Source organism: Lactuca virosa, chromosome 8 (genome assembly GCF_052849685.1).
Source record: "Lactuca virosa cultivar CGN04683 chromosome 8, Lactuca_virosa_CGN04683_v6, whole genome shotgun sequence".
NCBI lineage: Eukaryota > Viridiplantae > Streptophyta > Magnoliopsida > Asterales > Asteraceae > Lactuca > Lactuca virosa.
In genome coordinates, this window is record NC_136433.1 from 58,798,056 (window position 1) to 58,870,144 (window position 72,089).

Consider the following 72,089-nt stretch of genomic DNA (forward strand, 5'->3'; position numbering starts at 1 on the left):
TTCCATTTTAGAGGGCGTGCAATCGTGTCACGCAAATCGAGGAAGATTGGATAAGGATCTTCCTAAAAAGTAACCGTTGAGAAGAAACGTTTCACTTTATTGCCTCTTGGAATTTCAGATGAATTGTTCCGGACAGTGCATGATCCGGAAGATAAGAGAGATGTTCCGGAATAAGTATGATAAAAGAGGTTTTCCGGAACAATTTTGAAAATTTCTGGAGCAAATTAAGATTCCGGAGCAAATTAGAATTCCGGAGCAAGTTTTGAAATTCCGGAGCAAATTTTGAAATTCCGGAGCAAATTTTGAAATTCCGGAGCATTTTGAAATTCCGGAGCAAATTTGGAAATTCCGGAGCATTTTGAAATTCCGGAGCATTTTGAAATTCTGGAGCAAATTTGGAAATTCCAGAATACAGTAAGTTTCCGGAGCAGATTTGAGAATTCCGGAATGGGTTTTGAAAGTTCCGGAGCATGTTTAAAATTCCGGAGCACAGTAAATTTCTGGAGCAAAAAGATGATGGTCGATCCAGATCGTCGTGAAGTAGAGAATAAACTGTACAGCTTAAGAAACTCAAAGGATAATTAGTAAAAGAGACAAGTAAAAGGATCCTATGTATTTAGAAGAAAAATAGTTCCGAAGCAAAATAATTGAGTTCGGAGCATATTTTTCTGCTGAATACTTCGATCAAAGAGAACATGTCTCCTGAAAGAATTGAGGATCAGGCATCATCATACCCATTTTGTTCAGAAAACCATTAAATTTGGTTTCGTCTAATGCCTTAGTAAAGAGATCAGCAATTTCATCGTCAGATGGAACAAAAATAAGTTCGATGTTACCATTTAGAACATGATCTTTAATAAAGTGGTACCGAATGTCAATGTGCTTCGTCATGGAGTGCTGAATTGGATTGTGTGAGATGGTAATGGCACTTTGAGAATCACAGTAGATAGGAATGCGTTGAAATCGGTAACCATAATCCAAGAGTTGAGATTTCATCCAGAGAACTTGAGAGGTACAGCTGGCAGCAGCAGTGTATTCAGCTTCGGCTGTAGAGAGAGCAATGCAGTTCTGTTTCTTGGATGACCAGCTGACTAAACGACCACCTAGGAATTGACATCCTCCTGATGTAATTTTCCTATCGAGTTGAAGACTACCATAGTTCGAATCAGAGTAAGCTTGCAGAAGGAAACTTTCATTTGCTGGGTACCAGATTCCGAGGTTCTTTGTACCTTTGAGGTACCGGAAAATTTGTTTCACAGCTAAAAGATGAGACATCCTCGGATTGACTTGAAATCTGGCACATAAGCATGTTGAGAACATTATGTCCGGACGACTTGCAGTGAGATAGAGTAAGGATCCAATCATTCCCCGATATTTCTTTTCATCTACGGAAACACCCGAAGGATCGGCAAAGATTTTGTGACCGAAGCCCATAGGTACCTTGGCTGAGGCACAGGTGTCCATAGAGTATTTCTTAAGAAGCTCAGAAATGTACTTCTCTTGGTGAATGAAAATACCTTTGTTAGTTTGTTTGACTTGAAGGCCAAGAAAGAAGCTTAATTCTCGATTCATGCTCATTTGAAAACGACTGACCATAAGTTTGGCAAAATCAGCAACCATAGATGAATCGGTAGATCCAAAAATGATGTCATCAACATAAATTTGTACCAGCATGAGATGTTTTCCATTTGATCTTCGAAATAAGGTGGGATCCAATATACCTCTTTGAAAACCTGAGCGCTTGAGAAAATCAGTGAGAGTCTCGTACCAAGCCCGAGGAGCTTGCTTGAGTCCGTAGACAGCCTTTCAGAGTTTGTAACAGTAGTTTGGAAATGAGAGACTGATAAATCCGGGGGGCTGTTGAAGGTATACTTCAGTGTCAAAAGAAAATCACTCTTAACATCCATTTGATAAACTTTGAAACTTTTGTGGGCTGCATAAGCAAGAAAGATTCTGATAGCTTCAAGTCGTGCAACAGGAGCAAATGTCTCGTCGTAATCAAGACCTTCAATTTGAGTGAAACCTTTAGCTACCAACCTTGCCTTATTTCGGATGATAACTCCTGTATTGTCTAGTTTGTTGCGAAATACCCATTTTGTACCAACAATAGGGTGATGTTGAGGAGGAGGTACGAGAGTCCAGACTTCATTGCGGTCAAATTCTGCCAGTTCGTCTTGCATGGCTGTAATCCAATCAGCATGCTCTAATGCTTCCTTGATGGATTTGGGTTCAACCATGGAAATGAATGCTGAAAAATGACATTCATTTTGAATGTTGGTAGCTGAGCGAGTTTGAACACCAACATTCGGGTTGCCAAGCACTTGGTTTGGAGGATGATCCTTCGTCCAAACATGCAATCGAGGGAGTTCTTGTGCAGCGGAGGATCCTATATCAACAGTAGAATTGATTTGCTCCCCCTGAATGATTTGAATATTGGAATGATGCTCCCCCTAAACTTCTGAACCAGAACCAGAGAGGTTTACATCATCATCAGAGGGAAACTCAAAGAAATTCTCATTTTCATCAATGTTGAGAGGATTTGAGTCATCAAAGTCAGCAGCTGCATCTTGGAAGCCATCCATATTTGATTCAAGAGAGGGATTTGCATTATTCTCCCCCTCAACCTGTGAAGGTTGGAACGGTTCGGAATCAAATGGAGGTAGGCTCTGAAGAGGACCGAAGAGGTTGTGAGAAACTGGGGCTTCCGAAGGAGGAATTGGAATCAGAGATGGACGTGATCGTGATTCGGAATCAAGAGCTGTTTCGAAAAGACCAAAGAGAGTTTCAAAGTCAACCTCAAGAATGGTTTGAGGGTTCGGACATCCTGGCGGAGGAGCATCAGACTCCATGATGTGAGTAGTGATGTGAGTGGGGCCAGAATTCCGAACAAAGTTGTCATCAAAGGTAATATCGAAGCTTTCTTCCAGAACACGAGTTCTTCGGTTGAGAACTCTGTAAGCCCTGGATTTGGAAGAGTATCCTAAAAAGATTGCTTCATCAACTTTAGGTTGGAACTTTGTAAGCTGATCACGGTTGTTTTTGATGAAGCATCTGCATCCGAAGATATGTAGGAATGAGATTGATGGCTTTCGATCATTCATTGCTTCGTATGGTGTCATGTTGAGCCGTCGATTGATGATGCTTCGGTTTTGAGTGAAGCAAGCAGTGGATACAACTTCAGCCCAAAGATAGAGTGGAAGGTTTGCATAATTCAGCACGGATCGAGCAGCTTCAACGAGTGTTCTATTACGTCTTTCAACTACACTATTTTGTTGTGGAGTTTACGGAGCTGAGAAGTTGTGATCGGTTCCTTTTTCTGTGAGGAACTTCTCAATGGTGGAATTGACAAATTCCGAGCCATTATCACTTCGGATTCTCCTGACCGGAAGTTTGATAAGAACTTCTATTCCTTTGATAAAATTGATGAGCTCAGAGGCTGTTTCAGATTTCAGACTTAGGAAGAAGACCCAAGTGAACCTTGTAAAGTCGTCAACAATCACAAGAATGTATTTCTTATGATGAAGACTCTCTACAGTGGATGGTCCACAAAGATCAATGTGTAGGAGTTCTAAGGGATCCGAAATGGATTTTTCGATGATAACAGGATGACCCTTCTTTGATTGCTTACCACACTCGCATGCAGCACATAAATGATCATTTTCAAACTTGAGAAGAGGTAAACCTCTTACCATTTCACCTGAGACGAGATCATTCATGTACCGAAAGTTTAGATGTGCGAGCCTTCGGTGCCATAGCCAGCTAACGTCCGGAACAGCTTTGGAGAGAAGGCAGAGTTGTGGTTTGCCAATAATCATATTGATGTCGAGTGGGTACATGTTTTTGTTGCGAAGAGACTTTATCAAACATTCTTTTCGGTCTTCAGTCATCACATAGCTATATTTTTTGCAAAATTCCACACGTCGGCTTGAGTCGGTAAGCTGAGCAACACTTATCAAATTATGTTTCAAGTCAGCTACATAAGCAACATGTGAAATAGAGACGTTTCCATTGGTGAGAGTTCCATAACCACGAATTTGAGAATTTGAGTTGTTGCCATACGTCACGTAACCAGTATTTGGAGAGAGCTTTAAATCTCGCAGAAAATCCTTCTGCCCCGTCATGTGCATGGAGCAAGCACTATCAATATACCATATTGTTTCTTGCTCCGAAGCACAAAGTGCCTGCAAAAATTAATGAGCAATGGAGCTTTTAGGCTCCGAGTTAGACTTTGGGACGTAGCCATGGACTTTGGACTGTGATTGTGACTTTGGTACAATTACGTGTTTCTTGGTGAGATTACTTGAGCTCTTTGGAAAAAGACAGAATGCTAAAGTCTTTTCATCTATCCAGTAGTCATATTCAACTACTTGTGGGTTCGGAGCTAACTTTTTCAGAACGAGAGTATCTGAAGGATTGAAACTTTTTGTTGTCTCCGAGTCAGTTATTTTGTTAACAGATGATTTGATTTTCCACACAAGATTTTTGTTTGAAGATTTTGAAGCAGTAAAATTTGAGCTGGTGGATTTGTTTGATGACACATTGTTCTTAGAGATTTTTGGTTTAAAAATTATGCCATCAGATTTTGCAATAAAGACAGATGAGACATTTTGAGGCGCTGATGAAGTGTTTCGGATGGTTTTGACATTAACATGAGCTTGAGGAGATTTGGAGCTAAAGACTTCCTTTGGTTCCGAACGAACAGGAGGTTCGGAAGGTCTTTTTAGAATTCTTGTTGGAACAAACGAATTTTGACTATGGTGTTGACACAAGGACTTCCTTGTGTTGTTCCGAGACGAGTTTGGTTTAGAGTTGGCAAGGAACCTGGAATTTTGTCTATCCTTAATTTCCTTTTTGTAAGCATTCCTAGCTTCTACCTTGGGATCTAAACCATCTTTTCTATTCAACATTGGTTTTCTCTTAGGATGAGGAGAGGATCCAGAGGATTGACCTTTGGATGGATTTGAAAACTTGGGAGAAATGGGAACCAATTTGGATTTTGAAGGAGCTACAAAGTCCGATTCACATGAGTCAGAGGACATATTGCTTGATACTTCAACTTTATCATCTAGAGATGCCCATGCAAATTCCGAGGCATTGACTTCAGTTGTTTCCGGAATAATTTCCTCAATCACACAGTTATTGACGTGATTGCTTATAGGAACATAGTCTACAAAATTTTGAAGACTATGATGATATTCCATGGTCCGATTCAGGTCCAGGTTTATCAGAGGCGGAAGAGGCGTGGAATCAGGACATTTAACAACTATCGGTTGAAACTCAGGAATTAGGGACTCAAAGGATCTTTTAGTCTCCGGAAGGGGTGACAATGGAGAAACAGGAGTGTCCGAATGTTTAATGTTCGGAACCTCTCCCATAAATGTCAGATTTTGCAAATCCTTCAGGGGACTAACAATTGGTTTCGGATACTCGCTTCCGAGACCAGGAGCTTTGGACCATGGATGACGAAAATTATGAGTCATCAGAATGTCAGCTTCAAGCATGTCAACTGAGTTATGCAAAGCATCTATTTTGGCATTGAGACGTTTGTTATCAGAAATCAAAATATTTTGTTCGGAATAAGTGATTTCACATTTATCTTTCAAAATGATACATTCATCTTTTGACATTACAAGTTCATGCTCTAAAGACTCGATTTTCAATTTCTTATCCTCAAAACGTAATCTAAGACGACTTAGTTCACAGTCTTTCTTCTCACTAGCTTCTATGGCTGACTCATAGGCTTTATAGATAGTGTTCATATCTGTTTGAATCTGGGTCAGATAAGGTTCACATAAAGTCAAATCAAAATTATTATCTGAGATCATGGATTTTACCTGCTGAACGATGCTTCGACCTGGTGGATCGTTAGTGGCCATGTAGCAGTAGTTAGGTTCACTAACATCTTCTTCATCTTCGGATCCAGAAGACCAATAACCTTCATCACATACAATGGTTTGTCTGGCCATTAAACACATGTTTCTTCCAGTTTCTACATCATCATCATCTCCGGATGACCAGTATCCTTCGACATCTCTTGAAACAGTAGTAACAAATGCTTTCTCACTTTCAGCCATTTCTTGTGCTTTTCGGACATAATAAGCTGAGTCCTTGATTTTTGGTTTTTGTGGAGCATCAGCTAGACAATCTTTGGCAAAGTGGTTTGCATGACCACATTTATGACACAAGATCTTTGGTTTTTCCGAGTTGGAATTTTTTAAAGATTCCGAGGCTGAGTTTGGTTTAGTGAGATTAGGCTTGTATGCAGGAGGATTTTCGGAGGTTTGTTTTGGTTCCGAAGCAGTATATGGTTGAGGATGGTTTTGGTGAGGAGCGTTGAATCTGTTTTGGTATGGTTTGAAAGAAGGATTGAAAGGTCGTTTGTATTTCATGGAGAGTAAGACAAATTCTTGTTGGAAACGGAGTTCAGAATCTAAGGTTTCGGAATCATCGTTAGGATAGTTGTGGGTGGGAAAGGAAGTCAAGGATGGCTGAGGTAATGGAACTAAGGGTTTGTAAGGTTCCGAAGCAAGTGGGTTCGGAATGGTTGACTCAGAAGAACTGACTAGAGCAAGTGGTCCTCCGGAAAGTTCTCTAATGGTTTGAGCAACATTTGATTCATGTCCTTGAAGCTCATCAAAAATTTGATAGAGTTTCAATTTTTTTAAGGAACCATTACTTTGAAGACAGGACTTTACATTTACCCATCCCTTACCAAGACTGTTAATGAACTTGAGATTGTACTCGAGAGGAGTTCGAACAATCCCGTGAGCAGTCATGTTGTTGACAACGATTCGATATCGGTTGGAGGCTGAGGCTACAGATTCACCTGGAGTGGTAGTGAAGGTGTCAAAGTCATTGACAACGGAGGTGAGACGTTTGTCCTTCATATTTTCTAAACCTTCAATCAGATCCTGTAGAGTGTCCCAAATTTCTTTGGCTGATTTGCATAACTTGATGTGCTCAAAGAGTGATGGAGGAACACCAAACACCATTTCAGAGAAGGCGAATTGATCAGCATGCAGTTTCTCAATATCATCAGCAGTTAGAGGGGCTGGACGAACTTCATCTTCTCGCATGAGTTGAGCAGCTGCATCTCTTACAACTGTTCTTACAGGAACATGAGGACCTTCTGTGACGGATCTCCAGATTTGTTCACCTTTCTCTTTGGCCAGTAAAAACCTTTCCATTCTAACTTTCCAATGATCATATTCTTCCACAACTAGCAGTGGGGCACGTGTAGGGCCACCGACGCTATTTGCGATTTGCATTGAAATCATTTGTTGAGGATTTGAAGCAGCCATTGAAGTCAAGATATCTTCGAGCTTAAGTGGTATATAGAAGAACTTTTATCCTTAACACAGAAATGGTTGCATTTCCAAGGAAAATTCAAACCAACTATAATCTGATCTTATGGATTCAAAGGACAACCACTCGAGCTCTGATACCAATTGTGAGAACAAAATCTATGCGCAGGGACAAGGTTTGAGAACTCAAACCTTGAATGAATGCTTGATATCAATGTCTGCTTAATAATGGATGTTCAAGTCTAAACTGGAAAGACCAGTCAAGTCTTAGATAATCAACTCAACAAAATGATCAAGACATTAATTAAGAACAAGTGAATAGTGATCAGAGTAAAGTTAATAAATGAGGAACAAGAGGAATGTTTGAATGTAATAAGAGTAAATGCCAAAAATGAGAGAAAAGATCCGTAGTTGACTTGTATTGAATGCTCCTATTTAAAGGAGAGATTGTTACAGCGAATTAACCCAGGTGTTTACATAGGACCAGACAAAAGATATAGTTCTGACATTCTGATTGTCCTAAATCAACATTAGACTAAGTCCTATGAAACGTTACATCAAAATACAAGACAAACGTAATAAATGCACAACAGACAAATTAACTTCATTCCGGACAAGTGATGTTCCGGAGATGAAAGTTTGGTTCCTGATCGATAAGCATTCCGGACACCAGGATCAGTTCCGGAATGCATTCTTCTTCAAAATTCTTCACTCCCTTTCATCAGCTCCGGACAGGTTCCGGATCACATCTTCCTTCGGAACCAACAGCCTTCGGAATATGTACTTAGGATTGCTAGAGGTTCACTTTCAGGTTCCAACATTTTTCTAAGATTTAGCATAGCAGTGCACAGCCCGAAATTCGAATTTTTGATCGGTCGATTTTTAACAAAAAAGGTCTAAACGAGAAATGAAGATATCGTTAATAGGAGTTCAACGATAAAAAGACAGTCGAAAACGGAGCTCGTATGCGAAAGATATGGACGAAACTTAGTCCCTACTCTTCGAGCGCGATAAATTCGATACAGTTTTGTAAATCTGAGATAGAATGAGAATTAGCTGACGACATCTAAATGAAAGTTGTAGTACTCGTAAATACCAACATGCGGATATAAAGAACGTCAAAAATGGAGTTTGTATGAACGAGTTATAATTTTTAATAGCACATTTACGTATTAAAATAAAGCGTAAATCATTATAAAGGTATCGACGATGCGGTCATTATAAGACTAATGTTGAGTACTTTCGATATTTGTTTAGTACAAATATCATTAAATCTATTTAAAATAGTATTATAAAGGGGTGTTTAGTCATTTAAGTAAATATAGATGGTGGTTTTTGAAAATTCAATTACTATAAATAAGAGCCTCTAGGCTCTCATATTTCTTGCACCATTCTCTTGATTCAAAAGTCTTTCTCTTCTTATCCCCCGAGCATTTCGATCCCTTATGATTCGACTTCTATTTCTGTAGTTTTAGTATAGTAAGGTAAGCGCTGAAGCGCTGCAAGAATCTTTCTTAGAAAGATTCAGCGACGAAGTTCTGCCCCTGCAGAGCCCGACTCCTAGCTAAAACCCCCTTGTAAGTAAGTTATGCTTACCATATTTTAAATATAACTTATATTTAAAATTAGTATTGTTATTATGAACTTATAATAAATATTTGGGCTATTATTATAACTTATATAAGTGTCGTTATAATATCTTTTTAACTACTCGCGGTACGGGGAATCTGGTTTAAAGGGTCGCATAGGGTTGTTGGATTTCAGAAGTGCTATATGCCAAAATGGTCATGCCCTCCGGTGTTTTATGTCTGGCCCCTGTCTGTACATAGTGGTTGGAAAATATTGTTTAAACGCTTATATAATAATAATAATGCTAAGACTAATAATTAGTCACGGTAAATATTAGACTAAAATCTAGTGGTAATAATACTAGGTTCCATCGAAGGAAATTATATTGTTAAGAAGCGAAGCGCTGTCCCGAGTTTGGAATCATCACTTTAACAAGTGAGTCGATAGTTACTTTCATCTTACACATAGATATGAAGTATTTTATATAAATTACGTGCTATGTGTGCATATTATTTGAATACTTGCTTTCTATGCTGGATGAAAGATTTTATATATGTTTTAAATAATTTAAACTGTATATGTATTTTATATCTACGAATATGTTGGGTAAAGCATGGGTAGATGAATGATGAGAGATGAAAGATGATATGAGTGAACATTGGCAGCTATAGATTTAGTGCCTAACAAATAACATCGGCAACTATGGACTTAGTGCCTATCAAATAAACATTGGTAGCTATGGACTTAGTACCTGTTAGATAAACGTTGGTAGCTACGGACTTAGTACCTGTTAAATAAACGTTGGTAGCTATGAATTTAGTACCTATTAGCTGAACACTGGTAGCTATGGATCTAGTACCCGATGAATGAACTTTAGCAGCTATGGAATTAGTGCTTTACGAACAAGCAACAGCAGCTATGGACTTAGTGCCTATCATATAAACCCTGGAAGCAATGGGCTTCGAAATGAACGAATGCAGGATAGATGATTCTCAAGGTAGATCCTTAAGAGTAAGGAAGATAATGGGGACGGGTAATTGGGTTGATTGTTTGATGTTTAAACATAATAATTAAATTATTGTGGGTTGAAAACCCAATGTACTCACCAGGTTTCCCAACCTGACCCACTCAAGCTTATTTGTATCACAGATGTTGATATGAAGCTACTTTACACTGAGGGATTTAAAAGAGATGTAGATCACTAGTGTAAAGGAATGTAAGATCTGTTTATGCTTATGTTTCTGTATTGACGATGACATCCCAAATGTTTTAAAATGGATAAAAATACATTTCTTCGGAAATGCTTTGATAACGTATTTATCATGTTTTTCTGGGAACAAAATTTCGCAACGTGTTTATTAAAAGAGGTACTCTGATTATTATAAAGCATAAACAAAATCGGTCTTTTCTGGCCGTGAAAATGGGGATGTCACACATGGCATGACATTGCCACTGGGATTGTCATAGCCTCTACATGACCATTCCACCACGAGAGTGCTTGGTCGACAAACGTGCAAGCTGAAAATTTCACCTTGCATTCTTCAGGACATCCGCAGATCTCAAAAACTGACTCGTTCTTTTCTATCCAAAGCTTTATGGTTATTACCCCTCCAGTCCCATTGAACGTTCTAGGTTTGGCACTTGAGAAGTCTTTGTAGGTACAGACTTTTGTAGGACCTTGGTTCATTCCTTGGCTCAAGCTTCCAGTTCATTGACCGTTACCGCCACCATTGTTCCTAGTTTGAAAGTGTGCCAAGGCTGTTGTGACTGTAGCCGAGACTGCTGCTTGGAAAGCAGCAAAGTTCACCTCTGGAGGAGGCGGTGGTGGTGGTGGTGTCGTGTTGTTGATCCTACGAATGTATCTTCGATGCATCTTTTGTCATGGAACAGAAAGATGGTGAGTACATAGTGGTTTGTGGTTTCGTTTTCCTTTGGTATATAATGTTTTCGATGGTTCGGTTGTGCATATGAGTGAATTCATGCAATATCATGAAATAAGGAAAATTAAACACATAACAGATAACAACATCACGAATAAAACATAACTGCTTCATTAATGACATAATATTCGTAGTACAGAGCATGAAAATTTGCCTTTTAAAAAGGCATACAGTACATAGAGAAAATATATAGTCTGACAGCATAACGGATTTATGAGTAGTGTAGTCACTTAATCATAAAGTCGGTCCTACATACAATAGTACATAAAAGAGAACCATAACAATTGTGGTAGTGGATGGAGCTGATCCTAGTCGCGGACGGAAGTGTCTGGTGGAGCTGATGATGATGTGGATGCACCCTGAAGTCTGTCCAGATGACGCTCGATAGCACGTAGTCGGGCCTCCAACGCTGCATGTCTCTCCTGGTAGTCCCTAACCACCTCATGTGTTAGTCTCTCTGCGTGCTCAATTGCAGCTCTCATTACGACCATCTGATCGACAGCCTTCTGTGCCTGCTCACCTATATCCCGCGTCCTCCTAACCATTACTGGTAGGGCTCGCTCTGCAGGTCCGCCGTGACTAAGGTCGTAATAGTCCCGGTTCATGCCGAATGGGGAACGCACCCCCTGTTGTCGACTCCACCTCCACATCTCATGTGCCCATGGGGGCGTAGGGCCGTTGGGACCCATCCTATACGGGGGCACCGTAGCTATGTATGGTGGATTGATGACTTCGGACTACGCGTCCGAGTCATCTTCATCATCCCTGTCAGACTCTTCCTCCTCTCAGTCCACCATCGGTTCTGCTGGTCCCTCCTCGGGTTCTTCTTCTGGTTCCGGCTCCAGCCATCCTCCGTTCCCCTGGTTGGGGAAGTAAGGATCTCCGGGGTGATGAAATCCAACCATAGAGTCTGCACAGAACTATATGAATGCAGAAAAAACGGATATCATGCAAAAAAAATACTCCTATAGTATTTTAATTGTTTATGTTTGAGTTCCTTAAAAACTTTTTGGATACGAGGTTGGTAGGTTTCTAGATTCATTGCCCACCATGATCACTCCCAAATACATGTTGGTCGTATTTTGAATAAATATAGTTGATCAGTCTATATTTATCCCCAATACGACTACATAACTGTCCGGGTTTAACCACGATGTTCAATTCCTCCATAAACTTTTATTGTTATTGTAATAATGCCCACATAGGTATGTATTTTTATCGTTGTTCACAGTATTTTAGTCCCAATGTATTTATAGTTGCATATCTTTTATGGTTTGATATGCCAGTTCACTATAAACAATGCTCTGATATCAATCTGTCACACCCCCGAACCGGAACGGCGGAAACGTCCGGGGGTTAGGTGACTTCATCTTGTAATATCATCACAGTGTAAATAATTAAATCAAGACAACATCATCATCACACATACAATAATACAACCGTCATTGTTTACATCAGTGTGTTGGATTTCAAATTACATTCCCAAAATATAAGTGTATGATGATAGCAAAAATACAACAAAATCCACGAGTTCTTGAAGACCAACCCGCTTAACGATTTCCTGAGAATACAAGTTATTTTGAAAACAGTCAACATATATAATGTTGGCGAGTTCATAAGCATATTTGTATGAAAAGTTTGTATCACTTTGTAAGCACCAGAAAATCCGGTATTTTCTATAAAAATGGTTTGAAAGTTTTGTATCAAATCTTGTATTAAAGCATGTGTGTTCCTGTTTTGAAAATGCATAAAGAGAGTATTCCGGAAAATCCTATATTTCTTGTTGCAAGTAGAAGGTAATGTATAATGTTTGTTTCCCAGAAAATCCGATATTTTCTGACTGTAAATGAGTTGTAGTCTTTAAACCATAAGACCCGAATGTTATAGAATGAATTGCTCGTACGTGTATCAAAAGTATAGTATATGTATTCCGTAAATTTTAAAGTGGAGTTAATCTCTATGTGAGTCGTTATAACCATGCTTGATATGACTGATCTCCTGTCATGACGTTTTTCAGGCGTCGACTTGTTTAAGATAAGACATTTGTCACCCTAGACTGGCCTAGTCTAGGTGTAGCGAATAGTTCAGGTGCGGGGCTGTCAACCCCGTATAGATCTATACACAAACTCTCGCTTTCCCTCCAGGAGACTCTAGTTATAACTACAGGACTTAAGGTTGTACACTAGGTAGGTACGAATGAAAGAATGTCTCACAAGAACCTTAACTAAATTTTACGCGAATAGTGTAACACACTATTTAATGTTTTAAATAATGTTTCCGTGTATGTATTTAGGTTACAAGGCCCAATGTGTAAGTACATGAATGCATTAGGCCCAATAAGCATGAAATGTGTATACAAGGTCTGTCGAGCATGTAAATGGGTCAACAAGGCCCAATAAACATGTAAGGAGTATCCGGTATTTTCTGTAAAAATGGTTTGAAAGTTTTGTATTAAAGCATGTGTGTTCCTGTTTTGAAAATGCATAAAGAGAGTATTCCGGAAAATCCTATATTTCTTGTTGCAAGTAGAAGGTAATGTATAATGTTTGTTTCCCAGAAAATCCGATATTTTCTGACTGTAAATGAGTTGTAGTCTTTAAACCATAAGACCCGAATGTTATAGAATGAATAGCTCGTACGTGTGTCAAAAGTATAGTATATGTATTCCGTAAATTTTACAGTGGAGTTAATCTCTATGTGAGTCGTTATAACCATGCTTGATATGACTGATCTGCCTGTGATGACGTTTTTCAGGCGTCGACTTGTTTAAGGTAAGACATTTGTCACCCTAAACTAGCCTAGTCTAGCTGTAGCGAACAGCTCAGGTGCGGGGTTGTCAACCCGTATAGATCTATAGACAAACTCTCGCTCTCCCTCCAGGAGACTCTGGCTATAACTACAGGACTTAAGGTTGTACACTAGGTAGGTACGAATGAAAGAACGACTCACAAGAACCTTAACTAAATTTTACGCGAACAGTGTAACATAGTATTTAATGTTTTAAATAATGATTCTGTGTATCTATTTAGGTTACAAGGCCCAATGTGTAAGTACATGAATGAATGAGGCCCAATAAGCATGAAATGTGTATACAAGGTCCGTCGAGCATATAAATGGGTCAACAAGGCCCAATAAACATGTAAGGAGTATACAGGGCCTATCAAGCATGTAAATGGGTCACTAAGGCCCAATAACATGTAATGAAAGTATCAGACCCAATAAGCATGTAAATGGGTCAATAAGACCCAATAAACATGTAACGAATGTATCAGGCCCAATATGCATGTACAGGGACCACAAAGGCCCAATAACATGAAAATGGGTAAACAAGGCCCAATAAAAATGAGAACGATGTAATTAGCCCGTTTGTTATTATATTGTTTGTTCTAGCTCAATTATTTACCAATATGACATAAAAGGCCCAATAAAAAGGAGCATAACTGTTATGCTGGTAAGAAAATAATCATCATGTTAGTTGGAGCATGATTATTATGGTAAGTATCGCAAGTTAGCAATATTAATTATAGAAAACAAAGATTCACTTTGCAAAGTTGCAAGGGTTGAAAAGTTGTTTTGCTATAATTAAGGGAGAGAATATTATACTTCGTTTCAAAATCTAAAAGCTTAGATCGAGAAATGTTAATAAAATTTAGTCAAGGATACATAGTGCATTCTCAAAATTCGATTATGATTACGGCATCCCTCTTCATAGTTCGAATTGTGAGAACAGGGCACAAAAAATATTATGACAGAAGGCTGATAAAGTATCACGTCTTTATGTGAGACATTATACATCGTGTCCAATACGCTTCGGGTATAGGATCGATTGCATATGCTATAATATTTGACCATTCTAAAATTTTCCAAATGCCTAGGGCATTAAGAGGGAAAAGGACTAGAATTGGATTTGACTAAAATAATTAAACAACTATCAAAGGACGATCTGAGGTTCACTGAGGATTTGTCGCTTGTGAGTAGTTGGAAGTATAGTACTGGATGGACTATATTGACATTATTATGAATAGATAAGATTCTATTAAGAATGAGTTGTCATATGGCAAATATGGAAATGTTTCCATTAATGGGAGTTGGATATTAAGAAATATGTCTAGATTAGAAACTTTTATGCGAGAAGGATGTTCAAAGGAATGTACTTTGAATGTGAGACTTCACGTCTATGGAATTGTCTTGTAACAATTTCCGATAGAATACCTTGTAATTTCATTAGCCGGGTCTTGGTGACTTTTGTGCTGTGACATTACGAAAGAATCATTGCATAAAATGTTAGAATCTGACATATTCTAAAAGTGGCAAGAATTTGGTATTCTTATACTAATAATAAGGATTGGGGATTGTGAAATGAGTTTCATTGGAAAAAGTTTTTCAATTGATCTATTTCACAAAGTATGGACCATAGGAAACCAAAGTGTGCGTGCTAGGAGCATGGGACAATTGTGGTTATAATTCGAGTAATAAGTTGATTTTCTGAAACAGCAAGCAATGAATAATGAGTAATCAATATGGTGTTTAAATAAAAGTGTTTTTATTTACGCTCAAAAGTTTTGGGACCAAATAGGATTAATATTATTATTGCGTTTCACTTTGCATGTTTTGACTTCCAGAATAACTGGGTTATTCGAACCTCCACAGTCGGTCATACGTTGGAAGTAGGTATGAAGGAAGACTGTCATGAATCTGTCTGTAGATTGTCTAAAGTGTTTAGACATAGCACAAGTTTGCTGCAGAGTTCATGAGTGCTTTGATAAGGTTAAAGTATTGGATTAAACCCACGCTCACTTGAATCACTTCATGGATTTATCACGAGTGATTAGTGAGACGATAACATTGTATATTCTTGAAACCGAGACGTGTGAGTTGTTATTTGCTGGTCGGTTGCACATTGATGATAAGTAAACGCACCAGTAACTTGGTGTTATAAAACTTATTATTGTGTGTGATTCGATCAGTAGGTGCAAGCAAGCATTTGAGTCAAAGTTTATCCATTACTTTTACCCAAAGTGGGATGAAAGCGATATCTGTGGGCCCCTCGATGATTTAGTGATGACACCCTAAGCGCTTGGCCAAGCCGGGACTAAGTTGATGGGTTCAATTGTAGTCTGTTGTCAGTCGGCATAAATCAGATGTCGGGAAACAATACATAGACAAAGAGAATGATTTGAATCCATGTCTCATGTCTATACGATATCTTGTAGAATGGAGGAATATACGATCCCTTATCTAAAGGACAAGTTACTGATCAGAGTTGACAGCGGCTTTTGAAAGCTACAATTGCTGATCAGGTTCTGAAGTCGTACGCAGAATAGTTATTAGACTTATCCAAGTGGGAGACTGTTGGATTAGTGTCTAAGTCCATAACTATTTTGGTATGTACTTGACCCGATTATGAGCATGGTCCTTTTGGGTTGCCTTCACCATAGCAATATGTAGGATGAATTAAGGAGAGAAAGGTTTAATTATGATTTATTAATATATTATAAGAATAATATATTAAAGGAGAAATCATATTGTTTAATTAATATTAGTCAAGATATAATAAAGAATTAATTCTATGGCTAAAAGAGATTAATTAAACTTAGGGGACTGGAATTGTAATTATAGGATAATTGCAATTGGGCTATGGATCACCTTGGAATAATAGGTTGGACGAATTCTATGGGGAAGCCCATTAGAAATCGTCCAAGGCATGTTCCAGAAGGGGTCCATGGGCTGCTTAGGGCTTAAGCAGTCAAATTAGGGTTTCCTTGTTGGATAACCCTAATAGCCTAAGTATATAAGGAACCCTTGGGCACCAAAAACGTGGCTAACACTTGTATTAGGGTTTCCAGTCGTTTTTGGTGCCTCTTCTCTCTTCTCTCCTTCATCCAATTGCTTAGTGGTGTTTGTGACTCCATTAGAGGTGCAACACTTGAGGCACTAAGCTTTCTGAAGCAAATGATTGATTGTTATTGCTATATAACAATCAAAGGTAAGATCTAAACCCTAATTTTAGTTATAGTTTATTAGATCTAGGGTTTATGTCTTTGGATTATCAATTGCATGTTCATTAGACAAACTAGATCCAAAGCTATTAGGGTTTGTATGTACACCATAGGATTGATGTATTGCTCGAAACCCATCAGTGGTATCAGAGCCTAGGGCTGTTTGTTAGTGAATTTGATGCTTGCTTGATCGAAAATTGGCTGAAAAAAGATTTTTTTTGAATTTTGGGGCTGGACTCGCCGAGTCCATGACTGAACTCGCTGAGTCCACTGGGTACTCGACGAGTCCAGTGGGTACTCGACGAGTCCAGTGCTGAATATTTTTGGTAAAAATGACACTTTAGCCCCATTAAGACCGAAAGTTTACTTTTCAGGGCTTATTTGGTAAAAATGATATTTTTAACCCACTTTTTGATAGGAATAACATTTTTGGTCCAAATTTTATAGAAATGACAGTTTTGGCCCATGTTTAGCCTATTTAGCCGAAAAATTACATTTTGGCCCATGTTTGTTTAAATAACAATTTAATCCATAAAAAGTCAATAATTACCTTTTTTAGGCCCATGAAACCGTGAGTTGCTAAATAAGACCCATTTTGTGAAACTTGACATATTTGGCCCATTAAAACCATGAAGGCCCAAATATAAGCCCATTTGTGAAAATTAACACTTTTTTAGCCTTTTTAAACCATGAATATCATAAAGACACATTTTTATTTAAAAATGACTCTTTCGGTCCTTTCCAAAACCGTGAATTAACATAAAGACCTCATTTTTTGTTTATTTGTCAAAAGTGGCCGCTTACACGGTTTTGTTTAGTTTCTAGTGTTCTTTAACATGTTTAGTCCTTTCAAGTTCATAGTATGTTTCTTATGATGATTTAGTTTACAAACATCACCAAACTTTAGTAGATCTTGAGTTTTTATGAGGTTTTAACAAGTTTTCATAGCATAATCACAACATATAACATGAAAACACACATACACATGCATAAATACATAGATCTAACACAAAGCAACTTGTATCCTCCCTCAAAACATAGTAAAAATCGAAAACAAGGGGGTATGAACTCACTTTGGTTGATGGACCGGATTTGGTGAGAAGATTGAAGAAGGTTTCGGCCCTAGCAAGCTCCTTTGAGTAGTTCTCAAACTTATGGGGTTCTAAGAAGCATGATTCATGAATGAAGTGTTTATGAGGAATGATCTATAAAAAAAATGGAATAAATCACTTTGAGTTTAGCTTAAGACTTACCAAGTTATGTTCTTTGATGAAGAGTTCTTGATCTCACACACAAGCACACACGAAATTTGAAGAGGAAGAATGGGATTTTTCTTGGAGTTCTAAAGAGGATTTTTTTAGTGAGTTTGAAAGTGGAAATGAAGGTGGTGGTGGAGGCTCTTATGGCCGAGAGTGAGAAGAGAAGAGATATAGAAATGAATGGTTAATACATGGGGGATTAGAGTGTAGGAGTTTAGATATATCTAAGTTAATTTGCATGGAAAACCTGTTGGATTAGTGTCTAAGTCCATAACTATTTTGGTATGTACTTGACCCGATTATGAGCATGGTCCTTTTGGGTTGCCTTCACCATAGCAATATGTAGGATGAATTAAGGAGAGAAAGGTTTAATTATGATTTATTAATATATTATAAGAATAAAATATTAAAGGAGAAATCATATTGTTTAATTAATATTAGTCAAGATATAATAAAGAATTAATTCTATGGCTAAAAGAGATTAATTAAACTTAGGGGACTGGAATTGTAATTATAGGATAATTGCAATTGGGCTATGGATCACCTTGGAATAATAGGTTGGACGAATTCTATGGGGAAGCCCATTAGAAATCGTCCAAGGCATGTTCCAGAAGGGGTCCATGGGCTGCTTAGGGCTTAAGCAGTCAAATTAGGGTTTCCTTGTTGGATAACCCTAATAGCCTAAGTATATAAGGAACCCTTGGGCACCAAAAACGTGGCTAACACTTGTATTAGGGTTTCCAGTCGTTTTTGGTGCCTCTTCTCTCTTCTCTCCTTCATCCAATTGCTTAGTGGTGTTTGTGACTCCATTAGAGGTGCAACACTTGAGGCACTAAGCTTTCTGAAGCAAATGATTGATTGTTATTGCTATATAACAATCAAAGGTAAGATCTAAACCCTAATTTTAGTTATAGTTTATTAGATCTAGGGTTTATGTCTTTGGATTATCAATTGCATGTTCATTAGACAAACTAGATCCAAAGCTATTAGGGTTTGTATGTACACCATAGGATTGATGTATTGCTCGAAACCCATCAGTGGTATCAGAGCCTAGGGCTGTTTGTTAGTGAATTTGATGCTTGCTTGATCGAAAATTGGCTGAAAAAAGATTTTTTTTGAATTTTGGGGCTGGACTCGCCGAGTCCATGACTGAACTCGCTGAGTCCACTGGGTACTCGACGAGTCCAGTGCTGACTCGATGAGTCAGCGAGTCTGGCAGCGTTTTTTGGCGATTTTGTTGCTGTTTTGGCTTGGGATACTTACCATAAACGTTTTTTATTAATAAAATCCGATTTTTATCAATATTTGGAGATTATCCTTGCCAAAATAGAACATAATTGTCAAAATTTAGATAATCTTTTGTTTTATTAGATAAAGATTGATTATTTGTAATTTAGATTTGAATTATCTTGTGAAAAAGTTTCAATTTTCCCCTTTAGGTTTTATAGTTTAAATTTGAACTTAAAAGTTTTGTTTTTGAAATTTGAATAGTTGAACCCTAATGTTTTGAAAGGTTTCAAAACTTGCCCCCAAGTTTTGGAATTTAAATTTTGATTAAAAGTTAATTTTTGAAATATTTAAATTCTAAACCCTAATGTTTTGAAAAAGTTCAAAACTTGCCCTCAAGTTTTGGAATTTAAAAGTTGATTAATAGTTTAATTTTGAAATGTTAAATTCTAAAACCCTCGTATTTTGAAAAAGTTCAAATTACACCCTTATTGTTTTATTAATTAATTAAAGTGTATAATTAAAAGAGAGTTAATAATCCCATAAAGTTTTGGTTTACATTTAATTAAATTAAAAGTATAATTTATTAAATTAGACCACCTAATATTTTAAAAGTGTAAAATACACCTTATACTATATGTAACATTAAAAGTCTAATATTATATATGTATGAGTAAAAAGTCAGTCTTACCGTTAGTAGGCCTCATTCACGAAGCTGGTCTATAAGGGGTGTTTAAAGAAATTGCCTATAAAATGGCGATTGAATGAGTATCCACTCTTACCCACCGCACTCTTGACTAGTGGAGGGTCGTTATCCGAACGGGTAGGATAGGACGAAACCTTCCTTTATAAGTATAATGAAGTACAAAGTAACTACATGCTTTTACAAATTCCCAAATCATAGTTACTTTAGGCAAAATGTGAAATTGTATGCTAATCCATGGAATTACACTTCGTACCCTTGTCAAACGTTAGTGGAGCGTGTGTGGTTAACCGGCACACTAATTTGGGGTTGACATTAGGTGATAGTATCATTGAGTGCATCACGTAGATTCGTATGGTTATTCACACCTTGTTTGTGATCCTTGGCATCCCAGTCGCAAATTTGAAGGGCATAATCGAGATTAAACATGCCATTGAAAAGTTCAATGAATCTCAAAAGATCTAGGAGTTTCAATTCATTTAAAACTTAAACTTCATTTTTGTTTTTCATGGTGGGAATTGGTAAATCGTCATTTACCTACCTTCAAATATTCTGCAACTAGATTACGGCATCCCTCTTCTAGGTTGTAGAATGTTGTGTTGGATCCTAGCCTTGATGTTTCATTTGGGTGTTATATCAAGGATCTTTATCAACTTACTTGAATTTTCTCCCGTTTTGTAGATGTCTAAATCTTACAATGGTCTTCCCAAGTCCCTTGGAACAAGCTTTCCAAATGAAGATGACGTTCCATGATCCGATCAAGGAAATGAGAGTCATGCTTCACTTCCTCCATCTCCTCCAATTATTCTCCCTAACCCACAAGTTCAAAGGCTTGAAAAGTTCAAGCTCACTCAAGCCCTATTGGCAAGTAAACACGAAGATGGGAAACTTGTGTGTGCACACGTCTTGGAGATAAAGTCACACATTGACAGGTTAAGGATGTTGGGTGTCGAGATTCTTCAGTCGCTTCCTGAATCAGATAGTGAGTTCGTTAGAGAGTACTATATGATGGACCATGACGTGACCCTCATTGATTTGACCTATTTGCTTATAGTTGTTGAATCAGCAATGATTTGGCATGCTGATCAAGCAAATTTGTCTGGTGAATCAAACTCCCAAACATCGATGGACATTGAAAATGGTGACATTGGAAATCCAGAAAAGGTAAATTCTGAGATAGTTCCTTGTGCCATTCCAAAAGAGTCCATTTTCTTCTACTGCCAAGAGAAGGGGCATTGGAGACGAAGCTGCCCTGTTTACCTGAGAGATCTAAGAGATAGGAGAGTCAAGACGTATGGCTCTACTTCAGGTAAAATCCACTAACTAACTCTGTAAGTTCCTATTTTTTGATTCTTGATACATGATGTGATAAGATTACATTTTGATGTTTTGCAAGATCGAAGAAAAGAAAAGAAGCTTAAAGAAGCAGCTTGTTGAATCTGATCATGAAGAAATGGATTTCGATCGCATGGATTCGAAGATCAGATTTTTTGAGCTGCTACTCTAGAGTTAGGATAGAATGATAAGAAATATGAAATAGCATAGTTTTTCAGTTGAATTGCATTGTAAGGACAAATGTTTCCGCAATAAAATAAATTTTGATTTTGTCTTATTTATTTATCCTTGCAATGGTGTGTACGAAAAATTGATGTTTAATTGTTTCTATTATTAGCAATAATGGATTTGATTCTTAATTATGTTATTTGTCGAAATGTCGAGAATTTGCCAAATAAGGGAAGATTCTCATCGCCCAAGTTTCAATTGGACAGAAACTTGGAATCATACAACTTGGTTGCGTGATGAATGAGAAACTTCATATTTGGAAATTAGACTAATTCTTTGGGAAATTGTCAAGAGAAGGACTAAGAGACAGAGTACACTAGGTTGTGTGTCGATCAAGTCCACCACAAGAGTAATAAAGATATTTATCATGATTTACTAAAGTTTAGTAAATATAGTTATACTTATAAGATTGAGTATAATTCTGAGTTGATTGAAAGAGTTTCAATCAATAGCAGAACGAATAATAAGAATCTAGTAGGCAGAAAGATAAAAGTTTCTCTATTCTAAGAAGAAGGGAGAGTACCTTTTATTGTGTTTTATGATAAAGTCTTAATGATTAAGAACCATATCTCAATTGATCCTCTAAGTGAGTCTTAGTACATTTGTATGTCTAAGAAGAGGAATCGGGAATTGTGGAAATGGTTAAAATCAAGAAGTCAATCATACTTCGTTCCAATATCAAGTCTTAGAGTTATATTCCAAGATTGTGAATTGAGTAACATGTCTTTAGTAGGTTTAAAACACTCAAAAAATGTGGAATTGGAAAAAGTCTTCTTATTCCTGCACATTTGAGATTGGTAAGTTGTGATGTCTTGGATAAGACAAAGACCAACTAGAACCAATTATGTGAAGTGATAGTCTTGATAAAAACTACACTAACTCTTGAATATTTGTTTTGTCAAGGAATGTTTCTTGACAAGAGAATCTTATATGTCAAGGAGTCAATGTGAGTCTTAATGGTCTTGAAAGATTTCAAGAACAAATCAAGAGTTAAACCTAGTTGATCATCACAAGCACACGACTTGAGGTTTAAAGCCTATCGTGGATGACATACTCCTTTTATGTGCCATTCCAATTGAGTTAATTATGCATGTGAGTTCCATGAGTTCTCATTTGAATGCATAAAGACAAAGCACCTTGATCAATGGAAAGTACATTGATATGAAAGGGTGAGTTGCTTGGAAGACATGGTGGGCATTCATGTTACCATGAGGCAAGAAATCGAGATCGAGCACGTTCGGTCTATATGAGTTTGGATTTGTCGCAAACTTTGGTTTTGACAAATTCACATGGATAGGAACACATACACTTTAAAATCTAAGTGTCATGAGGTTTCCCTCCTTCATGAAAATGATTGTAAGGAAATGCTTTCACTAAGAGAGATTTTAAGAAGATTGAAATTGTGAAAATTGTATTCTCAAATTCGATTATGATTACGGCATCCCTCTTCATAGTTCGAATTATGAGATTTGGCAATTAGTCTGAACTTTTGGGACTTAGTAACATAAGTTTTGAATTTCTTTAGACACACATGTGAGCTATCTAAGGCAAAGGTGTATGAGCTTACAAAGCTTAGATAAAGGCTTATCAAAGGATTAGGTATTAGAAATATGAACTTAAGAAATTCAATAAGCATTGTTTTCTGGAAGTTCAATTGTTTTCTGAATACATGTCAAAGCTAGTGGGAGCATAACTGTTATGCTGGTAAGAAAATAATCATCATGTTAGTTGGAGCATGATTATTATGGTAAGTATCGCAAGTTAGCAATATTAATTATAGAAAACAAAGATTCACTTTGCAAAGTTGCAAGGGTTGAAAAGTTGTTTTGCTATAATTAAGGGAGAGAATATTATACTTCGTTTCAAAATCTAAAAGCTTAGATCGAGAAATGTTAATAAAATTTAGTCAAGGATACATAGTGCATTCTCAAAATTCGATTATGATTACGGCATCCCTCTTCATAGTTCGAATTGTGAGAACAGGGCACAAAAAATATTATGACAGAAGGCTGATAAAGTATCACGTCTTTATGTGAGACATTATACATCGTGTCCAATACGCTTCGGGTATAGGATCGATTGCATATGCTATAATATTTGACCATTCTAAAATTTTCCAAATGCCTAGGGCATTAAGAGGGAAAAGGACTAGAATTGGATTTGACTAAAATAATTAAACAACTATCAAAGGACGATCTGAGGTTCACTGAGGATTTGTCGCTTGTGAGTAGTTGGAAGTATAGTACTGGATGGACTATATTGACATTATTATGAATAGATAAGATTCTATTAAGAATGAGTTGTCATATGGCAAATATGGAAATGTTTCCATTAATGGGAGTTGGATATTAAGAAATATGTCTAGATTAGAAACTTTTATGCGAGAAGGATGTTCAAAGGAATGTACTTTGAATGTGAGACTTCACGTCTATGGAATTGTCTTGTAACAATTTCCGATAGAATACCTTGTAATTTCATTAGCCGGGTCTTGGTGACTTTTGTGCTGTGACATTACGAAAGAATCATTGCATAAAATGTTAGAATCTGACATATTCTAAAAGTGGCAAGAATTTGGTATTCTTATACTAATAATAAGGATTGGGGATTGTGAAATGAGTTTCATTGGAAAAAGTTTTTCAATTGATCTATTTCACAAAGTATGGACCATAGGAAACCAAAGTGTGCGTGCTAGGAGCATGGGACAATTGTGGTTATAATTCGAGTAATAAGTTGATTTTCTGAAACAGCAAGCAATGAATAATGAGTAATCAATATGGTGTTTAAATAAAAGTGTTTTTATTTACGCTCAAAAGTTTTGGGACCAAATAGGATTAATATTATTATTGCGTTTCACTTTGCATGTTTTGACTTCCAGAATAACTGGGTTATTCGAACCTCCACAGTCGGTCATACGTTGGAAGTAGGTATGAAGGAAGACTGTCATGAATCTGTCTGTAGATTGTCTAAAGTGTTTAGACATAGCACAAGTTTGCTGCAGAGTTCATGAGTGCTTTGATAAGGTTAAAGTATTGGATTAAACCCACGCTCACTTGAATCACTTCATGGATTTATCACGAGTGATTAGTGAGACGATAACATTGTATATTCTTGAAACCGAGACGTGTGAGTTGTTATTTGCTGGTCGGTTGCACATTGATGATAAGTAAACGCACCAGTAACTTGGTGTTATAAAACTTATTATTGTGTGTGATTCGATCAGTAGGTGCAAGCAAGCATTTGAGTCAAAGTTTATCCATTACTTTTACCCAAAGTGGGATGAAAGCGATATCTGTGGGCCCCTCGATGATTTAGTGATGACACCCTAAGCGCTTGGCCAAGCCGGGACTAAGTTGATGGGTTCAATTGTAGTCTGTTGTCAGTCGGCATAAATCAGATGTCGGGAAACAATACATAGACAAAGAGAATGATTTGAATCCATGTCTCATGTCTATACGATATCTTGTAGAATGGAGGAATATACGATCCCTTATCTAAAGGACAAGTTACTGATCAGAGTTGACAGCGGCTTTTGAAAGCTACAATTGCTGATCAGGTTCTGAAGTCGTACGCAGAATAGTTATTAGACTTATCCAAGTGGGAGACTGTTGGATTAGTGTCTAAGTCCATAACTATTTTGGTATGTACTTGACCCGATTATGAGCATGGTCCTTTTGGGTTGCCTTCACCATAGCAATATGTAGGATGAATTAAGGAGAGAAAGGTTTAATTATGATTTATTAATATATTATAAGAATAATATATTAAAGGAGAAATCATATTGTTTAATTAATATTAGTCAAGATATAATAAAGAATTAATTCTATGGCTAAAAGAGATTAATTAAACTTAGGGGACTGGAATTGTAATTATAGGATAATTGCAATTGGGCTATGGATCACCTTGGAATAATAGGTTGGACGAATTCTATGGGGAAGCCCATTAGAAATCGTCCAAGGCATGTTCCAGAAGGGGTCCATGGGCTGCTTAGGGCTTAAGCAGTCAAATTAGGGTTTCCTTGTTGGATAACCCTAATAGCCTAAGTATATAAGGAACCCTTGGGCACCAAAAACGTGGCTAACACTTGTATTAGGGTTTCCAGTCGTTTTTGGTGCCTCTTCTCTCTTCTCTCCTTCATCCAATTGCTTAGTGGTGTTTGTGACTCCATTAGAGGTGCAACACTTGAGGCACTAAGCTTTCTGAAGCAAATGATTGATTGTTATTGCTATATAACAATCAAAGGTAAGATCTAAACCCTAATTTTAGTTATAGTTTATTAGATCTAGGGTTTATGTCTTTGGATTATCAATTGCATGTTCATTAGACAAACTAGATCCAAAGCTATTAGGGTTTGTATGTACACCATAGGATTGATGTATTGCTCGAAACCCATCAGTGGTATCAGAGCCTAGGGCTGTTTGTTAGTGAATTTGATGCTTGCTTGATCGAAAATTGGCTGAAAAAAGATTTTTTTTGAATTTTGGGGCTGGACTCGCCGAGTCCATGACTGAACTCGCTGAGTCCACTGGGTACTCGACGAGTCCAGTGGGTACTCGACGAGTCCAGTGCTGAATATTTTTGGTAAAAATGACACTTTAGCCCCATTAAGACCGAAAGTTTACTTTTCAGGGCTTATTTGGTAAAAATGATATTTTTAACCCACTTTTTGATAGGAATAACATTTTTGGTCCAAATTTTATAGAAATGACAGTTTTGGCCCATGTTTAGCCTATTTAGCCGAAAAATTACATTTTGGCCCATGTTTGTTTAAATAACAATTTAATCCATAAAAAGTCAATAATTACCTTTTTTAGGCCCATGAAACCGTGAGTTGCTAAATAAGACCCATTTTGTGAAACTTGACATATTTGGCCCATTAAAACCATGAAGGCCCAAATATAAGCCCATTTGTGAAAATTAACACTTTTTTAGCCTTTTTAAACCATGAATATCATAAAGACACATTTTTATTTAAAAATGACTCTTTCGGTCCTTTCCAAAACCGTGAATTAACATAAAGACCTCATTTTTTGTTTATTTGTCAAAAGTGGCCGCTTACACGGTTTTGTTTAGTTTCTAGTGTTCTTTAACATGTTTAGTCCTTTCAAGTTCATAGTATGTTTCTTATGATGATTTAGTTTACAAACATCACCAAACTTTAGTAGATCTTGAGTTTTTATGAGGTTTTAACAAGTTTTCATAGCATAATCACAACATATAACATGAAAACACACATACACATGCATAAATACATAGATCTAACACAAAGCAACTTGTATCCTCCCTCAAAACATAGTAAAAATCGAAAACAAGGGGGTATGAACTCACTTTGGTTGATGGACCGGATTTGGTGAGAAGATTGAAGAAGGTTTCGGCCCTAGCAAGCTCCTTTGAGTAGTTCTCAAACTTATGGGGTTCTAAGAAGCATGATTCATGAATGAAGTGTTTATGAGGAATGATCTATAAAAAAAATGGAATAAATCACTTTGAGTTTAGCTTAAGACTTACCAAGTTATGTTCTTTGATGAAGAGTTCTTGATCTCACACACAAGCACACACGAAATTTGAAGAGGAAGAATGGGATTTTTCTTGGAGTTCTAAAGAGGATTTTTTTAGTGAGTTTGAAAGTGGAAATGAAGGTGGTGGTGGAGGCTCTTATGGCCGAGAGTGAGAAGAGAAGAGATATAGAAATGAATGGTTAATACATGGGGGATTAGAGTGTAGGAGTTTAGATATATCTAAGTTAATTTGCATGGAAAACCTGTTGGATTAGTGTCTAAGTCCATAACTATTTTGGTATGTACTTGACCCGATTATGAGCATGGTCCTTTTGGGTTGCCTTCACCATAGCAATATGTAGGATGAATTAAGGAGAGAAAGGTTTAATTATGATTTATTAATATATTATAAGAATAAAATATTAAAGGAGAAATCATATTGTTTAATTAATATTAGTCAAGATATAATAAAGAATTAATTCTATGGCTAAAAGAGATTAATTAAACTTAGGGGACTGGAATTGTAATTATAGGATAATTGCAATTGGGCTATGGATCACCTTGGAATAATAGGTTGGACGAATTCTATGGGGAAGCCCATTAGAAATCGTCCAAGGCATGTTCCAGAAGGGGTCCATGGGCTGCTTAGGGCTTAAGCAGTCAAATTAGGGTTTCCTTGTTGGATAACCCTAATAGCCTAAGTATATAAGGAACCCTTGGGCACCAAAAACGTGGCTAACACTTGTATTAGGGTTTCCAGTCGTTTTTGGTGCCTCTTCTCTCTTCTCTCCTTCATCCAATTGCTTAGTGGTGTTTGTGACTCCATTAGAGGTGCAACACTTGAGGCACTAAGCTTTCTGAAGCAAATGATTGATTGTTATTGCTATATAACAATCAAAGGTAAGATCTAAACCCTAATTTTAGTTATAGTTTATTAGATCTAGGGTTTATGTCTTTGGATTATCAATTGCATGTTCATTAGACAAACTAGATCCAAAGCTATTAGGGTTTGTATGTACACCATAGGATTGATGTATTGCTCGAAACCCATCAGTGGTATCAGAGCCTAGTGTAGTAATCGTCAATGATGGTGGATCCTTCGTGTGTTTGATCAGCAATGGAATAGGGGTGTTTGGGTTTGAGCTTCTTTGACTGCAGGAGGAACGAGATGTAGAGCGAGAGAAGCTAGAGTAGGATTGAGAGAGTCATTGTAAAGAAAATGATAGCTTCAATTTGAAGCAGATGTATTTTTAAACTTAAATGATAATATATATATATATATATATATATATATATATATATATATATATATATATATATAGAGAGAGAGAGAGAGAGAGAGGTTAAAATGTTTCTAACAAGTATTGTGTGCATGTAGGAGCCAATAGGAATTTAGGAATAATTAAATAAATAAAAATTGTTATAGGGGTAATTATGTAACTTTAGCATGATAATTGTGACATCCCCTAATTTCTCGGTCAAAAAAGACCGATTTAATTTATGTTTTTAAAATAAAATCAGAGTAATCCTTTTAAAAGATGTTGCGGAATTTGTTCCCATAAAAACATGATAATTATATTATCAAATCATTTCCGACGAAATGTATTTTATTCATTTAAACTATTGGGATGTCATCGTCAATACAGAAACATAAGCATAAACAGAACTTACATTCACTTACACTAGTGATCTACATCTCTTTTAATCTCTCAGTGTAAGGTAACTTCGTATCGATACCTGTGATACAAACAAACTGAGTGGGTCAGGCTTGGGAGCTTGGTGAGTACATAGGATTTTCAACCCACAATAATAAAGTTATTATGTTTTATCATCAAACAATTAACCCAATTACTCATTCCCATTATCTTCTTCATTTCTTAAGGATCTACCCTAAGAATTATCTACCACTCATTCCTAAGGAATTTTCCTAAGGAATAGGCACGAAGTCCATCGCTACCCGAGGTTTATACTACAAGCATTAACGAGCATCGATCCCCACGTACTGATCCTATACAATTATCTTACAAGATCTAGCCTAAAGGATCGATATGAACAACAAAATGACGAAACTGCTTCGGAAATTCCCTAGCAGCAAACGAGGATCGATAAAGACATCAAATAAGGGAAATGAAATAAGTTTCACCACGAACCTTCGTTCGTAAAAGAAAGAACCACAAGACAATTAAGTCAGGGGTAGTTATCTCGATAACAATGCCTAGCCGTGGTCCGAATATCGTGAGGTATTTTACCCCCAGACTCACCCTATCCAGCATCGAACTTTTCCTAGCAGTGATCTGAATACCGTGAGGTATTTTACCCCCAGACTCACCCTATCCAGCATCGAACTTTGCCTAGCAGTGATCTGAATATCGTGAGGTATTTTACCCCCAGACTCATCCTATCCAACATCATAACCCCAAACATACCTAGTAGTGGTCTATTACCGACACACTTCATTAGGTAGTTTACAAATTTCCCTCAATTACTTTGTGAAAGGAAACGCCGACACATGAAGCTCGTCCGATCACTTCATAAAAGAAACGAAGACTCCAAAGCTCTTCAAAATAAAAAGTATAGGGAAAATACTAATAAAGTACTCCCGTACGCTCCCGTACCCCACACGTAATAGTGTAAAAAAGAAGAACTTTGTACATGATACTTATCGGATGAACACATAGTTCAAAAATATCTGATGAACACATAGTTCAAAAACATATAATGTACACTTAGTTCAAAAATACCTACAGGTTACGAGTCTGCTAACGTTCCACTGGACTATCTAGAATAGTCTGTGGTCGTTGTCTATACTCTACTAGATGACTAGATCATCTTAAACATCGATACCTCTCATCAAGTTGTATTTCATCACACATCATATAATTCATCTACCCATGTTTTACCCAACATATTTGTAGATAAAAATACATATACAGTTTAATTTATTTAAAAACCTGTATAAATCATTCATTCATCATCCATCTCAAATAAATAAACAATCTATATTCACATAGCATGTGTTTTATATAAAATACTTCATATCTATGTGTAAGATGAAAATGACTATACACTCACTTGATAAGACGACGATAGGACAACACCTCGTCTCTTAAAACAATCATTTTCGACAAACCCGGGATGTTTTATTGAAAACCGGGCCCTGTAAGGGTGGAGCTTCAAACTGAAAAAATAAATTTCTCGGGCTTCTCGGGCACTTTGGAACGTATTTCGGGGGTTTGGTATGATATTGGGGCTTTGGGGGAAGTTGAAATGAAAGAAATATTGAATTTAGGGTGAAAAAGGGCAATTTTCCAAATTATACCCGGGAAGTCTCGCACCCTTCTATTTATAGGGGCGAGTCCAAAGATCTACGGCTGAGAAGACTCCACGCGGCAGCAGATGCGAAGGCCAGGTGTCCGATGCGAGGCGAGGCAAGTGGCTTCGGATGCGAGGAGTCAGCAAACACGCATCGGTCTTCGGACGTGCCACGATTCAGATGACTCAGCAAGAACGGACACGGGGCGGCTCGCAAGGGAAGGGCGACGTGGCTCGCTTCGGTCATGCCATGGTCCAGTGACACGTCTCGCATGCGCAGGTGCTACATGGCCGAACCTGTGCCATGCGAAATTTCTCGGATTTTGGGATTTTTCTCGATTTTTGTGCCCCAAACTTCTAAAATCCATAACTTTCGCATACGAACTCCATTTTCGACGTTCTTTATATGCACGCGTAGATAAAATTATGCTCTACAACTTTCGTTTAGACTTCATCGGCTAATTTTGACTTTAATTTTAATATTATTATTTTTAACAGACCGGGACAGGAAATCCGTTAAAAATTCATAACTTCTTCATCCGACGTCCGTTTTCGTCTTTCTTTTTACCATTGTACTACTATTGACGAGACCTTCGATTCTCCTTTAGGTCGTGTCGGCTAAAAATCACTCGATCTAAAATTCGAATTTTTAGCTGTCTACTGCTAAGCTGAAACTGAGAAAAATCATAACTTCCTCATACGAAGTCAGATTTGGGCGTTCTTTTTATACATACTCTCGGTTTAACGAACACTAAGACTTTCATTTAGATCACCAAGGCTAAAAAGTAGTTTATCAAAAACTCACTTTTTACGTCATTCGGCACCGTGCCGGTTTTGTCGCGAAACTTCGACAGGTCATAACTTCTTCGTTATAACTCGGATTTCGGTATTCTTTATATATCCGGAATCCTTGTCACGATCACTAAAACTTTCTTAATAGATATCGGCTTTATCTAATATTTATTTTCGACGTTCATTTTTATTCTTAATTAATTAAATCCTAATAATTAAGCATAAAACACATAATTCATATAATTCCTCTTTATTTCCTCAAAATGAGTTACAAAGGTTGACCTAGACTATTTCATTATCATTAATGTCTAGCCTAGAAACACGGGCGTTACAATAATTAAAATAAAATCCCTTAATTCATGGAAATTACCATAAAAATATCTTTGACCAACTATTTAACCTAGTCTCTCATATCATACGTATTCTATTTCTGCCTCCTCCCATTTTCTTATTGACGAATGAACTTCATCTGATCAAAAGAGGTGGTCGAAACCTCTTGCCACAATTGTCGACGATGTGAATTGGAATCAAGGTGTCGAGGTTCTCCATCTGTTGCTGACCTATCTGATTTTCATGAATTCCATCGTTCAGCTCGCCTCCACAGCTCTCCCGTCCATCTGCAATCATTCTTCTGGTGGGTGCTTCTCCAACGTGTTTTTGTCCATCTCTGTATCGATTTCATGCGGTCTTCTTTTTTGGTTAGGTATGATTGTTTTTTTCGTTTACTCCGTCTAATTTTAAATTGGTTTTCGATTTTGGGTCTGGAATGTGATGTTAATTGGTTTCTAATTTTGCACCTTGAGTCGATTGATTGGTTTTGAATTTGATTTCTTATTTTTCACCTTGAATCTAATTGCTTTCTGAAATTGCACATGATGTTTACCTTGTTGTTGAATCTGATGTGGATCTTGACATGTTAATCTCCTATGTGTAATGTGAAATTTTAACTTCCACCCACCAGGTGTTCGACATAATGCCAACATTGCATCTGATGTTTACCTTTTCTATAGTTCTATACAACATATGTGGTAATGTTTTAAGATATTGTTTTTTGGTTTAGTGTCATAACAACTCTTTCTACAACTTGCTAACAGACTAGGCATCTGATGTTTACCTTTTCTATAGTTCTATACAACCTTTTCTATAGTTCTGTTAGTGTTGCTGCTATTTTTATGAAAATGATTTCAAATATGCTAGGAAAGAATGAGGTTCTTGTATTTTAAAATGAGTTTATTTTTGTGAAATTTGAATGCATTCTATAGTGTATTCCCTTTAAGCTAATTAAGCTAATTATGTGAGAATGACTTTCTTTCCTCATCATTGGGTGTTTATTCTTATCTTCAATTGTTTCATTCTTTAAGAATAGTTATTTCATTCTTTAAGAATATTTTGTATCTAATGTATTCTTCTATTTGAATAATGTGTAGAGAGTATTATAATCTTGGAGAATCACATAAGAATGATTCTGCCAGAATTGTATTTCCGGTATAATCACATAAGAATGATTATGGTAGAATCACATAAGAATGATTTTGCAAGGGTTGTATTGCAATTGGCTGATGTTTTAACATGATTTTTGTTTCTTATGTTTTTTAGATGTTTCAAGTTTTACCTAGGGATCACTTACCATCCTCAAGTTTATCTCCTTTTGCAGCTCCTTGTATAAAATCATTCTCATGGAATACAATTCTAATAGAATGCCAATCTCACAAAATGTCAATCTCATAGAATGCTAGCATATTTTGAAGTGGCTTAGAGGTCAAACATATACAAGACATCTAGAAACGAAACAAGAAAGTGAATGAGGATTCTTTCAAGAATGCCGATATTTTTTTTGCAAGAGATTTCAAGAATGAATGTAATTTATGTTCATAGTAGTATTCTTTAAGAATGAATGTAATTACTTATTCTAAACTATTAAACTTCGTCTTATATAAAATTTGTATTCATTAAAAATTATTAGCCTTGATAATATGTGTTTATAATATTATGTTCATAGTTGTATATCATTCTGACAGAATTACAGAATATAATTCTAACAAAATAACATTCTGATATAATAAAATCGGTTTATGCTTACAAATTACGTTTGAAATTGAATTAATTTGAAAAAAAATCAGATTTTTTAAATAAAAATCATTAATTATCCCATAAACATGAAATTACAAACAACTGGTCATTAATACACATTGGTTCGCAGTGGTTTGACCGCCGAACACTGACCAATTTTTACCAATTGTTACAATTATCATGGTATTAAATTCTTAAAACATGATTTCTCTTATCGTTTTGCTATAAAACTATTGAGAAATTTACAATAGTTTCGGCATCGAGGTCGTCAGCTCCTAAACAATATTATCTATTATCTGAATCAAAGTATACATATCTAATTTCTTTGAAAATACATGCCTGATTGGCAAGATGATGGTTGATACCCATCTTGTATCTAATGTTATTATTTATGTCTAATGGTGTTCCTTTGCCGGTACATGGATTGTACTATACTATTAGGGGTATTTGGTTTATCTCAATGTTACTTGCTTAAGAATATTTCATGCCATTCATGTTATTAGTTTTTTTATTTCCCCTACTACACTTCAATGAGGCACAAACATTTCCCATGCCGCCTCGATTTCAATACACGACGCCTTCATTGCTTCACATCTTGATTTCACTCATGACCTTAAGAATGAAACAAGTAAGGTAATGGTATACCTGGGTCGGTATCAACGAAATATATTGACCCAATCCTTCACCTGGATATATTTGATACCCACAGTTCTGAACAGAGATGCATTACCAAGTACAATGCAATACATGCCAGCTAATAACCACGAGTTAGCATATACCGGAAAATATGCACTCTATAAAAAACAAGGTACATATACGGGTAATAAACAAACCAATTGTAGTACAAAATAATAACTCATACATCTGGATCTTGAGAAAAATCGGGTAAAAGGATGAACCCGATCTCCCAGAAAAAGATACAAAAGAAACACATATCCTAAGGTTAAGCAAGCCTCACTCTTTTCCTTAATGCATTAGCTATACTCAACTTCATGCAAACTCCATCTGACTTAGGCATCAGAGAGAAATATCAGAGGGCAACCCTGGTATAGCTCCTGACGTCTTTATTAATTTCCATAGATTGCACGCAAAGGAGCAAAACGCAACTACAATGAATTATAGGAAAAGGGGTGTAACATCATAAGGTATTAGCTTTTTAGGTTTATTTTTTGTGTTGTTGAACACTTGAAAAACCAATTAGGTTTATTTGCTTAGGTTTAGTTGTTGTTAAAATTAGTTGTTATTAAAATTGAAAGATATATAATGCTTTCTTGTGTTGCATAAAATTGAAATTAGGATATTTAGATATACTAATTTTTTGAAATCTTTAATTGTAGGGTTTTGTTGGTAATTTTTTAAAAAAAAATTAGAGTTGGTATCGATGAAAGTGGTGGAGAATATTCTAAAAGAAATGGCTTTGATGAAATTCCACAAAGACTACAAACTACCTCTACAACTACAACACCTACTTTAACAAGTGTTGATTTGAATAATTTTCCTATAGACCTAGGCCAAAAATTAGATCTTATCATGATGGTTTTCAAATCAATTTTGAAGAAGGTATATTCTTTTTGTTAAAAACATACTATTGAAATTGTGAAAATGTCATAATATTATGTTACTCCAAGAAACTATATGACCAAGATTACTAGTCAATCACTTTAAAGTTGTGATTATTAACACAAATTTGGATTTGCAAATTAAAAAGTTGGGGATCGATTAAGTGAAGTAAGCACAGGATTGATAAAAAATATGGCGGCTTTGAGTCATTATGAATCATTTTCTAGGTTGATAAATCAAAGTTGTTGAAGTTAAGTGGAATATACCAAGATGATTTTAATGATTCCAAAAAGGTGCATCTTGTTGGTCAACTTGATATTTGTTATCACTCTCTCCTACATGATGAAAATTTTGCTAACTTGAAGGGATTGCAAACCTTTCTCGATTAATGGTGGAAACAAAGAAACATTCTTTTCATTTGGTCAATAGGTTATTAAATCTAACTTTGGTTATGTCCGTCACAACCGTAACAAATGAAAGATGTTTATCTGCAAAGAAAATATTGAAGACCGACTTGCGTAATAAAATTAGTGAAGATTTTATGAATGACACTTTGATTTGCAGCGTAGAAAATGAAACACTTATGGATGCTAAGATTGAAAATGTGATTAGTCGCTTTAGTAAAATGAAAGAAAGAATATGCCAACTTAAAATTGTAGGATGTGTTCCATAAAAACTAGATGGTAGTTAGAAGCTGGAGCTAGATGAAAATTTTTGAAACATATAAAATTACATAAAATAACTTATGTAAAACATGTTATTAAGTTTTAAAAAAGGGTAATTAAGTCATTTTGTAAAATTATAAAATATCTTTTTGTTAAATGTTATTTAAAGTAGTTTTGGGATTTGATAATTTTGGTTTAGCTAAAAGCTAGAAGTTCCCACTGCCAAATGAAACTTTTTTTTTCTTCGAGTTTTTGTTTTTTAAAGCTAGAAGCCCTAAAAGCCACGTATCGAACACGACTGTAATCTCTACACTAATTTGTCATATATAATGAAACCATAATTTACAATTTTTTTATCTTCTTATATATTATTGGGGGGGGGGGGGGGGTGGTTGTCACTCATTATTTTTTTTCCTAGGTCCAACCATGTACAAACTTATGGTGATGCTTATTTGTATCGATCTTAAGTGAACTGATAGAGTATATATCTTTCATGGCATTTATCTTATTCCATAGAAGAATACGAACCAATATTATGTTTCACAATCCTCCATAAGAGTTGGTATCGTGTATTGACATTGACTGCCTATGAGACCTTTTTAGTTACGTTCGTTACTTGCGAATATGATTATTGATTTTTCTCATCATACTTCGTTTCATTGTGACAATAAAAATGCATTGCATATTGCTCAAAATTCAGCTCGCCATGAGAGGACCACACATTTTGAAATTGATTGTTATTTTACTCGTCATTATCTTCAACATGGAAGAAGTTTGGTGCCTGATGTTTCTTATTTCATGCAAATTGTTGATATATTTGCCTTATGTTTCTTATTATGTGCAGATTGTTGATATATTTAGTTAGACAAACTCGTTTCATGTTACGGTTTAGAAGGTTTTATGGTGGAAATCCAGATTCTCAATGGATCGCGTAGGATCGCTTTCCGAAATGATATTTTCACCCTATGTCTAGATTACAAGAAATTCAGTCTAGGATAACCCAAAGGTGCATTTACGAATCTAGGCACAAAAATGTAATCCAAATTGCTAGAAAAATTATGAGTTTGTCAGAGAAGAAGAAGAGCTGAGAAAAAAAAGGGTATAACGACTCAAAGAGAAGAGTTGTATTTATACTTGACAATTAGGGTTACGATTAGGGTTTCCGTCTTCTGAATTAGTCAAGTAATCCAGAAATTAATGGCATGATCAATGGTTTCCAAAACTGACGAGATTTTCCATTTTACCATAATCACCCACTAGGATTCAGGCGTCACAGGCTCTTCCCTTAGGACCACGCAAGAGCACGTGACGCCCTTGACCACCGTTATTTCTTCGTACCCGCTTATAATTTGATCTCATAATACGTGGACTCCACACACTCCGAAGCATATAAGATAGAGTACAAGTTATAAATGTTTTAGTTAACATATTAGTTACAATTATACAAAAGTCTCTATAACACTAAAATCACCAACATTTCATACTTTCGTTTATTGTCTTGTACTCTTGCAGCATGCATCCTTTTAGACCCGAAGGAGGGGGTGTCAATATATTTAATTATTGGGGAAAATACAAATCTAGCCAAAATCCTTAATTACTTATCAAAAAATAGTAAAAAAAACCACTTAGCCAAAAATAGCCTACAAAAGAGTAGTCAACCTACAGTTGACTACTCTTTTCCGCAGTTGACTACTCTTTTCCCCTAAGACTACTCTTTTCCCCTAATGGGATACTGTTTCACGGGTCCGTTTACTTTTTCGTGGCCCGTTAGCCCAAAGTATATAATGTAAAATTTTTCAGATTAGGTCATTTTTCCTATTTTTTTTGTTGGTTTTGCTACTTTTTTCTCTCAATGGAACACCCGAAGAACAACCAGGTTTGTCTACTTTTCATCAAAATTTTACCGTGTTTGTGATTAGGAGTATGTTTTGTATATGGGGTTAAGTTTTTTTTGAAAAAAATCAAAAAAAAAAATATATAAAACCGTAGGTTTCATACGAAACGTACGGTGTACAAGTGCCCAATGCACAGATTGCAATGTCGACTTGTACACCTACGGTTTTGTATGAACCGTACTGAATTTTTTTTTGACAAAACAGTAGATTAAACCCCAAAACCGTAGCTTTTTTGACAAAACAGTAGATTAAACCCCAAAACAATAGACTTAAAAAAAAAAACGTATTTTTTTCCCAAAACCGTAGGCTACGGTTTGGGAAACCGTAGCTAAATCGAGAGGAAACCGTAGGTTTTAAAAAACCTACGGTTTTGTTTCTTAGAAATGAAAAAAAAAGTATAAAAAACACGAAACAATAGACGAATTGGCGAAACAGTAAACGAATATAGAAACCCACGGTTTCGTGGGCTATATTTGGACATTTACTAATTTTTGGCTAAAAATTGCTAACCACTTCATTAATTTGGCTAGATTAGTAATTACCCATTAATTATTTATCGTATTGCCATAATTAGCTTAAACTTATATTAATATTAATATTAATATTTAACTCTCTTGCCATAGTTGTTAGCTATCTATGTCCCTCATTCCGAGTAATTTACCAGGTTTATACCTCTCAAATTTTAAAACTTTAAGCATCATAAATTCAAACTTGTTACAACAAGACACATTTTTTTTGTTTAGTCTTCCTTTCAAGAAATACCCGAAACATGTGTCCGGTGAGGTGATTACATGAGCAAGAATTGAGAACTAAAGACAAAATTGTCAGGTTAAAGAAAACAAAATGAAGATGTTTGGCCAATTATTATGTCCATAACTTGGAAAGAACTATTCGGATAAAATAATTTGGATTTTTTATAATTGTATATCTTACATCTTATATACATTTCTTGTTCGAAACGTATATTTTGGTACCATTATAGAAAACGCTAATGTTAATATATATTTTTTTTCTTTTTGCCGACGATAAAAATCAATAATGTCAAAATTCAAAACAATGACAAAAAATATAGAAAATTAAAAGGTCAATCAATGTAAATCAATAATGTATACCATTGAACTAAAACTGTAATTTACTTTATTTTATTGTCTAATGTAAATATGCACCACGATAAATCCAAAATTAAAAGGTCAATCAATCAAATATGTAAAAAACTTAAAATGCAACTTGGAACAACCTTGAAACTCGAGACATGTGATTCCCCGGTAAACCGCCTTTCGCCTACGTAATCTGTAGTCGACATGTGGACCTAACAGCCTCAATAATTCTTTAATTCTTTTTCAATTATAGCAATACTAAATACTAGGTTACAACTTATGGAACCAGATAAAAAATTTATAAAACATTTATATTATTAATAAAAGTTAAGTTTGTTTAAAACTTTTTATGATTATTTAAAATTAATATTAATATATATTTATAAAACATAATATAAATTTAAGTATATTGTAAATGATTTATAAAACATAATATAAATTTGAATAGAGCTTAAAGCGAAACACAATGAATAATATAAATGACATTGATATATAAAAAATAAAATATAAAAGAAATGCAATAAAAATAAATAAAAAACCATAATTGTTTGAATTAAAAAACTACAAAGTATTTATAAATTTCTAAAAGCTTCCTTATACACAACATTGGAAGTTTTGTTTATAAGTCTACCATGCTTATCTAAAATTAACAATTTCAATCATTCTCTACTTTGAACTCTAGATAAGGCAACATACAACTGTCCATGTGAAAAAACAGGATCTTTGAGATACAGACCAACCTTCGATAACGATTGGCCCTGACTTTTATTAATTGTCATTGCAAAGCATACAACCAATGAAAATTGTCTTCTTTGAAATTTGAAGGGAATTTTTTTTTCTTCAGAAGGACTTAAATACATTCTTGGAATAAAAGTTCGGTTTCCAATATTACTTCCAGATATGATAACTGCCTCAATAACACGTTTGCCCAAAGATTTGACTTGTAGCCTAGTGCCGTTACATAAGCCATTTTTCTGATCAATATTTCTCAGTAACGTAACTGGAACACCGACCATTAAAATTAACTTGTGATTTGGCAAACCTGATACTTTAAGACCATTTAAAACTTCTGGAGAGTATAAATTGGCATCAAACTGATCATGAACAAACTCAGATTGGCAAAGACTATCTGAACTTAAATATTCTACATCGTCTCCGGGAAACAATGATAACAAACGATCATTTATTTGTTGGACAACTTCATTTTTTGGAGCAAGTATTGCTCTTTCTTGAAAATAACCTGTAACGTTGAAGTTTTCCAAAATTGAAGGATATACAAACTCAATTAATGAACCTATAGGATCATGTGGATCATTAATGAGAATATCATCCGGAACATCAATAATCGCTTCACCATCGTTCGAACCACCAACTTTTCCTTCTCCTATGTCCAAAAGCCAGTTTGCAAAGTCCTTTATTTCTCGAATATCAGATGGATCCCTTCCAACGGTTAGCCTCATGTTTATCGTTAATCTATGGACTTTGCATTGTTGCCATATATATGAAGAACTTAAAGAAGCATTAACGATGTTTTGTCTACTACCTCCTTGAACAACAGGTAGAATTTGTCTGAAGTCTCTTCCACAAAGAATCGATTTTCCTCCAAATGGAATATTTGAGTTGCTAGACTTGTCAAACCTACATACATCTTTCAGAGTTCGATCTAAAGCTTCAAATGCATGCTTGTGGACCATAGGTGCCTCATCCCAAATAATCAATGAGGTTTTTCTTACTAATTTGCCGAGTTCACTATTAGTCGGTATCGTACAAATAGAATCCTCTGTAAGATTCAACTGAATTATAAACCGAGAGTGTGTTGTCCTTCCTCCAGTCAATAATAACGATGCAATACCACTTGAAGCAACATTTAATACTATCTCACCATTACATCTAATTGCTGCAGATATTGTCTTCCAAAGAAAGGTTTTACCCGTTCCACCATATCCATACACAAAAAACACACCTCCTTTCTTATCCTTGACTGTAGTCATGATATCAAGAAAAATATTGTGTTGCTCGTTTGTTAATGCAATAAACATACGATCAAACTCTTTCTTTAAAATCGGTATGTCATAGTCTAACTCCTCCGTGATAAGGCGCTTGTTTGAAGAAGAAACATAATCAACATCAGGGTAAGGCATTTTTGTATAATTTTTAATACTGGTGTTGTTACGAAGTAAAATTTGTTCGATCTCGAACAAAGTCAGGTTTTTAAGTTGATCTTCATTGAGTGATAAACCAGTACAATGAACAATATGTCAAAAAGAATATAATATCAAACAGTTTAATGGTAATAAAAAAATTATACCCTGCATATTGAAAATATATAGTATCCGTTTTTACAAATAATGATAGAAAATTATAATACCTGGAGACTTTAATCTACGTTGTTGGTTGTAAAGAATACCATCCGACAAGTGTTGCCATGTATTTTCCCAAACAAACTCTGGTCTACCCAAACTATTAGACATTAACATCATAGCAAATAAGAAATGCAGATAAAAACCAGTTCCTGAATGACTTGCTTCCTTAATTGCATCGGCATATTATTTGTCGTCATCTAAGAGGCCCAAAGCACAACATGCATCTCGAAAAGAAGGAAATTCTTCACCATTTATTGTACGGATTTCTTCAAATGATTTTGTACCTTTCACTTTATTTAAAAGAATCCGTAAGAAGTAGACTTCGCCAAGTTTGGGTGAAACTGAGTGAATTCTTCCTACTGAACGTCCAATTTTCCTTGGCTTCCAAAACCTACCATTAGGTTTCCAAACAAACTTCGTAGGAAATTCAACATATGTAAGTTTTTGTGCATCTTTATTAATTTTATTACATTTCATCCAAGATGTGAACATAGAAGCAGCAACTGAAGGTTGTTCAAGAACATTGTCAATATCATCGTCTGCAGCATATATGACTTGTTGTTGATCAGGAAGATGAAAAGGTAGTCGAATCACAGAAGGATATCGGTAATGAACATCGTATCCGAATATTCGTCATGATGCTTCACATGCAGATGTATATGTACGCCCAGAACTTGTTGGCCTTCTTTCCTGCGGAGCGTCGTATTTCGTAAAGGTCGATTAAAACGATCATTAAATATTTTTCAAGTATATATAGAACCGAATACGATTAAAAGGAGAAAGTAAATCAAATTAATTGCAATTTATATCATACCTTATATATCATCATACCTTAATATGAAATCGGATGACTGAATCGGATCTCAATTTCAAACATATCACATTAAATTTTAATACAGCTCAGATACTATAAAAAGCTGATTTTAAATGCCAATTTAAAATGACATGGACAGGTGTTATAATATAATGACGTGGTTATAATGATAATGAGGTGGTTATAGAAGATGAAATAAAAGAGGCGTAAAAAAGGTATTTAACTTAGGATGAAATTAGTGTTTTTGAAGGGACACGTGACATATTACTTTCGTTTATTAGATAGGGAGATTACCGAATATAACCTATAATTCTTTTTTAAAGATTTTACTTTTTTCCTTAATTTTATCCCATAATTATTATTTAATTTTATAGTTTTATCCTTTTAATTCCTTTCCATTTATTCTTATTATAGTTTTACTCCAAGTATTTTTTTAGTTTCCTCCATAAATTTTATACTTGTTAATTTTAATTATTTTATATTTATTTCGGTTTACGTTGATTGAATATTTTTTTTTTTGAAATGACATGCCACAATACCATCTTATAAAAAAATAACAGTGAGAAGAAAGTCGAAGTCGAAACTTCTCGGCCGTAATCCATGCATCTTACGATTGAACCAAATATAAAAGTTTAAAACAAAATTACACAAATTTTTCTTTGTGTCTGACAAAAAAATACTATTGCAAGCACTTATGAAGAATTTTAAAATATTCATAAATGAATATGGTCTTCAATGAACGTAACATATTAACACGAGGAACATGAGCTTCAAAACCAGAAATTTAAGTCGATATTTAGGGAATCAACTACATTGAACATTGAAATGTGATTTGAAGCTCATATTGTGCAATTCAATACATGATAGTCAATAATTACACAAATCCAATTCGATTACACAACAAATGAAACTAAAAGATGAAAAATCCTAAAATCAAACCTATTGATTATCAAAATCAACACCTTATAATCAATAAACAAACAAATCATTGATGTTGGAAACCAAATGCATTGAAGCTACAATTAATCCACCGTAAAATTCATGATTCTTTAATCGTAATGTTGTGTTGATAGTTTAGATGTAGGGGCAGTGGCGAATCTAGAACCAAAATCAACGTGGTTCCTTATATAAATGAAATGGGAAAAGTATGAAAATGTAGGTTTTTCGTAAAAATAAGTTAGTTCCTTATGTTTTTTTATATAGAATTGTTGTATTAAAATAGAAAAAAGGTAGGTCCTAGGACCCACCTTCACATAGCGTAGCTACGCCCTTGTGTAGGGGGGATTGAAAGGAGACGCACAAAACCCATCATTCCCTCATATGTATGTGTTTCCCTTGACATTAGGTGAAGTTATAATCTTATTTATGTAATATCCATTTTCGGTAAAGATGTATTATAAACCATATGTGTATGTATTATATATGGGATTATATATCTATTACTTTGTTACTCACAAAGCTTTTAAGCTTACATTTGATTTCTGTTGGAGGTCACATGACTTAGTAATAAGGAAAAGAAGAGAAAGGTGCTTTGGATTGATCACGATTAGATCTTGTTTATACTTTTGGATGTAAGACTTTGTAAATCTGGTTTGATCTGTAGGCATATTTTGTATGTTTGGATTTAAGATAACTACATGTAATGGTGACTTAACATAAACGTACACCATGTAATGCTTTAAAAATGATGAAAATTTTTTGGTGTACTTTATGTTGAATGGTCAAGTGTTACAAGTTGTTATCAGAGTCGTGGTTTGAGTGAACTAGACATTGTAGAGAAAATTCCAAGACTTAAACCGCAGATAGAGTAGGATAATGGCATATCCGTAAAATATGGTAGTTACTCTGATATTTGTATGCTCACAATAGGTGTTAAAATTGTGATATATTTGGTGAGTAGAAAGGAGAGATGTAAGTTGACTCGATTTTATGGCCTTAAGGTACTCAACTATTAGACTATATTAAGGAATACGGTGATAAGTGTGTGTGTGTGTGTATATATATATATATATATATATATATATATATATATATATATATATATATTTGTTGTATGGATACAATGAATAATTTAGTTGTTTGCATCTATTATCACCATGAAGACATTTTAGTCATTTACATGAATAAGAAGAAGATTGAGAACCTCATCGTGTGATTCTGATTTAGAGTATCATTAAAAAATCAATGGATAAGTTTGATCTAGGTTTATGAATGGCGTGATAGGAGTTGTATGGGGTAGAACGAGAAGATTTAGCAGATGATGAATCTTGTAACACCTGTTTTCTAGATCGGATCAGTTAAAGATTCAAGGAGGTCAAAGATGTGCTTTTTGGGAAAAAACCAAATGCTACAACGTGGTGGGTTGATGACCACAACGTGGCATGAGACTTAAGTGAAACGTATATCCTAATGGACACCACGACGTGCCAAGAAGGATGTCATGACGTGACAACTGCTGCAGCCCAAACCCCTAATTATTTTAGGGTTTCCTCCATATTTAAGGACCTTAACTTTAGGGTTAGGTCATTCTCTTTAGCCTCTACCCTCATATCTCGAAAAACCTAGCCCATTTGAGTTTTCTTGATGTGTTCTTGGTGTTCTTGAAGATTTAAGACTTGTATTGCATCTTAGGATGAAGAAGAAGGTGTGCTTGTTAGTTGGAAGAGTGTATGTACTTCAAATCTTACATCTCCTGCACCTTGTCGAGCTTGGGAAGGTATAAAGCTCCCACCTTTATAAATTTTTTTTTCTCTTACTTCATACTTTAAAGTCCTTTGAAGGAATATTCTTGGAGTTTAGGGAAACACTAGAACCTTAGGATTGTTTGTTGATGATCTTTTGGCCTTATTTGATGGAAAAAGTGTTAAGTCATGATCCCTTTTGTTCCACGCATAAGTTTTGGTCATATTAAGGGCTTAATGGACTTAGGCTTGTAGATCTTACTTGGGGGTGAGGTCCTAATGGATAAAGTTGGAAACTTTATCCGTGAAGTCATTGATAAGGACTAGATCTGAAGTTTGGGCCTTGATTTTTAAGGATTAAGCTCTTAATGAAGAAATGATAGATTTACCAAAAACCATGACGTGGCCAAGAAGGGCCCACGACGTAGTGGAGTTCAGATTCACGATTGTGTTGTCCTGACATGTCCACGACGTGGCCAATAAGGGCCCACGACATGGCGATTTCCTACATGTCGACTATTTTGTCCTGACATACCCACGACGTGGCCAAGTGGTCTCCACATCATGGTGGCTGTTGAAATTCGTTGACCAGTGACTTTTGTTGACCGTTTACCATTGACTTTTGACCAGTTTGACCTTGGGTCAAACTTGAAGGATTTAGGTTGTTAATTAAGGATTGATCTTTATTTGGTGTTAGGCGGTTCGCATGATTGATCAGTAAGTGAGAGTGTTGTTGTGCTTCTTCGGTTCTTGAGTTCAAGTGAGTTTCTTACTATGCCACATGTCCCATTTTATCTCCCTTACATGGTATGATATAGGTATTGTTAGAGTACTAGTATGCTAGTTAAATAGGATAACTCCTTGTTATGTGTAACCCCCGTAAGATATGGTTAGATGATTAAAGAATAAATGAGATAATTATTAGTCGCAACGATAATTAGTATTATAAAAAAAGGATTATTTAGGATAAATAATCTAAAAGAAAGTCGTAGTAGTCGTTAAACTGAGAGCGTATATATAGAGAACACCCAATTTGACTTCGTAAGAGGAAGTTATGATTTTCAGAAGTTTCAACGTAGCAATATACGGCTCAGAAACCGAAGTAGAAAGCGGTTAATTGTTAGGAAAATCAATCTAACGAGGGTTGAAGATCTCGTCCATATGTTTCCATCGATATAAAGACAGCCGAGAACAGACATAATATAAGAAAGTTATGAATTTTTAACTGACTTTAACAGTCTAAGTCTGTTAAAAATATAGCTTTAAAAATAAAGTCAAAATTAGCCAACAAAGTCTAAACAAAAGTTGTAGATCTCGTTGGGAGCTTTTTGGGGATATAAAGAACGTTGCAAACGGAGCTCGTATGAAGAAGATACGATTTTTGAAGTTTTCCAAGAAGCGTCACGCGCATGTAGGTTGCACGGCGCACACCTTCTAGAAGGTGGGTGTGGACCACAACATTTGCGACACGTGGCAGAAAAATAGGAGGAGCAACGTCTCAGGTGTGCGTGACGCACACGCCAGGCGCGGTGCACATATGGCCTATAAATAGAGGTGCTCGACCTCATTCTCTTTCATACTACCCACCCCAAAGTCAAACTAGGACACATAGTCAACCCATAAAGTCAAAGCCATGGAAATATATCCTAACATCGAGTCTCACGTCGTGACCAGCCCTTGGTCACGCCGTGCGAGTTGACTAGGCCCGATTCTAACAACTCGATCCCAAATCAGTCAACTTGGTCACAAATTTCCTACTAGACTGTCCTCGCGACGTGAGGATCACTATGTCACGTCCTGAGTTCCATAAACTCAACTATTTATAGGCTTAATCGTTGTCACATCATGAGACCTTATGTCTCACGTCGTGACCCCGGTCTTAAGCCAAAATTCAAGGTTTTAAGTCCTTAATCCATTAAGTGATCAAACCTAACTCTTCAAGAAGCTTAAGGGGACCCTAAAGGTCTATAAAAATGTTTGCTTTATGGGCATGCATGCACCATGCATTTCCTAATCCATTCTAGATCAAAAAGTGGAAAAATATGCACCAAACTATCATGCATGACTCTTATACTTCACCAACATCGAGATCTGGAAAATATGATGATCAAGGAACCCTTAGAATCCATAAAGTTGCTAACTTTATGGATTTACTGCACTCAAGCTTGCTTAAACATGAAGAAATGGGACGAAAACATAGATCTATCCATAATATGCAATAAAATTTGAACCTTTAGCACTTATAAATGTCCAACAACAAGAAGAGATGATGATGATGGTGCTACTTTGCAAACTCCACCACTAGGACTCTTCTTTTCCTCTTCTTCTCTTCTTCTTCAAGCTAGAAAATGCACCATAATGGCTAAGGATCTCAAGGAGGGTTGTGATTAGGGTTTTTAGAGGCATAGAGAGTGAGGGAGGTTGAGGGTGGACAATCCTAGCCCTCCCATTCCATTAAATACCGAAAAATTAGGGTTTTAGTCATCAGATCACTCTCATCTTGTGAGAAACAAGGGATCACGTCGTGAGACTCAAGGAATATGGGTCAACAAGTTAACCCCGGCTCACGCCGTGGGAGGCATTGCTCACGTCGTGACTTCTTCCAAAGGCTAGAAAAGGATTCTTGAAATCATGTACCTTAAAAACCTGAATCTCACAACTACCATCATGCACCACCACCTCCAGATCATGTCATATAGAAATTAAACACATAACTGAAAACCAAAAATCATACTCATAAAATCTAACCTACAAATCATGCAATCGATGCTTTAACAAACCCATAAAAATATGCCCAAAACAAACCTAGAAATCATGGATGAATAAAAAGATAGAAATTATAGATGAAATTAAAAAGCTAGAAATTATGGATGAAGTCAAAATCAAACCATTCAAGACCAAACTTAAACCTGATGAATCTAGAAATTGAATCCATTATGATTGTGATGAAATTTAGATAGAATGTTTTGAATCCTTAAACCTTGCTCTGATTAACTTGAACCCCCAAACCAAAATCAAACTTGTGCTGGTGGTGATGGTGGCTTGCTTGTTAAATACATTATCGACAACTATTGCGGTGGTGGCTGATGTCGGGTTCGTGCGATACTGAGAAAGAAAGAGATAAGAGAAAGGAGATGTAGTGGTAGAGAAGAGTAACGTTGGTGATAGACTCTTGTTCTCAGTTTTTTTCTAGTGATGATGGCTTATCCAGTAAGAGGTGGTCGACGTAGAGGAGAGACACCAGAGGAGTATACTGGCGAGAGAAAGAGGAAGGAGACGTCGTGGTTGTGATTACAGACTTAGAATGGGTTTTATTAGGGTGTAGGTGTCTGGTTGTACATTAGGTTTAAAGGGATTGTACCCTTGTTTAAGAAATAAATAAATATTAATAACTTTTTTTTTCATAAATAAGGGTATTATAATCTTTTGAAGTCTGGCAGAGATGAAAACCGAAACAAAAACAACAAACAGTAAAGAAGGTTCTAGTATAAAAAAAAGTTAGGTACCAAAGACGATTTCAATAATTTGTTCGTAACTTTTATTACGTTAAAACGGTATAATCTGAATATATCATGGAATCTATTCTTTTACATCCTTATAAAGTATGTTTTCTTACTTTGTATTGTTATAAAGAATGTTTTCAATATTACTTAATACTCGCAATAAATCTAAATATATAATTGATACCTTATCATTTTGATCTACATATTGATATAAGTTTGTCTTTATTCGACATATATTACACATGACATGTTGTCAAACTCATTTTGTTTTATATCATTCCGAAGTACTTTTTCCATGCATCATACTACTAAAATATGAAAATTTCCAAACATTTAAATTCATAGAAATTTAATATACTATATATCATTTTCCATTGAACCGAGTACCCTAAATATCGTCTGATTTCGAACTAATTACATATCATTGCATTCTTTTTCAAGGTTTTTGTTGCATCGTGTGAGGATGCAACAATATACTGTAAAATGGTATATATGTTGATATAAATTTATTAAGGAGTTAGGGGATATTGATCTTTTAAAATGTGTTGATTTAAATCAAAATGTTATGATTCTGATGGGGAATTGAAAGATATGTTGATTCATATTATTTTTCATGGTATTTTGCATTGAAAAAGAAGAACAATTTTCATTCGAGATATATAATGGTGGATAGAGTGACGAGTCTAGAACGTAAAGCAACGTGGTTCACTATTTACTATTTAAATGAAAATAAAAATAAAAAATACTAGTTGTGGATCCAGATTCCGGTCGGATCGTATAAGAAAAAAAAATCAAAGTTCTAACAGTTGTACTCGACGAAGTCTTATATCTTGATATATTTTCATAAAAGGAATCGTCTATATGCTAATGCCTAATGAAAAAACACAATAAATAAATTAACTTGACAATATTACTTGCGGAAATGTTTCGTTTTCTTATGCTTATTCTCCTTCTCGTGGAGCTTCGGGGGGTATTCTTGTCATTTGGGATCAGAATCGGTTTAGTAAAAAACGGGTGATTTCTTCTGATTGGTTTGTAGCAGTGGAGGGGGATTGGGTATCTTCTGGAGTAGAGGTGGTGTTTGTTTCAGTTTATGCTCTGCAAGGGAATGAATGTAAAAGACAACATTGGGGAGAGATTTTACAGTTGATGACTTCTTGTTCCGGGGAGTGCGTTTTGATGGGAGATTTTAATGAAGTTCGAGATGAGTCGGAACGTATGGGGTCTCAGTTTCATCCTGCTTCTGCTAGGATTTTTAATCAGATTATTGAGGAGGCGAATTTGTTTGATATTGCTTTGGGTGGTCCTCGCTTTACTTGGAGTTATAAGTGGGGTTCTAAGTTTAGCAAGTTGGACCGTTTTCTGGTTTCTGAGGGTCTTTTGTCAGTTTTTCCTCATCTTTCAGGGTTGGTTTTGGAGAAAAAAAATTTGGATCATCGACCTATTCTTTTGTTGGAACACTCTGTTGATTATGGCCCTAAGACTTTTCGGTTCTTTCATTCTTGGTTTAACCAGGACGGTCTTGATGAAGTGGTTCAGAATTCTTGGTCTACGACTTTCGATTGTGAGGACATTCTTAACCCCTGGGTTATTTTTAAGAAGAAACTCCAGCTTCTTAAATCTAATCTTAGGATTTGGTACTCTTCTATTCAGGTTGGTATGGATGGCAAAAGAAAATTGTTACAAGATAAGATCGAATTGATTGATGCTATTCTTATGGCGGGTGATGGTAGTGCTAACTTTGGAGAACAGAAAGTTTCGATTTTGAAGGAGTTGACTGATTTAGATCACCTCTCGAGAGTGGACCTAGCTCAGAAGGCGAAAGTTCAGTGGGGTATTGAGGGGGATGAGAACTCAAGTTTTTTTCACGGATCTATAAACAGAAAAAGGTGTCAGTTAGAAATCAATAGAGTTATGGTTGATGGTGTTTGGATTGACGAACCGGGGAGGGTCAAAAATGAATTTCATAACTTTTACAAAACTCTCTTTTCTAAGAAGATAGGGACTCGTCCTTCCACAAACCCTGCTCTTTTTCATACCTTTTCGGAGGATCTGGTTCAGTTCCTCCAGGCTCCTTTTTCCGATGAGGAGATTAAAAGGGCAGTTTAGGATTGTGGTTCTGATAAGGCTCCTGGTCCAGATGGTTTCTCCTTTGGTTTCATTAAGCATTATTTGGATCTTATTTCTTTGGATGTGGTGGCATTTGTTCAACATTTTCATTCTCATTCTTCTATCCCTAAGGGTTGTAATGCTTCCTTTTCTCGTTCATCCCTAAGGTGCGGGACCCAAAGGTCATTAGAGATTTTAGACCTATTAGTCTTATTGGTTGCCAATATAAAATTATTGGTAAGCTGTTAGCTAATAGGTTGGCAGAGGTTATTGGTTCTGTTGTTAGTTTGGAGCAGTCTGCTTTTGTTAAAGTGGATTTTGGATTACCCTTTTCTATTGAATGAGGTGGTTGCTTGGAGTAAGGCTTTGAAAAATCCTCAAGTGGATTTTGATAAGGCATATGATTCTTTGTCTTGGGAGTATCTTTTGGAGATCATGCATATTATGATATTTGGTTCTATATGGTGTGGCTGGATAGGGGAGCTTTTGAGTACGGCTAGGGCTTCAGTTCTAGTGAATGGTTCTCCTACTGATGAGTTTCAGATTTATAGAGGGTTGAGACAAGGAGATCCTTTGTCTCCGTTTCTCTTTATTTTGGCGATGGAGGGGTTTCATGTCGCTCTACTTAAAGCTCAGCAAATGAATATTTTCCGGGGAATTTCTATTAGTGACATCCAGATCTCCCATTTGTTTTATGTTGGCGATGTTGTATTGATGTATTCTTGGGATCCATACAATGCCAAACGTATTTTACGTATTTTGAGGTGTTTTTATCTGGCTTCGGGTCTTAAAATTAACTTGCAAAAAAGCAAGTTGATTGGAGTGGGGGTTTCTTATTCTCAAGTGGAATTTGTTGCTAGTAGATTGGGTTGTGCTCCAGATTCTCTTCCTTTTGTTCATTTAGGTGTGCCTATTGGCCAAAATATGGCTCGGGTGTCTGCTTGGTCTATTATTCAGGATCGTTTCCGTTCTAGATTGTCGGGTTAGAAAGTGAAAAGTCTTTGTATTGGAGGTCGTCTTACATTGATCAAGTCAGTTCTTGGAAGTTTGGGTAGCTATCTGATGTCCATTTTTATGGCCCCGATTACTGTTCTTAATTATTTGGAGGTTCTTCGGTCAAGATTTTTTGGGGGTGAAGATTTGGAGGACACACGTATGCATTGGGTCCGCTGGGATGGAGTTTTAGCTGATAAAAAAGAGGGTGGTCTTGGAATTGGAAGTCTGCTTTCTTTTAACCGTTCCCTTCTTTTTCGTTGGCGGTGGAGATTCTTTCATAATCCTGATTTGATATGGGTCAGGGTGGTGATAGCTTTGCATGGTGCTGATGGGGGTTGTTTTTCTCTGTTGGTGAGAAGAGGGTGGACAGGTCCTTGGAGTGGGATTATTAGGATGTTAGTGCAGCTTAGAGACTGGGGTGTTGATTTGCTTTCTTTTTGTCTGATTAGAGTTGGAGATGGAATTAACACTTCTTTTTGGCATGATGTTTGGAAGGGTGGTCAGCCTCTCGCGGTGTCTTTTCCTAGGATTTATGTGTTGGATGTACATCGTTATGTCTCGGTTCGGGTTAGGGTTCTGGTTGGTTGGAGTACTAACTCTCTCAGGTGGGTTCCTAAGGGGTGGAATTGAGCAGACCCAGTGGGATGCGTTTATTGATTTGATGCATGATCTTCAGCTTCATTCTTTTTCTGATCGGTCGGGATGGTCTATTGATGCTTCTGATTCTTTTTCAGTTTCGTCTGCTAGATATCTTGTTGATAGTGGTATGCTGTTTACGGGTGGGTGTGAGATTAGATGGAACAACTGGGTTCCTATCAAGTTGAATATTTTTATTTGGAGGCTGCGATTACGGAGTATTCCCACTAGAGAGAGTTTGTCCCGTCGTGGAGTTATGGTTAATTCTATTATGTGCCCTATTTGTTCCAGTACGATTGAGTCTATTGATCACTTTTTTGCTGATTGTACTCATTTGAGTGATATTTGGTCTCGGGTTGCTATTTGGTGGGGTCTTCAGATTCCTTTCCGGTTATCCATTGATTCCATTCTTTTTTAGTCTCTGTCGATTGGTTTGAGAGGCGGTCAAAGAAAAGCTTTTGATGCGGTAGTTTTGACTACTTTATGGTGTTTATGGAATTTTCGTAATGCTACTATTTTCGGAACGGTTTTGCCTAGGAAATCCTTTATTTTTTATGATGTGGTTGAGAGGTCTTTCTTTTGGATTTCTAATAGGTGTAGTAAAGTTAGGGTGAGCTTCTTGGCTTCATAACCCGACATTTGCTTGTAATTTGTTGTAATTTTTTTTTCTAGCTTATTGCTAGTTTTTTAATAAAATTTTCGCCGTTCAAAAAAAAACACATAATGACGCGGTGAATATTTTATCTCTAACCATTGAATTATAAGGTGAAGAAAACGACATCTGCTAATTGTCAAACGATTTTTTTTATTTAAATTTAGAGATATTTTTATTGGATTATACTTTAAATGAATTAGTTATTTTGGCTATTAAAATATAAAATATGAGCTTTAAAAATCTTGATTTATACTTTTTTTTTTCAAAAACGTTAAAGTAGTTCACTTAAAAGATTTAAGGTAGTTCACAATTTTTATTTCTATATAATTTGTTAAAAAAAATGTGGGTCAAGTGACCCACCTTTGTTAAACTTAGCATCGCCACTCGATTCAGAACCCTTCTCGAGTCAAAACCGAATATTTTAACTATTTCAATTCTAAATTCAGCCCCTCACAAGGGTTCGACCTCCCATGCAACTGGATTTCTCGAAAAAGTTAACCCTGAGTCAACTCTTGTTTATTGAATTCTTTTCACGATGACTGAAATCAAGAAAATAATTCAGGATTATGGTAATAATAAAACATTGGATAGATGATTTATGTTGAGTTTCTTAAACGTTATTGGAATATTGGGGCTTCATTGAGAATGATACGGTGAAGTCGATTCATCACTTTCAAAATTCATTATATTTGGATGCTGTAGCTTTTGTATGAAGTTCGATATATGTGACATCAAATAGATTTCCTTTAGTCCATATTGTTGATAGACAATTTTATATACACTTTGGGGATGTTAATTATCGCTTGACTAATGCTAAAGTTAAACAAATAAATACGATTGATATGATTATTAGAACATAAATAGGTGATTCACAAATGCTTTTGCTTCCTTCTTAAAGAAGATACAACTTTATCAATTGTTGCTACGCGTCCCAAACCACGAAGCTTTAATTACATGTTAAAAACGTTTCCAATGTGCATAGAATTATTCATAAAAGAAGAACGTAACTTCTCAAAGTATGAATATCGCCGAACATAGATTGAAAATGAATAAATTTCATCCGCTAAAAATTATGCACTAGTCCTCCTTAGACGTGACTTGTGGTACATTAATAATGTCACTTTTTATTCTTTATGTTATATGTTAGATCATGTTCTTATTAACTTTATTTGATATCAAATGTTTATTATTATCTATTTGAAATGTTTTAATAAGTTATTTTCTCTACTTTGCCTTTGTTAAACGGATATAATATTTGTTATTTCTGACTTTTGATAAGTACAAATTATTAAAAAAAAAAGCAATAATAAATTATATGAATATTTTGATATAATTTAATTTGTATATTTTATAAGATAAGTTAATTAGTAAAAAAATGAATTTAAAATACAATTAAAGTGGTAAAAATAAAACAGGAGGAGAAGGTAAATTAAACAGACGAACAAGAGGTTGAAGAGTAAAACAAGAAAAAAAAATAATAATAAAATAAAAAAAATTCACGTACTTGGATGCTAATAACTTTTTTAAGAGCCAAGTTAATAATAACTAGGAAAAGGTCCGTGCGTTGCACGAGTCATTCTTTTTAGAAAAAGACGGTGAAAGTTGTGTGACGAAATTGAGAAACAATAAACAATAGGGACTAAAATTAGCAAAATTTAAAAATTATATCGCCAAACTCTAAAAGCAAAAACATTCCTGTTGAAAGAGTGCTTTTTATAAAAAAAAGACCGTGAAAGTTGTGTGACGAAATTGAGAAAAAATAAACAATGAGGACTAAAATTATCAAAGCTTGAAAATTATGTGGCCTTTTTTAAAAAAGACAGTGAAAATTGTGTGACGAAATTGAGAAAAAATAAACAATGGGGACTAAAATTATCAAAGTTTGAAAATTATGTGGCCAAACTCCAAAAACAAAAAGATTACTGTTGAAATACTCCATGCGCTTTAATATATATGTATAATAATAATAATAATAATAATAATAATAATACAAAATTTCACCGATTGTCTTTTTGGTTTAAAATTTTTCTGTCAAACGGTCCTTATTAAACATTTTTTTTTGCATAAATGATTTTTTTCAAGAAAAGTTGGCACGTCAATATTCCTTATGTATAATGTCCCTTAGAGAGAGACCTTTAATTTCATAAGGACCATTTGTGTAACTTTATGAAACTTTTTATAAGGATTATTTTTGAAACTTTCTAAACTTACCATTTGTGAAAATATAAAGAAATCTCGTTTTGGTTTAAAAATTTTCTCTCAAACAGTTATTATGAAACTTTTTTTTTTTTTTTTTGCAGCAGTGGTCACTTTCGACAAAATTTGGCACGCTAATGGTTCTTATATATTACGTCCATTAAAGAGACGTTAAGTCTTCATTGAAATTTTCTAAAACTTTGCATAATGACAATTTATGAAATTTTAAAAAAAATATCTATTAAATTTTATATTAATTATCATAAAACAAATGAAAAGACAAAACTAAAACATAGAAAATGTAATATTTATATAAATAAATAAAATACAACTTAGTAATTTTAATTGACAAGTAAATATGTTTTATTTAACATATTAATAATTTTTGTTATGTAAATTTTATCTACAATACTTAAACTACAATACATAAATAAATATTTTGTTTTTTATTTATATCTAAAAAAATTGAAATATGAAAACATTATTTTATCAACTTTTAATTTTTACTTTGAAAGATTTATCTTTATTTTATATATATATATATATATATATATATATATATATATATATATATATATATATATATATATATATATATATTTGTTTATAAAAATATGATATGTTATTATCAAAATAATAACATGTTTCTTTTTTGTTTTTAAAAGATAACTATATGATTTTGAGTTAAATGTAAAAGTATATTTATGTTCGGTTTCATAATATAAGTAGGTTGTTTTTTTTAATTAAAAAAAATCCGTACAATCAATAAATTTTATTGACTTTAAAATATTAACTTAAATTGAAAAAAAATAAAATTCAATTTAATCAGTTTAATAGGTTTGATTAAAAATGAAATCCGAATAACATACAAATTACTTTTTTATTAACTCAATAAAAAATGATGTTTTTACTAAAATTTTAGTTTTATCAAATTTTGAATATATTCTTTAATAAAGACATAAACTATTCAAAACAAAATTAAAAAAAAAATCTATTAGATAATGATAAAATAGTTAAATGTTTATAAACACTTGAGCCTATTTTTTATGCCTAAAAACATACTAAAGTAATTAACCATATAAATATAAATCTCTCAAATTATATCACCTAAAAATTAAAAGTAGATAAAATGATGTTTTTATATTTCAAATATTTATTGATATAGAAATCGAAAATATTTAATTATGTATTATAGTTTATATATTTTAAATAAAATTTAGATAACAAAAATTATTTTTATATTAAATAAAATATATTTTCATGTTAATTAAAATTAATAGGTTCTATTTTTTTATTTGTATAAATATAACATTTTCTATGTTTTAGTTTTTTTTGCATTTTCATTTGATTTATTATAATTAATACAAAATTTAATAAACTTTTTTAAAATTTAAAAAATAGTCCTTCCGATACCTTAACGCCTATCTCTAACAACCATTTAAGAGAATTTTTTTTAAAAGACCATTGATAAATTTTTTTCTAATAATAATAACTTTCGTTCAAAATGCTCTATTTGTTCAAAATGCTATATTTATTCACAGCCGACATGTTGAAGGCAGTTTGTTCATGTATACCTAGAGGACACAACGTGAAATCATGAATACATCATGTCTTTATTCTCTTTATACGTACTTTTTACATGCTTAAATAATAAATTTGTCAGAATAATAAACTACAAAAATGATTTATATCACTTAAAATTCTTTCTCTAAAACTCTAATTAAATAAATTTAACATACGTCTTCAAAAAAGGTCACATTAACATCTTGTGTTAAAGTTTTAATTTTTTTTTTGTCCTGATCAAAATTCTAAGAAGCTCGTTATAGCTCCAAAGCTCGTATTTGACGCTAAGCTTTGACAAAATGTCGTCTTAAGTCATATATGTATATAAAAATAAATAATAATAGAATATATATATATATATATATATATATATATATATATATATATATATATATATATATATATATATATATATATATATATATATAGACAGAGAGAGAGAGATAGGTTCAGGTGTTTAAACTAATTATTGTGTTATTGTATGCATCAATGTAGGCCAGTCATTCTTAAAGGGTATTAATGTAATCTTGCAATATAATTTATATTTTCCGATTTAATTAAAGTTTGATTGATATCAATCAAATTCCTAAATATCAGACTATTAAATATGCATTTATCAACGAAAATAACATATATATATATATATATATATATATATATATATATATATATATATATATATATTCCATTGCAGATTCATCGTTCATCATCTTCAGATCATTTTTCTTTTTCTGATCTTTCGTTAATGGAGGTATGTTGTTCATGGACGTTTTTTTTATAGTGTTGAATTATCGTTTATCATATGCATATAAATTTTGTTATATTCATAGTTCAGAATAATCATTTATCAGATTCATTTCATATTTGTTCTTTATGATATTTCAGTGATGAAATTCATATTTTGAATTTTATTGTTGTGTTTTTCAGAACAAAGATAATATTGATAACAATAAGAATGACTTTTCTGATAACAATGATCGGAATGTCAATCAATGCCAAGTGCATCAAGATCGGAAGAAAATAAGAAGATGTATGATTTGTTTTGGTGTTGGTCATGATAGGACGAACTGTCCTCAAGCAAGGGTCAAGAGAGAGTAGATGTTTAGTTCGTCAACATATTTTAGGAATTGAATAATGTTTTCAATTTAGTCTTATCAGATTTTATGGAGTTTTATTTCAGTATAATAATGATATGAATTCATGAATTATAGGGGTTTCTCCTTGTAAGTTTATGTTTTCATTCAATTAATATTAATAATTTTTCATTTTGAGTTTGATTAAAATTCCATACATTTTCTTATTTATCATATGACTACAGATATGTTGTTGTAAATGTATTTTTGTTCTCATATTTTTGTATAAAACAATTCTTCGTAAATTGTGTTATACTTAATGTTATATGTACACATTCTGTTAGAATGATTGATATAAAATACAATTCTTATTATTCGTACAGAACAAACAAAAACACAATTCTTATTATCAAAAGTACTACAATGTAACTGTTGATTACAAGATACATAAAAACAAAAACACAATTCTTATTATTCGTAAAGAATAAGTGCTTCTAAATTCGTTTTACTTATTGATTAATTAAAGATTCCGTTAGAATTCTTATTATCAAATTCTACCAGAATGCTAATTTGTATTACAATATACAAATCAAACATGAGCAAAATAAATTTATTGTTATTATTATTACATATATTGTTACAGAATAAGATTGTGGTATCATGATACCGTGGTATAAGTATGTCTATGTTAAGTTGTACGAGAATATACATAACAAATGTGTGAAAAATAAATTTATTGTAGATCTTGTTTCAAATATTCTCACAGAATAACACTCTTGTAATATTAATTGATTTCCTAGTATACGCGTTTATGCCATAATAAATCAGAAATCATTTGTAAATTCAATAATTTTTTTTTTAAAGTTTGCTGAATTAATTTATTAAAAGTCTAATTTAAAACGTAGGATGTGTTGAAGTCATATCTATGGAATTTATTATATTTGGAATATGAATATGTCAAATATTTACAATATCATGATGAATAATACGATTTTGTGTTGATTCTTATCTTTACAATCTTTCTAAAAATGTAAAAAAACTAAATATTTGATAACAATGAATACAGATATCACGCATTTTTAGTTACATATCAATTACACGGTTTCTCCTTTTTTAATATATACTGAATTGGCTCAAAGTTTGTAATATTGAATTTATTTTTCTTTCTCCAATCAACTGGTGTTCAATTGTGTTGTTACTTATCTTATGGATGGTACAGTATCAGCTGGTGACGATCATATTCATGATCAACATGAATATCCCAAGGATTATGAAGATTTCGGGTTACGGGATCATGATTCTCTACATAATGTCGAGTTTCAAATATCTGAGAATAGCAATCTAAATTTAGGTGAATTTACTTTATAAGTTTTTTATATTTGTTAATTTGTATAATAATAATGTTGAAATTTTATATTGTTTTTTGCGATATGGCGTAACTTGCACTTGCAAAGATGAGGATCCATTAGAACACATTCAAGATCACATATATGACAATTCCGAATATCATTTCGGTGATTCTAGTAATCATAATCCATGTGATGTATTTTAAGTATTTTTTTTCTTTTTTATATATATATTTACGAATCCATTACACATACTCTAATTAAAAGATGCAGAAAACGAATTCGAGTTCAATGATAATGAAGCAGATTATACTATAGACGATGATAACATTGATTTTCAGAAAAGTTAGTATATGAAATAGAAAAAAGTTTAATAAACTAGATTAATTCTTTGCCACTTTTTTAATTTTTTTTATGCAGAACAATCTCATGTTATACATGATTATGTTTCTCCTGGTGGATCATCTTATTGGATTCCTGTTGTTTCAGACAACATAAAACCTAAAACCAATTCAATTTTTGATTCATATACAACAACATTATCAATGTATTACAATTATGCATCATTAGCAGGCTTTGATGTCAGGCTTGGACCATTTAGAACAACCGAATCCGGCAGTACCACACAACGACATTTGCTATGCAACCGGGAAGGTAAACCAACAACCGCTAAAGTGGATACGTTGGACCCTCAACATAATAAGATTCAGAGAAGGAAAGACTCATTTAGGTGCGATTGCAAAGCAAAAATTTGTTTTTATTCTAGTACATGGTACTAATAAATATAATGTTGCTGAATTTGTCGAACAACATAATCATAAGTTGTTTGGTAAGGACAATATGTTTTTGTCTCGTACAAAGAGGAAACTTGATTATTCACAGGAGATCTTTATTCATAACTTGTCAAAGCAAAATATTGGTGCCTCAAGAGCACATAGATTGTATTTTGGACTTCAGGATGGTTCTGACATTTGAGGTGGGTTGGTTTCTAATTTCAAGAACAGTACGAGAAATCTCAATTCTTACATAGGTGCCAGGGATGCAAAATTCCTTGTAGTGAAGATGCTTGAAAGGAAAAAAAAATATCCCAAGTTTTTCTTTCGATTTAAAAGTTGTTGATAAAAAATTGAATTTGATTTTTTGGGCTGACGAAACCGCAAAGTACAACTACAATGCTTTTGGAGACGTTGTTTCTCTGGATGCCACATTCAGCATGAATAAGTATTTTTAAATTTTGCAATGTTTTCACATAATTTTTCTTGCTTCCAATAACGATTACCAAGTTTTATCTTTTTAAACAGATATGATATGGTTTTCGTACCTTTCACTGGGATAGATAATCATAAGAAATGTGTGACTTTTGGTGCTGGACTTTTGAGTAGAGAAGATGCTAGTTCTTACTCTTGGCTGCTTAGAGCATTTTTGAAAGCATTCAAAAAACAACCTACGCTTGTTCTTACAGATCAAGATCCAGCTTTAAACAAGGCCGTTAATGAAGTATTTCCAATGTCAGCACATAGGTTTTGTATGTGGCATATTACAAAAAAAACTTCCAAACAAGGTGAATAATTTTTTTATATTCAACACAAAGTCACTATGCTTACCTTGTTAGTACATATTGTTCAATCAGAAATTAATTATTTCAGAACAAAATATATGCCAGAACTACAATTCAAAACGGTATTCTGCTAGAATTTTAAGCTAAATTCTGTTAGAATTTATATTTTACACCATTCATACCTTTCATTCGTTGTACAACACAATTATATATTTTATACTAATATATATTTTTTATTTTTATTCAGGTAACATCGCAACTAGCCACAAACTCAGCTTTTCGAAAGCGTTTTCACTCTATAATTTGGAATTCTAAGCTGGAACCACATGATTTTGAAAAGGAATGGAAATCTTGTTTAAATGAGTTTAACATTTCAAATAACAAGTGGTTGCAAGAGATGTATGGGTTGCGTAGACGTTGGGTACCTGCATTTTTCAAGGACATACCGATGTCTGGTCTTATGAGAACTACATCATTGTCGGAAGGCCAAAATTGGTCGTTTCAGAACAATACCCTTACTGGTTCTTATCTTTTAATGTTTATGATGACATTTGAGGGTGTTATGGAACGGAAAAGGCGTAATCAAGTTGTCAACGACTTTAACAGTGCTACAACACTTCCTAGATTCGCCACATCTAGTCCAATTGAACCACATGCTTCAAAGGTCTACACTCGTAAAAAAATTTATCAGGTGCAGAAAGAGATTTCAGATTCTGATAACAGTTGTTTCCAAATGAGTGTTACTTCTAATAATGGTGTTGACACTATTATTGTTTTTGAGAAGCAAAAAAACATAACAACAAGGCAACCATCAAGTCATGTTGTTGATGACAAACTTGAGGAATACCATTACGATCGTCTTACAGAGGATACCCAATACATTGTACGTTATTACTTTAACACTGCATAATTATTTTTTTTAATCACACAACAAGACTTTATTACTGAAACTCATATTTTATCATACATATTCCAGGTTACATACTCAACAATAGATGGTTCATACAAATGTACCTGCATGCATTTTGAACATGTTGGTATTTTGTGTAGGCACATATTTTGTGTTTTTAAGTACTATAGTATTGAACAGATTCCTGAAGAATACATTATGAGACGGTGGCGTCGGGATGTTGTTCCAACAGAATTGCTTAAAAGGCGTTTTTCTAATTCTTTACTAGACTCTAACTCTGACATGGCGGCTATTGAAATTTTCTCAAACGTAGATCGTTGTGTTTCATTTTTAAGCCACGATGCATCGAAATTAAAGTCATACATTGAAGAGTTGAATAAGCTGAAGAAAAAATTTGTAGATGATTGTCCAGCCCCTAAGATGCCATCAAGAGAATCATTCTACAACCAGATTATAGGCGTAGAATTAACTAATGATGCTCCTGATATTGACAATCCATCAGATATTCGTAATAAGGGAACTGGCAGTCGTGGTAAGAGATTAAAATCAAAAAAAGAAATGCTGGAAAAAGTATGTTCGAAGCCTAAGCGAAAGTGTGCTTTATGTAAACAGATGGCTAACCATGATAAACGAAAGTGTGCTTTATGAAAACGTGTCTAAGTAGTATGCTTTATATGTAGTTTTTGTTTTAATATTATATTACAATAAAAATTTTTTGTTTCATCTTTAGTTCTTTTATTGCTTACAAATTTCATAGTCTTTAATGAAATTGTCATATATTGTTATACACTTTTGCATAATTTGTAACAATTCTTATCTACCATTAATGACTATCCTAACTTGTAACAACATAATCTTCATACATTCTACCACGATTAATGTGTATCCTATCTAAAATATAACATTGAAACAAACATGGAAAATCATAATGTTCATACATTCTACCACTTGTAATCAAGCACATATATTCTAGCAGAATATCATGTACATATAATTCTAACAATTTCTATCCACGATTAATGTGTACACTAACTTGTATCAAACTTCCACAACAAATGCATATAATAATTACATTCTTGAAAAACAAAACTTACATGTACATTACAAACCATCTTTCAACACATTATTTTGTTACACTCTACCATTTGTAACATAAGTTATTATATTCTTTCAGAACATTATGTACAGACAATTCTAACAATTCTTATCCATGATTAATGTGTATCTTATCTGAAATAAAACATTGAAACAAACATGGAAAATCATAATGTTCATACATTCTACCACTTGTAATCAAGCAGATATATTCTATCAGAATATCATGTACATATAAGTATAACAATTTCTATCCACGATTAATGTCTACACTAACTTGTATCAAACTTCCACAACAAATGCATATCATAATTACATTCTTGAAAAAAAAAACTTACCTGTACATTACAAACCATCTTTCAACACATTGCATATTTTCATAACTTTCATATCCATATACACATTCCAACAACTATCAAATACTAACGATGTCCAAAAAAAAACTACTAGAACAAACACCATTCACATTCAATTGTTTCCCAAAAACAAACAATTCTAGAACATAATAAAACACATTAACATTGTTCCCCAAGCAAAATACCTAGACCAAAACAAACCATGTTACCAAAAGTCTTTCAACATAAACCATCCTACCATGATAAACTGTTACCCCAAAACACACAATACTAGAACAAAATAAAACAACATAACATAGTTCCCTAAATAAAAAACATAGACTTAAACCAAACATACTACCAAAAGTCTTTCAACACCAACCATCCTAACATCATAAAATGCTCATCTTAAAATCGACGCCTTCCACGTTTCTGCTTTTCCCTGATTTCCTTCACTTCATTTATCATAGCCAATATCTGCAATGGATCGAGCCTCTCATACGCTTCTGCATCTTTCTCCAACATACTTTTATGTTTGTTGTACTCCGATTTCATAAGCTTTGCCATGTATTTGATTCGTAGATTATTTAATGCAAGTACATCACTCTGTTTTTTTCCTGTAAAACCGAAATCCCAACGCCCTTCATTTTCCCCCATATATGACTCCATATGCCTCATAAGATATACTCCACAGTCTGATCCTTCTTTCTCTATTTTCCATGTCATTTTCATTATACGAGCTTTAATCCTGTTGAAAGCTGTTGACTTTTGGTAATTCTCTGTTTTTAAATAGTTCCCAAGCAATTTTTTCTGCGATACAATACAATCATTTTACAATACAATACTAAACTCATGTTTTTTAAATCTTACAAAAAATAAATCTTGATCATACCACATGAACGGGTTTTATTTCATAGATTTCCTCAACAGCACCATTTCGGGTCACATGGTCTATAATGTAGTATGTTGGAACCCTTAGATCAAAGCATATCAGATAATATTTACTCTTATCAACTATTGGGAAGAAAACCTGTTACAAAACACATAATAGTCCAATAAGCTACTTTTGTAAGTTAGGGTTGTAATTGATAAAAAAACAATATTTAATTAAATCACCAATCCAGTATCCTTCAGCTTTTCCTGTTTTGGTAGACTTTTAAGGTGGAGTTTCAACATCGAATCAAATAATTTTTGAGTTCTTTCAGATGACAATGATCCACCCAGTATCTCTTCTGCCTGTACAGATTAATAAATCAATCAATACAACACATATTATTGGACTGGAACTAAATTTAATTTAAATACTTACCAAAAAATTTGTGTCAAAGAAAACTCTAGAAACTGATCCTACATCCCTTAGTTCCTCCATTCTGTTGAGTAATGATGACCAACAGTCAATGATTATCGCATGAATAAACATGTTGCTTTTTAAATGATATGTGAATCCTTGATGCAACACATGCCCGCTCCCAATGTTCCATATCTCTTCCCTGCTCGAAAATTATAAAATGATCAATTTTATAACACCACATTTTAAAAGCAAACCACTAAATTGTATTATTTAACTTACCCATAATCTCTTTTTGATGCAAAAACTGAATTGTATAACGACATTTCATCCTTCTTCACCTTGTCACTCATTCTAACAATCCTTTCAACAAAAGGTGATTTTCCATATACAGGTAACTTTTGCTCTCTTTTTCCCCTTTTTCCATTGTCATCATCTTCCTTACACACATCAACTGTTTCCAAGATTTTCTTTCCTCTTTTTTTTTTCTTTTTTATAACTTTCCAACACAGCATCATCTGTCATTTTAATTGCTGTTGCCAACACTTCAGGATGCTCCAAGAAATGTGTACAGGTTAGATTATCTGTATTACCTACCTTATCCATATTAGGTGTACTGAAACCTCCACCATCATCCTTCTTTTCCCCATGAACTACCAATCCTCTAACTGGAGAGAATCCTGCTTCTTTACCACCATCTGCCTCTCCTTTGTTACTATGATCATCAAAACTAGCTTCATTATAGTTCATTCCTCCAGTCTCTGCATTATTCACTTATTTGAACAATTTTTTATTTTTTTCACACCACGCCTTCAACATCAAGCTGTCTGGGAATTTCTCAATTCCATGTTTTAGAACTTTTTCAATATTCTTCTTTTCGGACAATATTACTCCATAGCTATGCTCGATAACAACCACGTATGCCTGTAAGTTTTATATTAACATATCATTATTAATATTCTAAAACCATTAATGTTCCACATTCCAAATAACTCAATAACTATAAATCACATCATACAATTTAAATCAGTCACGTATGCGTGTACGTTTTATATTAACTTATCATTTTTTACAATTCTGAAAGAAATAATGTTCCATATTCTTAATGAATTCATAGCTTACCTCCTCGGCACCATAATCACTCATCATCCCGTCCAACATCTCATCTTCATCAACCATTCCATCACCATCACCAATATCTTCAAAGTTTTCCGGTAACTGCCTACCAAACCCCCCAACACTAATCTCTAACTTCTCTATTTTTTCAAGTAGAGCACCCGTAACATTTCTAACAAACGGTAACCTTTTAACTATCTTCAAACCTGTGAACTTCATCCTATATACATACACCAGCTACATCAAAAAGATTAAAATTCATTAATTAATTCATTATATATATTCCTGTTGTAAAGTAAAGTAAATATTTAATATAGACAACAATATTACCGTCAAAACGAGTATAGGTCCACTGTAATAGCATGTCTTATCATCTCTTCTCCATAGTTGTTTTCTGCTGACCAAACAATCTAGAATATACTTGCACCAATCAATTTTAGAGAAGTCTTTTACCAAGACTAACTTATTCGCAACATTTATTTGATTGGTACCACTCAAAGTTGATTCAGCAAATGTGTTAATGAAAAGGGTCAGGGAATTCAACCTAAACATAAGACTGTCTTGCTTTGTGTTTTTGATCCTTTTCAAGTATTCTTCACCATTAAACCCTTTTTTATCATATTGACTTTTCCATTCTTGCAGAACTTCATTATCTTTATCACAACTACTCATGCTCAGAAAGTCTTCCCCCACATTTGGTAAACCCAATATGCCATGCACTGTGTCTTTCGTAATTGTTATGACCATATTTTCCAGAACTAGACGGCTACTATACGGATCATAGTGATCTAACAGATAGTAGTTAAGTAAACCCGGAGTAGTGTGTATGTCAATATGAAGAAGTGAACCAAATCCCATTGACACAATCCCATTTTTCTGTGCGGGTGACATTACTTTCACAGCTGAACTAATCCTTCCAGGAGTCATCCTAGTTGCAAGTCTTCTATAACCTTCTGGATGGTCCTTGCTTAGTTTTCTGACCTTCCCCTCCATTGTTTTGATTTTATCATTTTTCATGTTCTACTTTTCCTTTCTTTCTCTTTGGACATTTCTTTGAATGTGCATCTTGCACTACCTTTTTCCTTTTTACAACATTTTCCTTATCTTCCATATCCACACCAATTTTTGCCTTTTCATTGTCTTTCTTTGCCCCACTCATACTCTCCATAAAAATCTCATTTAAACCTCTTGGTTTTTTCCTTTCACCACTTGCCTCTGACGATTTCTTATTATCCTTAACAGGTGTATTTCTAGCAGAACCTTTCCTTTTCAGCATTCCTACACTTGTGTTGTCAATTGGTATTGTGTCTTTTTTATCTTTGTTAACATCTGTTGTATCACACAAAAATAATTACTAATCGTCTAATACAACTTCAATAGTATAATAAACTCTATATTAGCCATCTCATAATCATATAGTAAAACTCATTAATTACAAGCACTTATGATCTAACCTGATTTCCCAGAATCTACATTGTTCTTTCCATGTTCTGATCTTGAAGTTGTTTTCCTCTGTTTCTTTGTTTTGCTTGATCCAACAATATTCATATCATTTGGTTCACTTCCGACACCTTCTGCTTCATTAATTAACAAAAAACACATATTGGATATCAACATGTTCTAAAAATTTTGTTATTTTTCTTCATAAACCAAAAAAATTAAATCTACCTGTAGGTTGAGTACTGATATTCTCTTTAACGGGTGTTGATTTGGTACGGTAGGTCCTTCTCACATTTTTTTGGCTTGTAGTATCAACATTAATTGGGACTGGATCAGCTTCTGCAACAACTAATGAAATGAATGATTAAAGTCGATTAATAATAGTTTTCAAAGTAACCAGCCATACTTCATTACCTATAAAAACTATAAATATTATTTATGTTTTCATTCTTTAAGAATGCGACACAGATCCAAAACATGTTTCTACCAGAATTAAAACCAAATAGTAAATACAAATAAATTAAATCATCAAACATCACAGTAATAAAAACATATACAGTTACTTAATAGCAATCTCCAGATTAACCAGTCACAATCCAATCTATATGACCCCTATATACACTTATTATGTTACAATTCTTAAAGCATGTAAACACATTCCCTTACAATGATTCTATTAGAATTTTAATCCTTTTCAAAGTAACCACCGATGCTCCAATATCTATAACCACTATCAATACCTATTTATGTTTTCATTCTGTAAGAATGCAACACACATACGTATAATGTTTATATTACAATTAAAGCCAAAGATTTACTACAAAAAAACTAAATCATCAAAAATCACAGTAACAAACACAGAGAAACAAACACATATACAAATACTCAATAGTAATCCCCATAGGAACATTAATTTTAACTGATTTTGTGAGAATTAGATTTATTTAACCACTACATCCCCTTCTCATGTTCCACATTCTTTACGAATTTAACACATTTAATTACACTGATTCTGTTAGAATTACATACACACAGTACATAGAAATAAAGTACAACATCAAAATAATAGGAATAAAACTACAAATTATAAATATTTCCTATTTCAAAAAAAAAAAACAAATAAAAAAAACAATACAACACTATCTTACAAAATTCTATCATAACATAAAGACCTTGAAAGATTTATGCATGTTTTTAGAAAAATATCTCAAAATACTATCAAAAATTTCAATAACAAACAAAACCTTCACACCCTAAATTACCACAACAGCAAGTACATTGAGTCATTTTACATATTTAGTATTCTGGAAGAATGCATTTCACATAAAATCAACAAACAAACTTTCAGTTCTTACAGAATATCCTCATGACATACTTATATCACAAATACAACAACATATTGCTAAGAAAAAAATGGACAGAAACAACATCGTTTTTGGCTTTTACAAGACACAACAAAATGCACAATCACAAACCATGTTCTTGAAAAATGACACTACCATATCTGTAAACTAAAAAATTTTAATTAGTTTGTAAATCCCCAATTTCAGAAAACCCTAATAAAAAAAACTCCATTTTTACAGAATTTTGTTTTATGTTACTTAAACGAACTAAACAACCACATGCATCTACTTCATTGTTCAAACATTCCAAAAGAATGTTCTGTATTCAAACGATTACCTTAAAAAAAACTAAAAAAAAAATTACCTCTAGGCAGAGAAACGAAATCATCATCGTCTTCATCTAGATTCAAAATCGTTTCTTGTGTGTTCTTAAATTTCGATTTGAAAGAAGTCGTCCTTGTATTCCTCATTGTACTGCAATTTCTTTTTCTTCGAACGATCACAACGCAATTTCTTTGAACAATCTTCAAGAATAGATCACTTTATAATGAAAAAACAACAGAATCTATCGCTATTTTTGGTTGATTATAGAAGATATACATTGATTTTGTGTTCCGATACAGAGGGTAGTGGAATCCGGATTTATGCGAAGTTGTAGGGATTATACGGGAAGTTATGAAAATAGAGCAGTTTCCTATTTTAATGGAGAGGACAAATGTACACATATACCATTCGTGATCCGTTTTCTTTAAATGTGAAACCTTTTTCATTTATTGGATATCAATTTAATGATAATCATTTTCCTTTAAAAATTAAATATTTCATTGGCCCACAATTAGTAATACAATAACACAATAATTAGTGTAAACAAAATAACCTAAGCCTATATATATATATATATATATATATATATATATATATATATATATATATATATATATATATATATATATATATAAAATTGTCGCTTTTAGTCGCGTATTACAAACGACGTGGATCGTCACGGCTCGTAAAAACTTGAAGATTTAGATTGCCGTCAAGTCGCGTTTAACGTTATTTAAAGCATCGTTTAATATACATCTTCATCAACAATAAAAAGTAACTCATCCAATGGTATTTAACATCCAAAAAACTGCCAAAGAAAATGCGTCCCAAGCGCTTATACTTTACTTTTGTCCCTTTTTGATTACGGCCGTCAGTTGACCCGGTTGATAAATAAATAAAGATTTTTTTCATTTATTTATATGCAAGATCGAAGACGCGATTCGACTTCTTTCGAGGCGACGAAAGGCTACTTCAATCTAGAAAACAACCGGAAACTTGAGAGGGTCGCCTTTGGGAGCGACCGAGATAGAGATAGAGGGCTGCCCCTTTGTTGGCTCTTCCACTGCACGAGTGGAATATTACTTAGATGTTGTTTGTTTTTCTAAAGCAAAAATTTAAAAAGTCTGCGGACCACCTCTGCAAACCTCTGCAGCAGAAGAGGTGGACGAAACGGCTGCAGACTGTAATAAGAAGCGTGTTTGTTTTTGTTAACATCTGCAGACTGCTGCAGACATTAAAAAATTAAAATAAACTAATTTAATAAACCGAAAATGATATTTCAACATAACAATAACTTAAATTGATGACATTCAACAACAATGTATCATGAATAAAAAAAAAACATATAAGCAAAGATTTTAGCATATTCATCCATTGTTTTAGCATATTCAGCAAACATTTAAGCAAAATTTATGATATTTCAGCATATATTTGTGACCATTCAACAATAAACTATCACTATTATAGTTGAAAAACAAACAATTCAGCAAAGATATTAGCATATTCAACAAACATTTAAGCAAAATTTATGATATTTCACCACATAACAGGTGACCTTACAGCAACAATGACAATTCAACAATAAACTTGCATAAAAAAAAAAAACAAAATCAGCAACAATTTATGATTCAACAACATTATCTTCAACAAAGAAAAAAAACAATAAAACAATTTTTGATTCAACAACATATATGCAGACAAAAAGGAAATCAGCACCAATTTATGATTAAAAACGAATCCAATTGTCAATTTCAGGTGGAAATGATAGAAAACAGAAAAGAAAAAAAAAACGTACATGTAAGGAATTCGGTGGACTGCTGGAGGAAGGAGTCGAAATTTATGGATGATTCAGCAACATATATGCAGAAATAAAGGAAATCAGCACCAATTTATGATTTCAAAGGAATCCAAATGCCAATTTCAGAGGAATCGATAGAAAAAAAAATACGTACCTGTTCGTTGGACTGCCGGACGAAGAAGGAAGAAGGGGGCGTCGGCGAGCTGTGGCGACGGCAAGGTAGGGCTACGGGCGAAGTGGAGATCGATGGGCAGAGACGATGCGCGATGGGTTTCGATTTCTGGAAGCAGTCGTATGTTTTTTTTGGGGTCGGATGTTTTTAGGTTTTTGAAGGGGTGGGAAGAGGTACAACAAGTGCTTCCCCAAGAAGCACACGGGCAGAGGTTTTAAGTCCCGAAGACTTCCGAAATACAAATTGTTGCGGGACTAAAAGTGTTGCGCGTGTGCTACGCCCCGCAACAGTAAGAGCTTTGAAGAGGTTTTTACAGAAAAACAAACAACACCTTAGTCAAGTAGAAAGGAACAAGGTCTTATGGCACAGTCACTATATATTTTCTTTTTCTTTATCTCTCCTCTATGGAAAGAAAGAGGGGATGATACGTGGCCTTTGCAGAGCTTTAGGGGGAATACTTTTGTGGTCTTTCACCTTCTTCCTTTTGACTGGCCAATATCTTTGAATCAGGGCTTTCGCGGTTGAGTTCTTCGCCTCACGGTTTGGCTACCCATCGTCATTCCCTCTCTGTCTAATGCGAGAGGGGTTCTCTACGCGCAGTGTAAGATTCCAGAAACCACACGATTATATAGCCAAAGGGTCTAACTTAATTAATATTATAATTTACATAACTATAAAGTATATTTAAAGACTTATTTATGCAATGAAAATATAATTTTTTTAATTGCTATACCAAAGTTAACTTTTATCAATTCATATAAGTTTGCGTTGGTTTGTTGTTTGAACAGTTTAAGATCTCTAAGTTTATTAAAACTAAAATTTATTTAATTATAAAATAGGATTGAAGACTTATTTATGCAACAAAGATATGATTTTATTAATTGCTATAACACAGTTAACTTTTATCAATTTATAACAAAGTTGAATGAGAACGAGTTTTGATAGTTAACCAAGCCAAGCTTGGGCTCATTAAAACTTGTCTGAGAGTGGAGCCGGAACCTGAGAGTGGAGCCAGAACCTCTTAAATTCCCATGAGCCAATCTTGAGCTTTGAATTTAAAGGAATCGAGATCAAGCTTTATGAATTTAAACGAGTTAAACTCGAGCTTGGGTAGACTCGGTTCGGCTCGGCTTGTTTACACCTCTACCGACGTCATCCCCATTGGGCACCGCCACCCACTTCATCCTCTCCGTCTATGGCTCCGCCCCCACTCTGCCCTTACATCACCACTCTACATGTGATTGTTATCTATATCTTCTCTTCCCCTTGAAACCCCATGAATGGGAAAAAAGTTTGGTGTAAAAAGGTTTTGGATCTTAGTTTTCAAATAGCAAAAATACAAAATGTTTCAAATGTGGATCAAATTGATTTTTTTAAACACAAATCCCAACAAAATCGATGATGGTGATATTGTGTAACGTCTCGTTTTCACAAGAAAAGATTTTCATTTTTAATTAAGGTAAAACTTCACATTATAGAATCCAAATTAAGAAAACCTATTTGTTCCAAATACACTTGTTTATAAATCAAGGTAAGATAGATAATGTTGAATCTCCATTGTTGTTGGTGTGTGTGTACAGTCACGCCTTCGTCTTCCCACGATCACCAACAGTACCTGAAAAATATTTAATCCAGAACTTTAATCCAAAGCTTAGTGAGTTCGCCCAAAATACCACATACCATAGTATACATACAATGCATGCACATCGGGTATGTTGGCCTACCGCCTCAACCCAACCGCTCACTTGAGCCTCCAACCCACGACTGGTTCCTCTCCCATACCTACAGATTACAGCGGGCCCGCAGCTGGTATCTTGGCCTAGAACAAGAAGCAGGCACGCCTTAATTTGACTCACCACAATATGTCGACATATATAACCAAACAAGCAATCAAGTAAACACATAAGCACATGCAACTATCTACACGAATCTACCTGTCTAACAGCTTAACACTGCATATTAGGTCGCAAATGATGTAAAAGAGGTCAAAAGCCCATGCAAGAGTTCAAAACTCCACCAATCTTTAGATCTAGCATATCTAACCACAAATGGACTTTAAGGATCCATAAAGTTGCCAACTTTATGGAATCTCGACACTCAAACTAGCCTAAACATGGAGAATAATGCATACAAGTCTAGATCTAACAACAAGGAATTATAAAGCTTAGAGATTGAATACTCACAAAGGTCCAGAGAATTTTCTAGAAGATGGTAGTGAGGCTTGCAAGCTGGATCTATGCACCACATAGGGTTTCTTCTCCTTCAAGACACCAATACTCTACTAAAAACTCAAGGATTCAACAATGGAGGCTAGGGTTTCACTTA

The 72,089-nt window shown here is 34.3% G+C and overlaps 2 protein-coding genes across 2 annotated transcripts; one reads left to right on the forward strand and one right to left on the reverse strand.

Annotated features, from left to right (window-relative positions):
- Positions 1-39,109: 39,109 nt before the first annotated feature.
- LOC145130393 (uncharacterized) lies at positions 39,110-40,591 on the reverse strand. The gene has a single exon (XM_079065200.1). The coding sequence runs from the start codon at positions 40,589-40,591 to the stop codon at positions 39,110-39,112; it is 1,482 nt and encodes a 493-aa protein (XP_078921326.1).
- An 8,399-nt stretch (positions 40,592-48,990) lies between these two features.
- LOC145130394 (uncharacterized) lies at positions 48,991-50,907 on the forward strand. Its single transcript, XM_079065201.1, has 2 exons — positions 48,991-49,645; positions 50,177-50,907. The coding sequence occupies exons 1-2, from the start codon at positions 48,991-48,993 to the stop codon at positions 50,905-50,907; spliced, it is 1,386 nt and encodes a 461-aa protein (XP_078921327.1).
- The last annotated feature ends 21,182 nt before the right edge of the window (positions 50,908-72,089 follow it).

Excerpts from the sequence above, each read along its gene's own strand:
- LOC145130393 (XM_079065200.1), bottom strand. The coding sequence starts at position 40,591 with ATGCCTTACCCTGATGTTGATTATGTTTCTTCTTCAAACAAGCGCCTT.
- LOC145130394 (XM_079065201.1), top strand. The coding sequence starts at position 48,991 with ATGGGAGATTTTAATGAAGTTCGAGATGAGTCGGAACGTATGGGGTCT. Across the intron at positions 49,646-50,176 it reads GAAGGCGAAAGTTCAGTGGG|GTTGGCAGAGGTTATTGGTT; the intron begins GTATTGAGGGGG and ends GTTAGCTAATAG.